We start from the raw sequence: 72,089 nt of genomic DNA on the forward strand, positions 1-72,089 counted from the left end.
CAGCTCATTGGACTTAACTTCATTGTCTGCGTCAGCAAACCTTACAACCTTAGAATATTACCATATATAGTGATAGGGGAAAAAAACAATGCTTAGGTGTGTACAGGATATAATCACAATCTTGCAATACTTCTTAAGCCCCTAATTAAGCCTATACGATGGAAAACAAGCACAAACAGTTCTTTTGATAATTCCAACAATAAGTTTAGGTAAAAATTTGGTTTACTATTTATAAATGGCTGAACTTAAGCTAAATCACATTAGTACTATTTACTACATCATTTGGTTTGTTTTTTTGTAAGACATATAACAATCAAAAGGACTCCAGAGAGTAATTTAAATGTTCATCTCTACACTGAAATATCCTTGCCAAAAACTGTAGAAACATGTTTTGTTCTTTTACAACTTATCAGAAGACTGCAGAATTCTGAGAAGGCTTTTGTTAAACTGTTTTCTTTACAAAAATATAAAGTACTAAATATAGAGTGAGACCTTACTCTAAAGACATAATTACAACAGAACAAAACTGTTGCACTCAGATCTATGCCAACATCCATCCTTTTTTAAGTTTTCTATACTGTGAAATTTTTAGTTAAAACAACATGAAAACTAAACATTTTCAGTGAAAAAATTGTTGACTTTCAAATCTGCCCACTACGTTTTAGCAATTAACTTCTTATAGGAAAAATTATAAAGGCATATAGATTGTTTATTGGGCAGTAGTGAACCTATTCCCTTAAAGTGATTGTAAAACTTCTTTGTTTATATATAGAAGTTGAGCTGACTGAAAAAATATAAACATTTCAAATTTACCTTACTGTACAGTACCTTTTAATTTGTATCTAAACCTCTAAACAAAAATGTATTTGCAGATTATAAATCCTTAGAGGAGGTGGCTGCAGGTAGCTGCATTTGTCTTCTTTATTCAGGCTTTATTGCCTTTATTTTAACCTTGTAATCCTAAGAAATAACTTCCTGTCCCTTCATGTCTACATCGTTTTCTTCATTGTGGATGATTTATGAAAGACAATAGGCTGTTCAGTCATGGCTGTTACCCATCCTGAACCGTCTCACATCCACTTGTGTTCTAATATGCATATCATATATTTTTTTAACCAATGATCACAAATGTGTTTACACTTCATTAATCCTTCCCTATGCTTTTCAGAAATGTGAGTTTGGTAATGTGCATAAGATCTATGCCCCTTATGACAAGGCTCCATATAGTTGTTCAATATTTTTCCTTTTACTGATATCCCATAGGCCAAGAGCTTTCCATACAAAATTGCCTTTACGGTTTCCCCCAAAAAATTGGGATCCTCTTTATGTTGCGCATTACATTCAACATAATTAGATTACCAACCATGCAATTTAACCACTTGAGCACCAAAAAAAATGTATACGTGAATATTCGATATAATCAAGGCCCAAGAAATGTTAGAACCCCCATAGGTTTTTGAGACCACCTACAATGGAAATGTTTGAAAATGATCATTCTTACATTTTTGAAAGTGAGGTGCAAAGATTTGACTGAAAATATATTGTCCAGTGGGTTTTTAGCATCTACAACACCACTGTGCACCTGCAACACCAAATTTAGGAGGGTGTCATAGAATGGACCATTGACTGATCTGGGACCATTAAAGTAATTCCTATTGATCCTCAGTTTCAGAGCAGACTATCTGTCTTTTTAAGTTTCTTATGCATAGCTAATAACAGAGGTGTTTTTATGGCCCCATGCTGGTGTTCAAACCCCCAGCCATGACTACTAAAAAAACAGAGGTCTCTTTATAAGAGGTGAACTTTCTGTAGAAGTGCTATATCAGTTTGAAAATGGGGGAGAATTTGTGTGCATTTTTGGACTGACAGCAGTCCCAGTATTATGGCACAAAACTTATGAAAATTGGCAATGTTGTAGGATTCCAGCAGTGTTATAATCTGCAGATTATTCCTACTTTACCTATCTTCTAGGTCATCCACCTTTTCTACTAATGTCGCGTACACACAATCAGACTATCCGGCAGACTTGCAGCGGAAGTCCGCCGGACTTTCCGAACGAGCGGACCTGCCCACACATGACCGGAATCTTCTGTCCATAGCAGACCTTTATTCGAGCACGCAGCCTGGCCGGTCAGGAAAAAGGGTGGGGACGAGAGAGCGCCCCCGTCCTGAGCCATACCAGGCCACCATGGGGGGGGTGCTTTGGGGAAGGGGGGCCCTGCGGCCTCCCCACCTAAAAGCACCTTGTCCCCATGTTGATATGGACAAGGGCCTCTTCCCGACAACCCTGGCCATTGGTTGTCAGGATCTGCAGGCGGAGGGCTTATCGGAATCCAGGATTCCCCTTTAATAAGGGGGGCCCCAGATATCGGCCCCCACCCTATGTGAAAGAGTATGGGGTACAATGTACCCCTACCCATTCACCTGGTGAAAAAAATGTAAATAAAACACAACACAAGGTTTTAAAATAATTTATTGAACAGCTCCGGGGGTCTTCTTCCATCTTGGGGGTCTTCTCTCCGGACTCCTCCGCTACCTTCTGCTAGCTCTTTTACTAGTGGAGGAGCCCAACTTTCTTCTTTGTCATCGCCGCCACCGCCCGGGGGTCTTCTTCCGACTTTGGGGGTCTGATCCCCCTCTTCGATTCTTCTTGCCGGGCCTCCGCTTTCTTCCTATAGCTCTTTTACTAGCGGTGGCCTGGTCTTCTGTTGCCGCCTTCTTCATCTCTTCTTCTCTTCTTACTTGCGATGTTGACACGACACTCTCTCTGGCCGCAATGGCAGGGATGCATTATACATACGTACTTATATAGAGACAAGGGTCGTGGTCACCGGATGAAGTCACATGGTGACCCGCCCCTTATGATGTCACAGTCCCAGAGGATGGCGGGACTGTGACATTATAAGGGGCAGGGTCACCATGTGATCACCCGGTGACCCCGCAGCTTGTCCCTTATATACTATAAGTCACCGCACAACGTGTCCCTGCCATTGCGGCCAGAGAGAGCGTTGTGTCAACATCGCAAGGAAGAAGAGAGGAAGATAAGAAGAGAAGTTTTTACTCAATATTGTCCGCGGACTCTGCAGTCCGGCGGACAATCTGCCCGTCTGTGTGCTAGTCAGTTAGACTTTAGTCAGTTAGACTTTTGAAATGAATGGTCTTGCCCACACACGGAGTAAAGTCCGTTCATTTTGAATGTGACTCCAGGTGGACGGGACTAGCAAAGGAAGTCAATGTGGCCTCCTCCATTTGGAAAGAAAAAGTCTGCTGGAGCCCAATTAGCGCATATTGATTGGTTTGTGCAAAAGTTATAATGTCTACAAACTATGGCATATTTTTATTTATTTATTTATTTATTACTAGTAATGGTAATGATCAGTTACTTATAGCGAGACTGCAATATTGTGGTGGACAAATTGGACACTTACTGACACTTTTTGGGGACCAGTGACATTAATACATTGATCATTCCCCCCAAAAATGTGCACTGTCACTGTACAAATGAGACTGGCTGGGAAAGGGTTAACATCATGGGCAATCAAAGGGTTAAATGTGTTCCTAACCTGTGCTTGTGTACTGGGAGGGATTTGCTTTTACTAATGGAAGGCATATATCCGTGTCCCTGCTTAGCAGGAACACAGCATCAATGCCTGCCCTACTGACAGAACGGTAATCTGCCTTGTACATAGGCAGATCACCATTCTTTCTGTGTACTGAACAACTGGTGCATGCTGGAGGACATTGAGTAATCACACCAGAAGTATCAGATCACTTACTAGTAACGTGATCTGGCATGGAGCGGCCGCCCTGCTGCAGTATATCTACGGTGGGTGGTCCGCAAGTGGTTAAAAAACACATTATATAGTATTAAGGATGAGCCCAATGTTCGAGTCGAACGTGAGTTTGACTTGAACATCGGGTGTTCGCCTGTTTGCCGAACAGCGAACATTATGCGGTGTTTGTGGCAAATTCGAAAGCCACAAAAAAACAAAAGTGTTAATTCTAAAGGCTTATGCGAAATTTATTTCCATAAAAAGTGTTTGGAGATATCACATACCTGGTGAAGACTGGAATGTGATGGAGGCCTCCCTTGCTCCTCCTGCCTACACTCCTGAAGGTGGGAACAGAAAGTGTAAAGCCAAGGAGTGGCACGAGTGCCGGATAGCTGGCTGGTGATGTCCCCTCTGAAGATAGGTAGAGCTGGCAGTCACGGCCCTTGGAGCAGGAAGTAGAAGCAGCTGGGCACCAGAGAGTGGACGGGGCAAAACCAGGAGAAGAGCAGTAGTCAGCAACAACCGGGCAGCAGGGTACCGAATCAGCAGGCAAAAGCAAGTCCAGAGGGCAGGCCAAGGTCGGGTAACAGCCGGGCAATGTGGTACCAAGTCAGCAGACAGATCAAATCTAATAAACTGGCTGAAGTCAGGATACCAGGTAACAGAGCAAAGGAGTAAGTAGAGGGGAAGTCCAAAGATGAACCGGGTCATACAAGAACAAACAGGTGCAATGGGTCAGGACTTGGTAGGTCAGCAAGCAGCTGAAGATCATCCAGTATTTGTTTGCAATGACAAAGCAGTTTAAATTGGCCACTGGGCATCAAGTGCTAATCGGGGTGTGTGCGCTTACATGCACACTTGTTTACGCACCAATGTGCGCACACACACATACACGTGCACAATTAACTGGCATTGCAGGCATTATGTTGGTCCTTTGCTTATGCATATTAGCATGTGAGCAATGTGTACGAGCATGAGCAGGTATCTGCACTGGCCTTTTAGTGATGGAGGTCCGGTTTACCTTACAGGGGACCTGTGTCCTGCCCCAGCGGACATGTATTAATGAAAAAAAAAGTTTTAAAAAAACTGACATTTTTCCAGGAGCAGTGATTTTTTTTATTATTGCTTAAAGTGAAACAATAAAAATGAAATATTCCTTTACATATCTTGCCTGGGGGGGTGTCTATAGTATGCATGTAAAGTGGCACAGTTTTCCCATGTTTAGAACAGTACCACAGCAAAATAACATTTCCATTTCTAAAGGAAAAAAAATTATTGAAAACTGATTGTGGCTATAATGAATTGTCGAGTCTCAGCAATATAGATAAAACACATTGAAAAAAATGGCATGGATCCCCCCTCAGTCGATTACCAGGCCCTTTGGGTCCGGTATGAATAATAAGGGGAACCAAAAATTTTAAAAAAAAAATTGCATGGGGGTCCCCTGAAAATCCATACTAAGCCCTTCAGTTCTGGTATGGATATGGAACCCCTGCACCAAATAAAAAAAATGGCGTTGGGGTCAATTATCATGAGCAAATAAGAAGGAATTTAATAAGGGGGCCCCCGGATACCGGCCCCCCACCCTATGTGAATGAGTATGAGGTACAATGTACCCCTACCCATTCACCTGTAAAATAAAGTACAAAAAAAAACACAACACACAAGATAAAATAGTTTATTGCACAGCTCCGGGGATCTTCCGTCTTCGGGGGTCAGCGACGTCTCCTTCGCGGGCCCCTCCTACCTGGAGACGCGCTCAAAATAAGCAGACTTTCCTCCGCATGTGTGGGCGAGTCCGTTCATTTCAAAAGTAGGGCGGATAGTACGGCGGACTTAGTACGCCGTATTAGTCCGCTGAAAAAGTGCCGTGTGTGGGCAAGTAGCTCGTTCGGAAAGTCCGACGGACAGTCTGGCGGGAGGTCCGCCAGACTAAGTCCGTCGGATAGTCGGCTACGTGTGTACGCGGCATTACAATCCATGTTGTCACTTTAGCAACTTTCCATTTCTTCATACACATTATCAGGGCTTGAGTCCTGCCGGAACGCATGGGAACAACGTTTCTGCAATTTTTTTACAACAGGAACATTGTTCTCATTAGCAGCCATGTCCTGCAGTACTGCGAGCTATGGTAGGCAGTGTAGGTGTGCGGGAAGGGAGGGCATCCATGCCAATGGGGTTCAGTATGCCCCCTGGGTACCACACATTGGGGAGGGAGGTGTATTCCCAGTGCGCCCATCCTTCCCTCCCTCGGTCCCCCTATGACAAGATCCCGCCTCCTAGAGAACAGTGATAGGCGGAACAATGCCAGCGTGTATTATAGGAGGTGGGGCCATATTATAGGGGCCACTGGAGGTGGGGGAGAAGGACAGAGGGAGGGAAGGATGTGTGCACTGGGATGGCACCCCCTCCTCAATGTGTGGCACCCGGGGCAGACTGACCCTTGTTGGTACTTGTGAAGCTGCATTGCTGGGAGCACTGATCAGGCTGCATTGCTGTGGACACTACTTAGGCCGCATTGCTGGGCACTGATCAGGGTGGGATTGCTGGGCACTGGTGATGTTGCATTCCAGGACCCTGGTGAGGCTGCATTGATGAGCACTGGTGAGGCTGCATTGCTGGACATTGGCAAGGCTGCATTGCTTGGGGCACTGATCAGGCTATCTTGCTAAGAACACTGATCAGGCTGCATTGCTGGGGCCACTGATTAGGCTACATTGCTGTGGACACGGATTAGGCCACATTGCTGGGCACTGATCAGGGTGAATTGCTGGGCACTGGTGATGTTGCATTGCAGGACCCTGGTGAGGCTGCATTGATGGGCACTGATGAGGTTGCATTGCTGGACATTGGTAAGGCTGCATTGCTGGGCACTGGTGAGGTTGCATTGTAGGACCCTGGTGAGGCTGCGTTGATGGGCACTGGTGAGGCTGCCATGCTGGACATTGGTAAGGCTGCATTGCTGGGCGCTGGTAAGGCTGCATTTGATTGGCATTGATAAGGCTGCATTTGATGGGCATGAAGAGTGAGCAGCCTGGGGCCTGGACCCCACTTTGCACAATCAATACAGGCAGCCTGAGGACATTGTGTGTGTGCGAGTGTATGTGTGTACACACATATATATATATATATATATATATATATATATATATATATATATATATATATACAGTACATACACACACTTTTTTTATTTTTGAGGTGGAAGGCAGGAATCATGGGTAAGTTCCCACACTTTTTTTCCTAAGACTTGACCCCTGGATATATTTGATATAGGTGATTAAAATGAAATATAGAAAGAAAATTGTATTGACTAACGTGGTGCACATAAAAGTACATGGAAAGATATTTTGTATCAGGCCGCGTACACACGGGCGGACTGTTCGCTCAACTTTGTCCGCTGAACAGTGTTTCAGCGGACAGTCCGCCCGTGTGTGGGCTTTCAGCGGACAGTTTCAGCGGACAGTTTGACGGACAAAGTCTTTCGGAAATTCCGAAAAACTGTCCGCTGAAACTTTGTTTGAGCGAACAGTCCGCCCGTGTGTAGGCTACTTTCGAAATGAGCAAACTGTTCCCGCTCGGAGGAAAGTCTGCTCATTTCGAGCGCGTGTGAAGGTAGGCGGGGCCCTCGACGGAGACGTCGCGGGCTCCGCCGCCTGGAATGGACTTAAAGGGGAACCCCAACGCCGAAAAAAATCGGCGTGGGGGTCCCCCCAAAGTCCACAACAGACCCTTGTCCGAGCACGCTACCCGGCCGGCCAGGAAAGGGGGGCGAGCGAGCGCGCCCCCCCTCCCGAGCCGTACCAGGCCGCGTGCCCTCAACATGGGGGGTGCCTTGGGGAAGGGGGGGCCGCGCAGCCCCCCCACCCCAAAGCACCTTGTCCCCATGTTGATGAGGACAAGGGCCTCTTCCCGACAACCCTGGCCGTTGGTTGTCGGGGTCTGCGGGCGGGGGGCTTATCGGAATCCGGGAGCCCCCTTTAAGAAGGGGGCCCCCGGATACCGGCCCCCCACCCTATGTGAATGAGTATGGGGTACAATGTACCCCTACCCATTCACCTGTGAAAAAAGTACAAAAAAAAACACAACACAGGGTTAAAATATTTTATTGCACAGCTCCGGGGGTCTTCCGTCTTCGGGGGTCTTCTCCGGACTCCTCCGCTATCTTCTTGTAGCTCTTTTGCTAGCGGAGGAGTCCGGCTTTCTTCCTCCCCGCCGCCGGCCTCTTCTCCCGACTTCGGGGGTCTTGTCCCCCTCTTCGGTTCTTCTGCCGGGCCACCGCGCCTTCTTGTAGCTCTTTTGCAGGCGGTGGCCCGGTCTTCTGTCGCCGCTGTCGCCGTCGCCGCCTTCCGTTCTTCTTCTTCTTCTTGTTCTTCTTCTTCTTCTCCAGGAGATGTTGACACGACGCTCTCTCCGGCCGGAATGCCAGAGCCGCCCTGCGCTGCCACTTATATAGTGACAATGGGGCGGTGTCACATGGTATATGCCACATGGGTTGGTCACATGGGTTGATGTCACATGGTGACCCCGCCCCCTTACGATGTCATAGTCCCCATGTGACATCAACCCATGTGACCAACCCATGTGACATATACCATGTGACACCGCCCCATTGGCACTATATAAGTGGCAGCACAGCGCGGCTCTGGCATTCCGGCCGGAGAGAGCGACGTGTCAACATCTCCTGGAGAAGAAGAAGAAGAAGAACAAGAAGAAGAAGAAGAACGGAAGGCGGCGACAGAAGACCGGGCCACCGCCTGTAAAAGAGCTATAAGAAGGCGCAGTGGCCCGGCAGAAGAACCGAAGAGGGGGACAAGACCCTCGAAGTCGGAAGAAGAGGCCGGCGGCGGGGAGGAAGAAAGCCGGACTCCTCCGCTAGCAAAAGAGCTACAAGAAGATAGCGGAGGAGTCCGGAGAAGACCCCCGAAGACGGAAGACCCCCGGAGCTGTGCAATAAAATATTTTAACCCTGTGTTGTGTTTTTTTTTGTACTTTTTTTCACAGGTGAATGGGTAGGGGTACATTGTACCCCATACTCATTCACATAGGGTGGGGGGCCGGTATCCGGGGGCCCCCTTCTTAAAGGGGGCTCCCAGATTACGATAAGCCCCCCGCCCGCAGACCCCGACAACCAACGGCCAGGGTTGTCGGGAAGAGGCCCTTGTCCTCATCAACATGGGGACAAGGTGCTTTGGGGTGGGGGGGCCGCGCGGCCCCCCCTTCCCCAAGGCACCCCCCATGTTGAGGGCACGCGGCCTGGTACGGCTCAGGGGGGGGGGCGCGCTCGCTCGCCCCCCCTTTCCTGGCCGGCCGGGTAGCGTGCTCGTACAAGGGTCTGTTGTGGACTTTGGGGGAACCCCCACGCCGATTTTTTTCGGCGTTGGGTGTCCCTTTAAGTCCATTTCAGGCGGCGGTGCCCGCGACGTCTCCTTCGCGGGCCCCGCCTACCTGTACACGCGCTCGAAATGGGCGGACTTGCCTCCGCCTTACGTGGGCGAGTCCGTTCATTTCAAAAGTTGAGCGAACTGTTTGGCAAACAGTTCGCTGAAACAGTCCGCTCAAAAAGTGCCGTGTGTGGGCAAGTCCGCTCATGCAAATTTTGAGCGGACTGTTGCGGCAACTGTTTGACGAACAAAGTTTCAGCGAACAGTCCCCGCGTGTGTACGCGGCCTCAGATCTGTTTTCACTGGCTAGAGAAAGAATCAGAAGTTAGAAGTTAAAGTGTTGTTATCTCACTTATAAAAGTTTCTTAGTGGTGTTGCGACCCACAGTGTGGAATATATATATATATATATATATATATATATATATATATATATATATATATATATATATATATATATATATATATATTGTACATTTAAGATTATATATAGCAACTGGTGGGCAGAAAATAAATTGAATAGACAAGATGTTCTCAAGCCAACAGCTAATTCTGTCTTCTGCTGCTTTAGGTAAATGACCTTTTCAATGTTTTCTGAATATATTATATACAAAGTGCTGACAACAAGAGCAATTCAGAATTAGTATGCATGAGACTGTGAATGATGCCTAATTTCCTTATCACAATTAATGTTCTAATTAGAGCCAGGTGTTTTGCTTCTAAGTAAAAGTAAACAAAATTATAGGTAATGCTATAAGTAAAATTGTAAATGGGTCTCTGTAAGGTTTTTATGAGACCTCTTATGTCATTATTGTCAGAAAAAAAGCTAAGAACACCACAAATACAGCTGCAAAAACATAAACTACAAATATTGAAAACACATTTGGGATCTGATTGCTATGTATTACAATTCAATGAAAGGGGTTAATTTAGAAATGCAATTCATTTACGGGGGTTGATTTACTAAAGGCAAATAGGTTGTTAAATTTGCAAAGGAATTTGCTCCAGAGCTTAATGAATGGAGCGAAGCTCTGTTGACTGTTCCAATTACTTTCATCATCCAGTCATGTGCTAGCAAAAATGCTGTTTTTTTTTTTTTTTAATTTCCTTTCACATGATTGGGTATTCTTTGCAAAAGGAAACGTTACCACATTTTCTAAGCTCTGTGGAAAATTTCTTATGCAAAGTGAAACTTCCATTGCAAAATAAACAGCCTATTTGCCTTTAGTAAATCAACCCCACATTGTCTGCAATTTTAATGAAATAAATTTGACAAAACCCTTTAATATTATGATATTCAATTTCCTAGGGCTACGTAGTAAATAAATCGTATCCTACAAAAAATAAACAGCCTAATTTTCATTATTACAGAAGACTTATATAACTCAAAATGTACACATTTGTAATCAAAGTATATAAATATAGCACACACTTTTCTTTTTCTAAGTTTTGAGTAGGATCTTCTCCTCCTCTCTTTGTGATGCAACAGATAGTAAGAGGGCAGGTGTCACTAGAACATTTGTCTCCATTGGAAAATGTCTCCCTTTCTCTTACTCTCATGATAACCCTAACATTAAGGATTGTCAGTTACTTTCTATCCCAGTGGCAATGGTCAAAATAGAGACTTGAATATCCCAGTGGGAAAAAAAAATCATATCAAAGGGTCTAACCCTTCTCTACTCTATTCAAAAACAAAAAAATGTTTTTGCCTTTACATACACTAGTCATACACAGTTAACACTTTAAAGGTTCTAGTTAACACATATTTGCCCCAGGGACTGAATAACAATTTCTAAAACCAATGGCCTTATGAACATACATGGTAGCACAATATGATCAGGTCTCATTCTCCATTTATCTCATTCTCCATTTAAGCCTACTTTTCACATAAAAACGGTCATGTATTAAAAACGAATATACTGGACGTCATCAAAATGACAGCAATGTCCACCAACACAATGTGGTATCTGGGAGCTCAATAACCTTTTTTCACTTCTTTGTAACCATTTTCCTGTTTTTTTTTTTTTTTTTTTGTATACACAATTTGTTGTAAACCTTCTTGAAATGGAAAATGTAATGTACAGGCATACCCCTGTATCCTTGTAAAGCCAAGGTAAAAAGTAACAGTTGTCCTTTTTCCTTTTTCTAGTAAGTATCGAGAACCAGGAATTGCTTAGTTGTTTGTCTTTTCTAGAGATAAAGCATTTTCTTCAGGTCAAATAGGTAAGGGAAATTTGTGTGTGTATATATATATATATATATATATATATATATATATATATATATATATATATGTTTGAGTGTAACTTGGTTTGAGATTGTTTTGCAAGACAAGCAACATTTTTACATACATTTTGCCTTGATATACAAACAACTTCTTGATATACAAGTAGCGTCAAGTCACAACTGAGTATAAAAGAGAAGAGAGGTGTCTCTAAGTGTAGCGATATGGTAACATTTTATGAAGGTACAACATTTAGCAACTCACATGGTTGATGATGATTAGGCACATTTAAGTATGCAGGCATCCAGAGAAAAGCTGTTCACATAGACTATCCTCGACACCGCCATCGATGTCATCTCTTCCATGCTGCACTCCATAAGTGCTTCAAGCCTCGCTTTCAGATCACTCTACTGTAGGTTAGTCTTCCCAGTTACGGTTTCAGACTTACAGCGGTGAGAGCCGGCGGTGCGGAGGATGGTCTATGTGGACAGCTTTATCCCGGATGCCTGCTCACTTAGATGTGTCTCTTTTAATCATCAACCATGTGAGTTGCTAAATGTTGTACCTTCATTAAATGTAACCATATTACTACACATAGAGGAGCCTCTCTTGTCTTTTATACTTGCTATAATCTTTTTATAGGGACTATAAACTGAAAGACCTATAAATAAACGAATCATCACCATTATCGTTTCCATTATTTCTTATGGGGAAATTTGCTTTGATATGCAAGTGCTTTGGATTATAGTACTTTGAATTTATATATATATATATATATATATATATATATATATATATATATATATATATATATATATATATAAAGTTCTTGAACATTGTCCACAGCTCCAAAGATTTCACTACCAAAGTAAAAAGAACTTGTTCAGCATTTAAGAAGGTCATACTGTACAAAGTTTTTTAAAATTCCTTCTCTGTACTCCTGAAGGTACTTTAAGCCATTATATAGAAGCTTACAGTATAATAGCTCATAACTAAAGAAAAAAAGATGATTTAGGCAGCTACATATCCCAGAAATGTATTGTATGGGTAATAGCACTGACTTTTCTGTTTATATCACGGAAATCACCTTTATTGTATTATTTCATGAAGAAACAAACAGGCACAATAAAGATGGAGCTAGACAGAGGGCTATCTCCAGAGCTTTATCATAGCCATAATGTTGCAACACCTCTTTTCATCATTACATATGAATACTTGATTTTAACCACTTGCCTTCGGAATATTTACCCCCCCCTTCATGACCAGGCCTGGCACTGGGTTACTTTAACTGACAACAATGGGTTAACTTTAACTGACAATTGCATGGTCATGCAATGCTGTACAAATTAAAATGATACCCCCCCCCCCCCCCCCCAATTAGAACTTTCTTTTGATGGTATTTGATCACCTTTGGAGTTGTTTGCACTATAAATGAAAAAAAGACCAAAGATTTTGAAAAAAACAACATTATTTTTAACTTTCTACTATAAAACATATCCAATAAAAACATTTGAAAAATCAAATCTCTTCATAGGTTTAGGCCAATATGTATTCTGCTTCATATTTTTGGTTAAAAAATCCCAATAAGTGTATATTGATTGGTTTGTGCAAAAGTTATAGTGTCTACAAAGTAAAGTAAGATATATATATATATATATATATATATATATATATATATATATATATATATACACTGGAGTTTTTTTTTTTTTACTAATAATGGTGGCAATCAACGGTAAAGCTACAGCGCGTGGTCGGGAAATGGTTATTAATTATTCATTCTGCAGTTATTTTTTGTATACAAATGAAGTTACTACATTAACCTGTTCCTGACTGGCTAACGCAGATACAGTATACAGATATAAAAAAAAGAATTGTCGATCAAAAAAAGAAATTGTGAAAAAAAACAGCGTGGGGTCCCCCCCCAGGTCCACCCCCCACGGCAATTTTAAAAAAAAATCCATACCAGACCCTTATGGGAGCATGCAGCCCGACAGGTCATGAAAGAGAGGGGGCGAACGAGTGGCCCCCATCCTGAACCATACCAGAGCGCATGACCTCAACATGGGGGGTGGGTGCTTTGCGCCCCCCACCACAACGCACCTTGCCGCATGTTGATGGGGACAAGGGCCTCTTCCCGACAACCCTTGCTCGGTGGTTGTCGGGGTCTGCGGGTGGGGGCTTCGCAAAACGCAAATTGGGGCAAAATCACCGTAAAAACACGGTACTTATATGGCAGCACAAAAATGCATTGATGTGAACATGTTCCATAGGAACCCATGTTAAAAAATTTCCCTGCATTTCTGCAAATTGTAAAATGCTTCAAAAATGCATTAGTGTGAATGGATCCTAACTCTCAGGTTCATTATTTTTCACACAGATATTTTGTTTTATAAATTATTTTAAGAAATGAGCCAATGCACTGTTACAGATTCTACTTTTCCACAGGGAGGGAGAGATGATCCTATAATTTTGTGCAAGTCAAAAAAGAAAATCCCACAGGTATGGTCGGATTGTCCATCTGTCCCAAAAAGGACAGGTGTTTGGTATGTCTAATCAATCTCCTTTCTTACAGTCTTAAATGAACAACAAAAAAAAGTGACAGCTAACTTGAAAGAGTGGAAATGGGCAAACGATGGTCCTGTGGTCTTCTGACTCTATCCCTGATTAGGCCAAAGCGCAGTGGGACCTACATTCGCTTATGGATACTTTCACATTGAGGCGCTTTACAGGCGATATAACACTAAAAATAGCGCCTGCAAAGTACCTTGAAAGGGCCTCTCCTCTCACTCCAATGTGAAAGCCTGGGGGCTTTCACACTGGATTGGTGCACTGGCAGGATGGTAAAAAATGTCCTGCAAGCCACATCTTTGCAGTGCTGTAGGAGTGGTGTATACACCGCCCCTGCTTACTGAAATCAATGGGCAGTGGTGCCAAACCGCTGGCAAAGCGCCGCTTTGTTGGCAGTTCTAACCCTTTTTCGGCCCCTAGCGGGGTTAAAAGCAAAAATGACGGTTAAGCACTGCTAAAAATAGCGGCGCTTTGCCGCCGACGCCGCCAATGCCCCAGTGTGAAAGTAGCCTATAGGTCAAAAAAGAGGGCACAGTAGCCTATAGGTGAAAAGGTGAGGGCAGACCTATCTACACAAGAAGTGACTTATCACAGTGTGAGGATATTTGGAAGTTTGCAGCAATGGGATTCTAGTTCCACTCTCCACACATATTGAAGAATTTTATGGAATTGGTGAGATGATCACTGCAGTTGAAACTGTCATTATGCACATTTTTTATTTTTACATGCAATATGTTAGAATATGAAATATATTTGCTGTTTATGTTTGATCAACTTAGAATGTAGTAGGTTGCACCTAAATAAAGCAGAGGCATAACATATTTATTTTAGACAACATCCTTTACTAGTTTAATTTCAGCAGCACAACACATTTATTTTACTCAGGCTGGATTCACACATGTTCAGTGTGAATTGTATGTCCATTTTCACTGCAAATTAAAGAAGCATTTGTTCAGCGGTGCAGGTGTGTTTTTGATGCAGTTCTGGTGTGAATTTGCAAGGCTCAGAACCGGATTTTTGTCACAGATGACACTTTTAGTGCTGGCCAATACATAGTACTGTAGATAAAGGGCGTCAACTCCTGTTGTGGGAGAGCAATCTGTGCTGAAAACCTGAACTGTATCATGAACTAAATCCTGAACACAATTGAACATATATGCGATTCGGAAGCCTTCCCATATAGCTCAATGAGCCTGGAATTCACACCTGAACCACACAGCAGTGCTTAGAAAATCCACAAGGCTCTTTTTAAATATGCACTGCAGATGCATCTCCTATATGTGAACAACTTCAATGGAAATCAATGTTATTTCACATGACATACGAATTGGATGCAGGTTCAAAACGCATTCAATTTGCATATGCTGTATGTGAACCGAGCCTTATAGTGCTTTGGTGGGGGTATAAATGCACTTTGGTTGATTACAGTAGCTGAGTTCTGTTAGTGTATTTCTATTTTGTTTATTTGGCAGCACATAAGTATTTATTGGTTGGTTGTTTTGTTTAAAAATGGTTTATATAACTGTTCTGTAATTAGTTTTTCCTTTTGTTGAGTCAGAATACAATACCACACACTGCATCAAACTTTGGACTAGACCAGTTTCACAGAAAAGAGACCTTGTAAATCTTCTAAGTGGATGCCCACAGGTTACTATTCTCTCTGACAAAAGTATGTGAGTCACATCTTTCAATTAATGCCAGAGGCTTAAATCATCCAGCTAATTTTTTTACCACCGTGGAATGAAGCCCAACATTTTAAATGTGATGTATTGTGTGTACAGGAAACACATTTCCACCAACCATTTTCTCAGAAATGCACCAATAGAGGCTTTCCAAATATATTTATGGCTAAGAGGCCACCTAAAATATGAGGAGCTATGGTAGAAATTAGGAACCACTTTCTCTTTTATCCTCCACTCCAGAACTTTAGAACCTGCAAGCACCTATATTATTTTGTTTTGTAATCTAAATTATACCTACAAATACCTACCAATTACAATTTCTCCAGAGTGAGATTTTTTTTCTAAGATTGTTTACTTTGTTGAAACTTTGTGCATGTCATAACTCATACCCTAGAACAGATCTCTTTTTGGTGGATAAATGGCTATTCAAAAAATGTAAGTTCCACAATTAATAATATCACATGGTTGGATCACACATTTCTAACTCTCACTGTCCTAGACTCTCCTTCACCAAAATCCACATATATATATATATATATATATATATATATATATATATATATATATATATATATATATATATATATATATATATGCATATATGTATATATATATATATATATATATATATATATATATATATATGCATATGTGTATATATATATATATATATATATATATATATATATATATATATATATATATATATATATATATATATATATATATATATATATATATATATATATATATATATATATATATATATATATATATATATATATATATATATATATGTATATATATATATATATATATATATATATGTATATATATATATATATATATATATATATATATGTATATATATATATATATATATATGTATATATATATATATATATATATATATATATATGTATATATATATATATATGTATATATATATATATATATATATATATATATATATATATATATATATATATATATATATATATATATAATATATATATATATATATATATATATATATATATATATATATATATATATATATATATATATATATATATATATATATATATATATATATATATATATATATATAATATATATATATATATATATAAAATATAGAAACACAAACACATCTGATTTAATTTTTCAGACTTAATTCTACCAGAGATATATTTATCCCATTGAATGCTCCAAAACCATTTACTTGATGTATTTTCTAAAATTGGGCGCAAGGGGCTAAACAAAAGAGGTTGCAGTGATATGACCAAAATATTTCTGTAGACCGAACCCTCAGATCTTGGAATAAAACACAAGCCTGTCCCAAGTCAAATTTCTCATTAGCACAACTTAGATATTAACTTAGACTTCTCCTTTTAGACAACTTTGAAAAAGAAGGTTGAAAATGTATTTCTGTGATACAGGCAATATAATAATACAAAAATGTCCTGTCTTCATCATCCAATCAGTAAATCTAAACTATATAACCCTCAGAAAATAGCAGACACTTTCAGCAGCTATTAAGCTCTTTAGATTCTTTAGTCTCAACTCTCAACTGAAATCACTGACAAGTTTTTACCGTCCATTGACTACCCACGTTTATCTTACTCCCAACTTAAGGATCATAATTCTCAAACAATACCTAAAATCTTAAAAGCTATTGATACCTTGTCAAATAAAACATCTCCTTGCCAAATAACAAAACTGGCCATTAAAACAAATAAGAGGAACCTTTCTGAAAATATATTGGATGTTTTTGCATGAACACTTTATTTCAAGCATGGACACTTTATATTGCTTTGTTAAGCACTGCCAATTTTAAGCTGTTTTGCTTTATTCATCTGGTGATTTACTTGTGAGATATTTTGAAGCAAAGATCAGCACTTTATAAGTGGCAAATTATATTGACATAACACTTAAAATTTGGTGTTTGAGCTGGTGAACAGTGGTAATAGTATATATCCATATTATATATCATGAAGGAAAAAAAACACACATTCTCTGCTTCTGGCATTCGATGAAGATAAAGCGTTCAACAGAGTACACTAGAGTTCTCATTCAAGTACTCAGCTATAATGGCCTTATATTTTTGCTCAATGATACAGGTATACACTTCAGGGGGTGCTTTCTAAACCATTTCTGATAACAAATGGAATCATCCAGGGATGCCCTTTTTGCCCCATAATTTTTATTTGGTAATGGAACTTTGTCAGGATTTATTAGTTACCACTCAGATATTTCTGGCTTTATGATTGTTTCCAGAGAACACAAAATCACTAAATCAGAAGTTATGATTCTTATACTGACAATTGTGTTGCTATGTTGCAAAGAAATTGTTTTGCTTTGCATCTTTTAAGGTTGTTTGCGATAAAAACAAGAAAGCATAAAAACCTATGTAGTGTATATTAATTTGCTTTTCTAAACAAAATGGTTGTACTCACTTGCAGAAAAAACAATTCAAGGCATACCAAGTATCACAAAATATGCATACAATATACAGATGAACAACTACACTACATTGTCAAAAGTATTGGGGCACATGCCTTTACATGAACTTTAATGGCATTCCAGTCCTAGTCCATAGTAACAGCTTCAACTCTTCTGGGAAGGCTGTCCACAAGGTTTAGGAGTGTGTCTATGGGAATGTTTGACTATTCTTCCAGAAGCGTATTTGTGAGGTCAGACACTGATGTTGGACAAGAAGGTCTGGCTCATCCATCTCTTTATGGACCTTGCTTTGTGCACTGGGGTCCAAATCATTTTGTGGGGTGGGGGGATTATGGTGTGGGGTTGTTTTTCAGGGATTGAGCTTGGCCCCTTAGTTCCAGTGAAGGGAACTCTTAAGGTGTCAACGTTTTTGGACAAATGTATGCTCCCAACTTTTTGAGAACAGTTTGGAGATGGCCCCTTCCTGTTCCAACATGACTGCACACCAGTGCATAAACAAGGTCCATAAAGACATGGAAGAGTGAGCTTGGGGTGGAGGGACTTAACTGGCCTGCACAGAGTCCTGACCTCAACCTGATAGTGCACCTTTAGGATGATTTAGATTGGAGACTGTGAGCCAGGCCTTCTAGTCCAACATTAGTGCCTGACCTCACAAATGCGCTTCTGGAAGAATGGTCAAACATTCCCATGAACACACTACTAAACCTTGTGGACAGCCTTCCCAGAAGAGTTGAAGCCATTATAGCTGCAAAGGGTGGGCCAACTGAATATTGAACCCTACGGACTGAGACTGGGATGCCATTAAAGTTCCCTGAAATCCCAGTCTTTTTTGAGAATATAGTGTGTCTATCCTTTCCAGAAATTTAGCATGGATAATGTATGCAAGAGCAATACACTAAAAGTTACTTAACTTGGGTTGTAGATTTATTTCAGGATACAGGAGTCCTCAAGACTGCTTCTTGCCCCTTGGAGTCCTGCCAAGCTTCTAGTTCCTCTATGTCTTTTTAAGTCCTCTTTTGCCTCCCCTTTCTTCCTGTAGCATCAATGCCTGTCCTTAGCTCATGAAGCAGTCCAACACATTCATTAACATATAAATAGGGGAAGCCTTGCTTCTAAAAATAATACATGGCCTTAAATATGTTATTCCATATTTATGCTATAAAAATCACTAAAATAGCCATAGTAATACATTCCACTTTTTGATTTTTGTAGCATAATATAGGTAAAATTTAAACTTTAGCATTTCTCAGCAGCTCTATAAACCCTTTTCCGGAAAATAGCAAAATAACCCCCCCCCCCCCATATTGTAAATGGAAGGAAAACTCCCTTGTGACCCTCATATGTTCTGGCCGATTAGACTTTGTTCCTGGATAAGTTGCAATGATCTTTTAGGCAGGATTAGCAATGTCTTTGGCAGTCTATCCTCTAGACCAATGGTCATCAACCCTGTCCTCAGGGCCCACTAACAGGCCAGGTTTGCAAGATAACTGAAATACATCACAGGTGATATCATTTGCTGCTCAGTGATTGCAGTACTCTAGTCTGCATCTCCCCAAGGTAATTCATAAAACCTGGCCTGTTAGTGGGCCCTGAGGACAGAGTTGATGACCACAGCTCTAGACCTTAAGGGAAATGCTGAGATAAAAGTCCACTCAAATTCAGCCATCATTAAGAAATAATCTGCATCTTACTCCTGTTCTCATCTCTTCTTCTGGTCTGCCTCATCTTATCTGGCTTGGCCATCTGCTCCACCTGTCAAAGTTAATTACCTCAAAAGAGTAAAAGACAAAGCAAATTATGTGTCCCTTCCAATTGTGCCAAAACACTTAGCTCACTTCTCACATTTGTCTATCTGTCCATTTCTGACAGCAAACCCATTGTAGGGTGCCCACTGTTGCCTTGTAACATTCTTAAAGAAAGACATAGATTTATAGAGAAAAAAACATACTGCTTCTCTCTCCTTGCTGTCCTGGGAACACTGGCCTACTGTCATAAAGTTTTCACAGCAAAGCACACTCTACCAATGTTGCCCAGTCTATGACAACAAAAACACCTAATGTGACTGAATTTAGCATTCCCAGCCACTTGCTTCCAGCACTTAAAGGGGTTGTAAAGGTAAATTTTTTATTTTCTACATAGCTTCCTTTAAGCTAGTGCATTGTTGGTTCACTTATCTTTTCCTTCGATTTCCCTTCTAAATGTTTTTTTTTCTTTGTTTTCTTTGTCTGAATTTCTCACTTCCTGTTCCTCCTCAGTAAGCTGTTCAGTAAGCTGTTCTGGCTGACTAACCACCAGCTCGAATGATGGTGAGAAGTTTACTGAGGAGAAACAGGAAGTGAGATATTCAGACAAAGCAAAAAAACATTTAGAAGGGAAAAGGTAAGTGAACCAACAATGCACTAGCTCAAAGGAACCTATGTAGAAAATAAAAAAATTACCTTTACAACCCCTTTAAGTAAAGCTGGTGTAGGAATCCCATCTATTTCCTGTCTAGGAACTCCCACCTGAAATAGGCCAGTCCACATTTGTTTTCTAGAGAACATAGGCCTGTTTTCCTTTTATCTGATTCAACTCAGGAATCTATATTTGAGTTGATCAGGTTCACAGCTTCCAGCTTGTGGGAAGTATTTGTGGCACATATACTACTTCTACTTACAGTATTTGGGAATTTGCCCTTTGTTAGGACATTAGACTTTATCATGAGGGCTGCACAACGCTCAGTACTCTACTCTCTAAATCTCTTGCCTTGCTTACAGTGCACTCGGTAGCCACAGCAAGCTGCTTTTTCAATAGGTCTCATTCTACCTCTGGCTATTTCCTCATTTCAGATTATGTATGTAGAGAATGAAGGAAGCACTAACCAAACACAGCAACTGCCCGCATCTCACCCTTACCGAATCCAAAACTTATACGACTAATTTCTGAGGAAAAATCTTAAACTCTTTTGCCCAAGCTCTGTTCAAAGGAAAAGCATACCTAGCAAGGTCCATTGCAACAGACATCCATTAGCTGTTCCTGGTACAGGTTGCACACCTCCTCGTGGACACCAGAAGCCCCTGCAGTCTTTCTTTTCCTAAACAGTGTATACAACATTTTTCTTAGCACAAACAACAGAAAACACAAGACAAAACAAGTCTGCTTCAATTGAACTTCAGCACAAATTCCAGGCGAGCCCCCAATTGTTTTTCTTTGCATCTTTTAGGGTTACTTTGCTGTTAAAGCAAGGAAAAATAAAAATGTTTGCAGTGTATATCCATTTGCACTACTAGACAAAAAATTATGAACTTGTAGGAAATACAATTCATGGCAAACAATGTATCACAAACTATGCATACAATATACACATGTATAAGCTGTCTATCCTTCGCAGCAAATTAGCATGGATAATGTATACAAATACAATAGGAATACACTAAAAGTTACTTAACTTGAATTGTAAACGTAGTGTCATCCCCAGGGAGTGTTGCTATGTTAAGTCTTTCTTGATGATGGAATCATCTTTCAGGATCCAAGAATCTTTCAGACATTTGTTTTTTGTGTCCTCTTTTCCTTCTACCTACTTCCTGTAGCATCACTTCCTGTCCTAAACTCATGAACCAGCCAGACACGTTCATTAGCCATGAATAGGGAAAGCATAGCTTTTAGAAACAGTGCATGGTTTTAAAAAAAATCATTGCATATGTATGCTAATAAAACCAATTAAATAGCTGTAGCAACACACAAATACAAAGTATTTTCTCATCAGTCCACATCAATGCAGCCTCACAAGTGCCATTAATGCAGCAACCTCACCATTACCATCAATGCAGCAGCTTTCCCATTGCCATCAATGCAGAAGTCTGACCCCCTAGGTCCCGGGAGTTGAGAACAGGTCTGCCAAAATCATTTAAACATCTGCCTGAATGGCAAACAGACATCTGCCTCCATGTGAGAAATTATCTCCAGCGAAGAGGCAGAGGGATCCTCTCTGGCCCAACCAGCACCCATTTTAGCTTAACTTATAAACCCCCACTCCATTAAATGTAAGCGTAAATTGATATATTGGGTCCTCCCATTAAATGTGCGCAAATTTATATATTAGGTCCCTCCCTCCCTGCCACCCCCTAATGAGGACCTACCCCCAGAGACCCAGGGGGGAAAGGTGACCCTAGCCAGGATGCTCCCCCTCCCATCCCCCAGTCCCCTTAACAAGGATCTAATAGGCTGGAACTAATGTAATAGACTCAGCAAATTATGAGGTCTCTGAAGACCCAATATTCAATTACTCCAAGCAAAATTCCAATTCTAGGTCCCTCTAGGCCGATGACATGATCCCAGGTTTACCAGCAGTCGATAGAGGCCGGGGGGGGGGGGGGCGCTCGAGAGAGCTGAGGCTGCTTGTGGCAATTAGGCTGAATGGCCAGATCAGGCCAGATCGGGACGAGCTCCGAGTCTATGCGGCCATACTTGAGAGTTCCGCGTATGTGACTCCTAAGCTTTTTTATCTTAATGCAGAAAATGCATTAAGAGAAAAAACCATCTGCCTTTGCAACCACTTTAAAGCGGGGCTTTACTTGAGCTTCATACAATGAGCACCAAGTGTTAGCACTAAACAAAATACATTTGATATATATTTAGAAATTCCTCTTATGAACATTGAGGTGTTCTGTAAGCAACTTAATGTGCCTTCTTTTTATAGTAAAGGCCACTTTAAAAATATATACGATGTAGGTAAGGACACCATCCATATGTTCAAAGTCAGATGTGGAATTGAAACTACTGTATATGACTTACTGTGGGCGAGTTACTTGATTGTAGTCCTAGACCATTTACATAGTGTATTTCCAAAGCGTTGGCTAAGGTTTTGTTTGTTATTTTTATACTTATGGGAATAAAATGTTTACTTCGACAAAAAAACAAACAAACATCTTCTAGTATTTCATATGCACTATAATTTATATCCAGTGTAACTTTGCAATTTCTCTTGTCTGCAGCTTTTAAATTTTTTTTTCTTGAGTTTTTTTTTACATTTTCAAGCCCTGTAGCATTTTTTTTCCCTTAAATGTGTTATATATTCCAATTTACTTCTTGATTTTTTGTTATTTAAGTCTCTAGATTTAACCAAATGTAGACAAGTAAAGCAGTCATTTTTCTTCCTTTACAACATACTTGGCAAAATATCCTACGGCAGTAAAAGAAACTAATAAGCTGGTGTCATTTTTCTATAAGACAGGGTCATCTTATGGCACCAGACACTTTTTCAAACAGTAACATTTTTCCGCTTTTTATTTATTTTTTTAAAGAGACACAGGTGAACAATTAAAACATATTTGCCTTCTTTCTTTAGCATGTCATATTAAAATATTATTGGAAAATACAAGATACAAAGTTCTTATAATGAAGATAAAGTTGGCTTAAGAAAAAAGTGTGCTTGCTTGGATCCATAGTGTATTGATCAAGTCAGCGGCTGTAACCTGGCAAATAGGCTGTATTACAAGACTCAACATCTAAATTTAAACCTTTTTTTCAAAAGGAATATTTCCATTTACATATCTTTGTGAGTACGTTTTATTTGTGGGAATGTCTCAGAATGAACCTTTAGAGAAATAATGAGGTTACATTTTTTTGTATAAGCCTTATCTAGAGGGACAAGTTGATATTTCTTAATTTTCTGGTTAAATCTAATATCTTTTTGTGAGGCCAGGTTTTTGGTTGTGTTTAAAGTTATATTAGTATGAAACTGTGCAGCAGAAAATGTGCAAAATATAGGACTACAATGTTATAATGTACATTCCTGGAAAACAGGAATTTGTTTTATTCCCAATCTGGATTTAGCCCTTGTACACGCGGTCGGAAATTCCGATGGACAATGTCCGATCGGACCGTGTTGTCAGATAATCCGACAGTGTGTGGGCTCCATCGGACGGTTTCCGTCGGAGTATCCGATGGACCAAGTTTTCCAGCTGGGCTATAACATTTTCCGACAACATGATCCGATCGGACTTTGTCCGATCATGTGTAGAGAATTCCGATCAGACAAAGTGCCACGCATGCTCAGATCAAATTCCTAGACCAAAGCTATTGGCTACTAGCCTGAACGTAGTCCCGTCCTAACGAAATGACGTCATCACGTTAAGTACAATCGAATTTTCTGACAACTTTGTCCGACTGTGTGTATGCAACAGTTTCGGACTAAATCTGTCGGACAAAATCCGACGGATTTGGTTGTTGGAATGTCCGACCATGTGTACAAGGGATTAATCTTTTCACGTTGATAAAATAGTGCAAACAATAAATATATGCACACCACCAAGAAACCAACAGGAAAATTCAGCTTACCTAGGCTTACAAAACCTGCTATCCAGAAAACACTGCAACTATGCTAAAATCAAATATGTCACTCAATTTCACTCAATTTACCTTATTCTTACTTCTCTTTAATCAGCTGCAGCTAGCCCCAGGGCTGGCTCCAGAAAAGACAGATTAAACAGCCACCTAATGCCGCGTACACACAACCAGACTTTCCGGCAGACTTGTTCAGGTGGACAGGAATCCGTTGGACAATTCGATCATGTGTGGGCTCCAGCTGACTTTTTTTTCCCAAAAGTCCAACGGACCTAGAAATAAAACTTGTTTCAAATCTGATGGACTCAAGTCTGACGGACTAAAAATCGAGAAAACCGTCTGTGTGCTAGTCCGACGGACCAAATACAACGCAGGGGCAGCTATTGGCTACTGGCTAGTGAACTTCCTTGTTTAGTCCCATTTACTTAATCGAATCGACTTAGTCCGGTCGTGTGTGGCCAAGTCCGTTTCATTCAGAAAGTCCGTCAGACCTCTGCCGAAAGTCCGTCAGGAAGACCGTCGGACCTAGTCCGTCTAAAAGTCTGGTCGTGTGTATGCGGCATTAGGGCAACCAGATAGAGGGGGCTGTAAAATTTGAATCCCAAGCCACTTGCTGGGGATTCACATTTTTAAAGGGAGACCCTCTAGCAATCCCAAGATCCTGGTGCTGCAAGGCCTGTGTCTGCTGCCACCTGCACATGCATAGGATCAGCTGGGATCTGCTGAGTCATGTGATTGGAACCCAGGTGATGGGTCGGAGCTGAGCCTGGCTGTGTGTGGAGGTGGTGGGACCCCAGTATGCATTCACCTTGTCGGCAGCTGGAATGGAGATTTGGGGGATGGTCACAGGCAGATCGCTCCTTTTCATCACTGGCTGATTGCTGGTCTGGGCTGTTAAGAATGGTGAGTGCTGAGCATAGGTATGTGCAGCCTATTGCGTTAGGGTGTTCACCCCAAAAATCGGATGCTTTTCTCTGCAGCCTCATTTGCACTGGACAGTGAATGAATGCGAAGTACTCTGTGCTGAGTGGCTTCCTGTTCATTCAGAAATTGAAGCCTAGTAAACACAGTTTACTAGGCTTCATTTTCTGAATGAACACAGTGAGTGAGAGTGTTCGCTGTGTTCATTTACAAAAGGAAAGAGCGGGTAAAAGACATATTTACTAGTCTCTTCCCTCACTCACCATCCTGAAACACCCCCCTCACAGAAGCTGAAGAGAGGTGATACACTGTGGGGGGAAGCCTGTCCAGGAGGGGGAATCATCACTGCACATATTGATTAGTGTGTGACCAGGCACACTTGGCACCACCCCTGTGCATGCTTATGGTTCTGAGCTTTGTATGGTATGGGGTGATCCCGGGTCCCAAGATTATGCTGTTATGACCTTCTCAACAGGATCTGTATCTTCAGGCTGCAGCAGGCTGCAGCTCAGGAGAGTGTGATCAGTTAAGATTACCAATAATGGGAGGCTATGTTTCACTGCTGCCACTGACAAACAATGGGGTTGGGCTGTTATAAAACACTGATTACCACTAAGGAAGGAGCATGTGGGAATGTTAAATAGCACTTCTATTGACCACTGGGGATGGGCAAATGGTTCAGAGTATAAGTTTGGGCCAAACATTTGCCTGTTTGGCCAGTCGCTGAACACCTGAATTTGCAGGGTGTTCATCCCACCTAACACTCTGCAATGCACGGTGCTGACAATGTAAGCTGGTTATTAAGGAGCGGGGTTGGGAAGTTGCTGACAAAGGAATGTAAAGATTTACTCTACTATAAGCTGTGCAAACAAGCTAATAAATGACATGATTATGAAATGATCAATGCACAACCTATGCAGGTGAAAAAAAAACAAGGTGTCAGTAGGAAGTTTTAAAATGCATTTAACCACTTGCTTACTGGGCACTTAAACCCCCCTCAGTCCCAGACCATTTTTCAGCTTTCAGCGCTGATGCACTTTGAATGACAATTGCGCGGGCATACAACACTGTACCCAAATGAAATTTTTATCATTTTTTTCCCACAAATAGAGCTTTCTTTTGGTGGTATTTAGTTACAGCTCGGAGTTTTATTTTTTGCTAAACAAACAAAAAAAGATGCAAAAAAAAAAAAAAAAAAAAATCATGTTTTAATAGTTTGTTATACAATTTTGCAAACGGGTCATTTTTCTCCTTCATTGAAGTGCGCTGATTAGGCGGCACTGATAGGCTGCATTGGTGGGCACTGATGGGCTGCATTGGTGGGCACTGATAGGCTGCATTGGTGGGCACTGATAGGCTGCACTGGTGGGCACTGATAGGCATAGTTAAGGCGGCACTAATAGGCACAGATAAGGCGGCACCGATCGGCACAGATAAGGCGGCACTGATGGGCAAAGATGGGCACAGATAAGATGGCATGGATGGGTGGCACGGATAAGTGGCACGGATGGGTGGCACGGATGGGCACTGATAGGTACCACTGATAGATGGGACTGATGGGCACTGATAGGTGGCTCTGATAGGCGGCACTGCTGGGCACTGATGGGCGGCACTGCTGGGCACTGATGGGCGGCACTGGGGTGCAGCACCTTTAAGGAAGATTGTGGGCACTGTGGGTGGCACTGTTGGTTGCACTGCTGGATGGCACTGTGGGTGGCACTGTGGGTGGCACTGTGGGTGGCGCTGTGGGCACTATGGGCACTGCTGGGTGGCACTGATGGGGGGCACTTACTTTCATTCAGGATGGCACTGCGGTGGGCAGGTGGGCACTGCCAGGAGGCAGGTGGTCAGCTGTATTGCTGGGCGTGATCGGGACTGATGTCCCGATCACGGCCGCCGGTGATCGGCTTTTTTTTTCTCTGACAGCGCGAGGAGGAATAATAGCCGATTACCGGCTCCGTTCTGTCACATGATCAGCTGTCATTGGCTGACAGCTGATCACGTGATAAGGGGTCGGGATCGACCCCTTGCACGGATCGGTGATCAGGCGAGTCTCGTGGACTCGCCGATCACAGAGCGCGCCGCGCGCGCCCCTCAGGGGGCGCGCAGGCCGCTCGTAACCGGGACGACGTCAATAGACGTCGTCCCGGAAAAGTAGATCCGCGCTAATGCCGTCATTTGGCAATAGCGCGGATCTCAAGTGGTTAAAGTATAACCGCTTAACCACTTCAACCACGGAAGAATTTACCCCCTTAATGACTAGAGCACTTTTTACAATTTGGCACTGCGCTGCTTTAACTGGTATTTATACGGACATACAATGCTGTACCCAAACAAAATATGTGTCCTTTTTTTTACTACAAATAGAGCTTTCTTTTGGTGGTACTTGATCATCTTTGGGATTTTAATTTTTTCTGATATAAATGAAAAAAGACCATAAATTGAAAAAAAAATTATATTTTCTACTTTTGTTATAAAAAAAATCCAATAAACCCAATTTTAGTCATACATTTAGGGCAAAATTCAGCCACACGTCTTGGGTAAAAAAAAATTCAATAAGCGCATATTTATTAGTTTGCACAAAACTTATAGCGTCTACAAACTATGGTACATATACTGGAATTTACGCAGCTTTAGTTTATGACTGCCAATTTAATTTCTTGAGGTGCTAAAATAGGAGGGCAGTACTAAACCCCTACAAATTACTCAATTTTGGAAAGTAGACGCCCCAATGAATTTGCTGAGAGGCATATTAAACCCATTGAATATTATATTTTCTGTCACAAGTGATTAAAAAAAAAAAAAATACAGTACACAAAGTTGTCACTAGATGATATATTGCTCACACATGCCATGGGTATATGTTAAATTACACCCCAAAATACATTCTGCTGCTTCTAATGAGTATGGGGATGCTACATTTGTAAGACTTTTTGGGAGTCTAGCTGCATAGAGGACCCTCCAAAAACCAATAACCACCTTTAGGATTTCAAAGGACATACATTTTTGATTTCACTCCTCATTACCTATCACAGTTTCAGAGGCCATGAAATGTCAAGATAGAACAACCCCCCCCACCCCAAATGACCCCATTATGGAAAGTAGACACCCCAAGATATTTGCTGAGAGGCATTGAATATTTTATATTTTGCCACAAGTTTCGGGAAAATTACAAAATCCTTTTTTTTTCTTTTACAAAACGTTGTAACTAAATTATATATTGCTTACACATGCCATGGGTACATGTGGAATTACACCCAAAAATACCTTCTGCTACTTCTCCTGAGTACAGGGATACCACATGAGTGAGACTTTTTGGGAGCCTAGCCGCGTACAGGACCCCAAAATCCAATCACCGCTTTCAGGATTTCTAAAGCCGCGTACACACCAGCGCAATGTCCGACAGAAAAAGTCAGATGGAAGCTTTTCATCGTATATTCCGATCCTGTGTATGCCTCATCTGACTTTTATTTTTTTACGAAAATTCTGACGGACCTAGAAATAGAACATGTTTTAAATATTTCCGACGGAACCAATTCCTATTAGGAAAACTGTTTGTCTGTATGCTGTTCCTCCGATGGACCAAAGACTACGCATTCTCTGAAGCAAGTCTGAGACACTCGGTGTGGTAAAACTAGCATTTGTATTGGAGCTAGCACATTCCTTGTGCTGCTAATTCTGTGATCTCTTAATGCAGAGCATTCTTTCTTCTTTAGAATGCTGGAAGAATTTTGCTACTCATATTCACACAGAGTTCTCACAAACTTCTTTCTTCATTATTTATCCTTATCTCATGACTAATATTCTATTTTTTAAAAGCCCAATCTCCATAATAATATTTACAATTATTCTTTCTACTCATCTTTTATAATTTTTTATTACATCAAGATTTATTTTACGATTACTTAAAAAAAAATTCTAGTGAACTCCATATAATTATTTTTTTCTTTTTGGAGTGTCAAGTTACCACAATAACTTTATTATCTTATATTTTTTATTAACCTCAAGGAGGTTGGTGTCCCTTGTTAATTTGACATTGTCTTTTTTAAATGTACCTGCCTACTCACAAACTGTCCTTTTTGAAGAAAAACACATAGGAAAGTATTTTGTAAAAATAATAATAATAAATAAAGTCCATATAATAGGGAGCACAATCTGGTCCAGGAATGCCAGAGATCAGGACCAGCAGTAGATGACATATCTGTCCCCAGTTTGTGGTACTACAACAGCCTGCATCTTCTGTCAGACCAGACTGAACCCAGGACATCACTTTCTTCTCTTCCGTGCAGCCTTCCTTGGAGGCTGTGGCTCTGGTGATGGACTTGTGGCAGGAGAAGGAGGAGGACGGACAAGCTCACATATGTGGCTGTTCTCAGTCAGCTGGACCATCAATATTCATTTTACGATATTTATTACAATAAATATGTAAAAAAATAATATACCTGGCTCCAGCTGGGCGCATCCACTTCTTCCAGGATGGAAGGCCCAGGTTGTTCCTCATCAGCCTCTGCTGGGGTTGAGGGAACGGTGAAGGGAAGGCTGCAGGGAAGAGTTGAAAGAGATTCCCTGGCTTCAGTCTGGTCATCCAGAAACCGCAGTTTGTTGAATTACCACAGCCTGGGGACATAAACATTCTCTGCTGATGCTCCTGATCAGAGTGATTTCTGGATCTTATTATGCTCCTTCTTATACATGTTCCTCAAGATTCCAGTTTTATTTTCCAAAAACATCACGTTTGCTTCAGGGACCCGAGTCTTCACAAGTTCCAGAAGTTTCTCCAGCGATGACCTCCTAGCTTGTTTATTATAATTAAAGCTGTGTTTCACCTCCCACAAATTCCTAATCTCCCTGTATCTGTCTATGAAACTACCCATGAATTCTGGGTCCTTAAATGGATTCATCTTTGCTGTAAGACAATACACAAGACAAAAATACTAATGTCAGCCTAAACTCTCATTATCTTATCCCAATATAGGCCTCGATCTTGAAGCAGTATAGGCCACTGTGATGGGCCAAGTTAAAATTTTACCTTCATTTAGCACGCTCGCCACTTCCGTTCATTCGTCCTCCACACACAGATCGTACGTACCATGAATATTTCCCGCCCCTTCTTTCTTCGACAACATGGCGGAGACACAGATGGTTGGCAATTTCTCATCTAGTTAAGAGGAAATTCCGGAGCCCCAAACATCCGGATCCAGGATGAGGAGGTTTAAGGCCACCAACATGGCCTTTGATGAAATGGTGGAGATTGTGAAAATCTTGCGGAGGGAGGATTATGATGGGAAACATGGTTCGTACACCCATCCCAATTTGCAAAAGGACCAAATAATAACAACAGTTGTGAACACTCTTGAGAATAACTTTGGGGTACGATGGTCCAAAGACTAATTAAGGAAGCGATGGTCCGACATAAAACTGATCAGTATCGCAAAATAAAGAAGGTACTTCATAAATGTAAGTACTTGTCGTTAGTGATGGACGAACTTCTGATGGGACGTTTCGTGAACGCGAACCGTGCACGCGGCCAAAAGTTTGCGAACCGCAAAGTTTGCGGCTGAAACCACTTTGGCCTTGGCATCCATTTGTGCCATTAAATTTAAATTGGGCACAATAGGTTTGTTATTTGTAATGCATTTATTCAGTGATCTTACATCAACTGATATAGAATACGAATCATCAGCATTCTTGATAGGCCAAATACAATTATTTACCACTGATTGTGTCTTCTTTAATATTCCTTGCTGTAAAAATGATTGTACAATGTCAAAAACAGGACCTATTGATTCTTGTGGCAACTTATTTTGAATTTGGGGCTTCGGATCTCTTCCCTCAATTTCTATCTCAATATCTTTAAACAAACCTGTATCCATTTTAGTCTGACTCCAAAGACTTTTATGTGCGCTAACCGATTGTTCCAATTCGAGATTGGTTCCTGTGTGTGGACAATTAAAATATGAAGACATGTCAGCGACTGCTGTACAAATACTTCCAACGTTACTGTACTTTGAGGAATCTATTAACATAGATTTGGGCCTTGATGAATCTTTCCATATAGTAGAATTACTTAAATCAATAATCCAATCTAATTTACTAATCACATCCATGCCTAAAATATTCTCTGTATTTTGGCAACACCATATGTCTATATTTGTTTTTAAAATTCCGGGAATTTCGAGAGTCACATCAGAAACTTTAACTGCAACTGTATTTTCTTTTCCATTGAAATCAATTAAATTTAGGGCTGTTACTGATTAAAATTTTTGTGTTCGATTAATCTATTTTTTTTTTAATCGATTAATCGATTAATTTCGATTAATTATAAACGCACATACAGTTTTTTCAATTTTTTTTTTATTAAACTTAAAGAACAATGTAGAAAGTTAGTTTAACTTATAAAACGTATCTAGTATATCTAGGCATCACTTTAGCCAGTCACGAAGACATACCAGGGTGTTTACATTTTCTGGAAGCAGACAGGATCGCATTTTATTTACGATATACCCTGAAGAACTGAACAGTCTTTCACACGGAACAGATGTTGCCGGTACACAAAGAATTGTCTGCACAAAACTGCTTAGGACAGGAAAACGATGGTTATTAAGTTTCCACCACATGAGCGGATCCTCCGTTTCTGGAATGGGAGCTTCTACTTGGTACCGCGTCAGCTCGGCCTGTACACTGTGTACTGCATCTGATTCGTCAGCTGAGGATTGTGATTCAGAGTCGCTCAGCAACAGAGTAAGTTTTTGTTTCTTCGGCACAGGTACTTTTGTCTCATCATTGCTTTTTCCTTCTAAGTCTGTTGGACGTCCTGCTGGCTGTGTTCTATCGTGGAAGGCCCTGCATGCATTCGACAATGCTGTCCACACTGCTTCGCGTTTCTCTCTTCTTAAACAGGTGAGTTTCTTGTAACGTGGATCTAAAGCCACAGCCATTTGCAATATTGTCAAAGCATCAATGCCTTCAATTCTGTTTGTGAAGTCGTTCAATGTTGCAGTTTTGAATCGTCCAATATAACCTGGATCGTCATCATTAACTATTAACAGTCTACGCAAAAAGGCCTGTAATGGAAGAACGGCAGAACATGTCGCATATTGTTCCCCCCCAACATATTCCGTAGCATCTGCAAGTGAACCTAAGACTGATGTATATTTGGCCATTTTGTCCCAATCTGACTCTGTCAGTTTTGGTCCACTGTAGTTTTTTGGATGATCAATGTGATACTGCATTATGGCATCTTTGACTTCCAGCAATCTGGCTAACATCATGTAGGTACTGTTCCAACGAGTTGCCACATCCTGTTGCAATTTGTGGAACATGACATCTTTCGGCGAAGAGACACTGGAATGGCTGCTCTTCAGTTCAGATGTGTTGGCCGAGCTGTGCTTGAAATGTCCAACTAAGTGTCGACATTTTGCCACAAGAGGTGATGAGTCAGCTGCCTTCAAACCTGCTAATATGCTAAGTTGAAGACAATGTGCGATACATGGTATGTGACTGTAATCCGTTTGTCCGATAGCAGCAACCATGTTTCGTGCATTGTCCGTTATGATACAGCATATTTTATCGGTGATGTTCCATGTTGCAGCAAACTCTTTATAGAAACTGGCAACGTTTTCAGCAGTGTGTCGTTCATCCACAAGTAAGCAACCTAAAGCTACTGATCTCAGTTTCCAGTCGGAATCAATCCAGTGTCCTGTTATACCACAGTATGATTCATTGTTGTTTGAGGTCCAAAAGTCAGTAGCGAGAGCAATACTGTGAATACTTTCTATAGCTTTCTTATGCTGTGTTAGTTTCTCGTTGTACATCTGACCAATTACAGCGTCGATGGTACGGCGAGTGGGTAACTTATAAGTCTGGTTTTGAAGAGCTATACGTAGTACTGTTTGTAGTCCATCATCTTCCACAATTGCTGTTGGACGTCCTGAACTGGCAATCCACTGAGCAATAGCAATTTTCAAGTCCGCAGAAACTTTGTCACTTATAGGCTTGTTTGACTGAGACGACAAGAAATTAGATATTGATTGTACTGAAGAACTCTTCTGCCGGTCACTGTTGACAACGTGTTGATACTTAAGTGGATGTTTGTGCTGTAGGTGGTACGTCAGCGATGTATTTGAACCACGAAAAGCAAACTGTTTATTGCAGTGAATGCAGTAAACTTTGTTGCCATCGTCTACTTTGCCATCAGCAGTTAGTCTAAAAATGAAATGCTTGCTCAACTTTCCGCTTATATGCTTAACTGCAACGTTGCTTTCATTGCTCGCCATTGTTGTTTACTGTCTAAACATCTATGTAAATTAAAATTTTATATAGAACGCCAAGGATCTCTTTCCGTCACATTGTTAACAGTGGAGGTTTTCAAGTTCTCACAGAACGTTTCCCTTTTTGCCCCCTTCCCTTGATGGAGCCTGATGCATCCTCCTGCTCCACAGATAGGTATCGCAATCCAGTGGGTGCAGTTTGCACGCATTCAGCAGGGTAAGTCTCACTGTCCAGGCTATAAAAGCAGAAAGAAATATGCAATCAGTGCAAAAATTAATAAACCCCCCCCCCCCGTATGCAAGCTGAACACTAAGGAATTTCAATTTCCACAAAAAATATACACTGTCCAGGCTGTCCGGTGATGTCACGGACATTAAGGGTGCAACAGATCAAAAAACTCACAGTTTGGATCATTCCTCAGATCAGAGTCACGGATTGGATAATTTTTCGGAACACCACCATATATAGTCCCCACTGTAATATCCACATCTCCCCCCATACTGCAATACCCACATCTCCCGCCATACTGTAATATCCACATCTCCCCCCATACTGCAATACCCACATCTCCCGCCATACTGTAATATCCACATCTCCCGCCATACTGTAATATCCACATCTCCCGCCATACTGTAATATCCACATCTCCCGCCATACTGTACTGTCCACATCTCCCCCCATACTGTAATATCCACATCTCCCGCCATACTGTAATATCCACATCTCCCGCCATACTGTAATATCCACATCTCCCGCCATACTGTACTGTCCACATCTCCCCCCATACTGTAATGTCCACATCTCCGCCATACTGTACTGCCCACATCTCTGCCATACTGTACTGCCCACATCTCTGCCATACTGTACTGCCCACATCTCCGCCATACTGTACTGCCCACATCTCTGCCATACTGTACTGCCCACATCTCTGCCATACTGTACTGCCCACATCTCTGCCATATTGTACTGCCCACATCTCCGCCATACTGTACTGCCCAAATCTCTGCCATACTGTACTGCCCACATTTCTGCCATATTGTAATGTCCACATCTACCCCATAATTTACTGCCCACATCTCCCCAATACCTTAATATTAACGATTGTCTGCTCTGTCCGGAATAGACAGCAGGCAGACCCATCCATCTTCAGAGTAGACGGAACAAACAGGCGGGCGATGATGACGTCAGCGCGCCACTACTAAGCCGCCGTCGGGTGGACCAAGATGGCCGCGGCTCCGGAGCTAGGCCGAAGCCGCGGCCTTTCCTATGGGCGTGACCGCGGAGCTCACTCCGCGGATCGTCCTCGATCAAAATAATTTTGATCGATCAAAGAAATTAACGATTAATCGAACAATTAATCGTTAATTTCCGCAGCCCTAATTAAATTACATTTTGGAGAATCAATATTCACAGATAATTTGTGTTTAGTTAAACTGAGTTCAGATCCTAAATCTATTAACCATTTAGTATTCTTACCATTTAATAAACCATGCAACCATGGCCTTCCACTTTCATCTATTAAAAGTGAAGTCACATATTTTAATGTTTGAGGTGACTCAGAACCTTTTTCCGTAAATCCTGATGGTGATGGAAGTAATCCATCCCTCTCATTTTCATCATTGTTTGTCATATTGATTGAACTGTCATTAACAGTCAATGTACTGATCTGTTTGACTTCTGAGGCATAAGGCAAATCAATCAAACTATTGTTTGAAGAAGAAAGAATAAATTGCTCAGAAATATGTTCTGTATTTTCTATTTTCAAAGTGTTCCTTTGTGTACTATGTATGGGAATAACATTTCCTGTCTGCTCTGAAACTTTAGCTCCGCCTGTGACGTGTATCTCATCATCTCTGGGTGTGGCATTACACCTGGCAACTCTTTGAATGGCATTTTCCCTTTGTTTGTCTAAAATATGTCTGCATGCTGCAGCTTTAGTTAATATTTTTCTTTTAAGCAAAACTTCATGTTCCTGGTCATATTTTCCTATGGACCGCTTAAAGTGGTTGTATACTCTTTTTTTTTACTTTAACCTAGAGGAAAGCCTATAATAAGGCTTACCCGTAGGTAAAAAAAATATCTCCTAAACCTGTACTGTACCCGGAAGAATGTCAGCTCCCTCGGCGTGGATCGGGCCAGATGTCGGGGCCTCGTTCTAAGGTAAGTATTTCATAATGAGCTAGTATGCGGTGCATACTAGCTCATTATGCCTTTTGCTTTGCAGGTGGTAAAAAAAAAAAAAAAAACATTAGCGGGTTTACTACCGCTTTAACTGGTAATGAAGATAATTTGGGTTTAAACAAACCTTTCTGTTCTTGGTCATCAACCTTGATAGACCGCATATCTTGTACAAAAGACTTCTGCATAGAATTTGCATTAACATTCATAGAGTCTGCATTAACATTAATCTCTAAACTCTTGCATGTTTTAAACTTTACATTACTCTGTAACTCAGATATCTGAATATCCTTTATTTGAATTGCACTCTGCAAATCATCTATCCGCTCAGAAAAACATACATATGAGTCTCTGTTTTCCTTTTTGTACACACTACATTTTTTTCAGGAACTCCTGATATCATTGTATCATAAACTTTAATCAACTTAATCAAATTTCTAACCTGTTTGCTGAATTTCTTAAAAGTACATTTTGACTTTTTTATTTTGATATTAGCTTGTAAGCATTCATTGAACATATAACACCATAATTCATCATCTTTAACAAACTTTGACAGATTTTTAAATTCTAATTCACTCTCATCAGACAATTCATGCTTACCAATGTATGATAAGCTTCATTCATGTAACACGCGTTCCCTCTCTTGGCGGGAAATTACTTCATCAAGAGCACATGCGCAAACGTCTCACCAATTTTGATAATTCTTTTTCTTCCAAGTTCAATTCAATGATGCCAAAAATTGCTTTTTCGATTTCTTTTGAAGCTTGACTCAATAGTCAATGTTTGTGCTTCTATTCCCTCTCGTCAAGCGAAAGTAGAAATTATTCAAAAAAAAACTGATATTCGGATAAATTGACACTGGCAAGGCTCACCAAAAATGTAGAAATTGAGTTATTACTGTATTAATAACTATATTTCAATAATTCATATTGATGAGGAAAGTTCCAAGAAAAACCGTTCAGTTCTCGTGTAAAAACACCAAAATTGATTTAATAATAAAAATAGCAAAATATTACAAAAAACAGTGTCAAAATGTAGAATATAAAATAGTATTGATAAGTTTCTTATTCTTAAAATGAAGATTGTATAAATGTATCTTTGTGTGTGTGTGTGTGTGTGTGTGTGTGTGTGTGTGTGTGTGTGTGTGTGTGTGTGTGTGTGTGTGTGTGTGTGTGTGTGTGTGTGTGTGTGTGTGTGTGTGTGTGTGTGTGTGTGTGTGTGTGTGTGTGTGTGTGTGTGTGTGTGTGTGTGTGTAGGTTTGTCAGCTTCCTCCAATCTCTCCTCGTGTCTGCCGGAGAGCAAGTCTTCCCTCTAGAAACAGCCTGTGTGTATTTTACTACTCTTACAACTAAACCCCCACCCTTTTCCCAATTAAGGATGTTTTAACTATTTCTCTGAGCTCTGTTGTACCTTGGAAAAAGCCTGCAAATTCTGAATGAGCAAATTCCCTCCCACCTCATCCAACAGGATGTTGAAATACAAAACCGTCTCTAATCAAAACATTCCATTGGGATGGCAAAACTGCCATGTATTAAACCATTTAACTTATACAATACAAGTGTCCTATCTTCTAAACCAAATACTACATATATCAGTAGATAGATTATATACGTTTAAAATGCAATGTACGTAATGATAATCCTAATCAGGAAATACTGTAATATAAAGAAATAACTTGTATCATACTGAAACTCTCTGTCTTTGGACAATAATGTAACCTTATCTCTTACAATGGGGGAGGTGAATGGCCAACTCACTCTAAATTACAGTCATATGTGAAATGTACATAGAACTGCTTTTCCATGAAATGCATATGACGCTTCAAAGAGACTTTTACATAAATATATGTAAATATATATATATATATATATATATATATATATATATATATATATTTTTTTTTTTTTTTTTTATTTCACTTTATCCATATCTAGAATATATAATGATATACATAAACAAGTCAATCATTCTCAAAAGACCCAAACCATTTATACATTTTAATATTCTAACAGAGAGACACGTGAAGCCCAAGTACATGGGTTCACCTTCACTGACCGGCTCGGTACCAGGAGGCATGGGAGGTGAGGGATGCACAGGTGGGACTGCAAAGCTCAGAGACAAACATACAGGAGGCTTCCACAAGTGCTCCTTAAAAGAGAGTCTTTGTCTGAGTCTGGAGTCAATGAAGATGGCAAACGTGATCAACTTTTCCAGCTCAGTGGGCATATCCCGGCCTGCTATCTCATCCTTGATGGTATCCGAGAGACCATGATAAAAAGCAGCATCGAGGGCCTCATTGTTCCACGCAACCTCTGCTGCCAAAGTACGGAATTCAATGGCGGAGTCGGTAACAGTTATCGTACTTACTCTGTTCGATGGAAATGAGGCACTTGGCAGCAGAAGTGGAGCATGCAGGGACATCAAATACCCTTTTAAACAAAGCCACAAACTCAGGATAGCTCAAGACAACAGGTTTTTGCATCACCCATAGAGGGTTTGCCCAGGCCAAGGCTCTCTCAGAAAGCAAAGGTATCACGGAACCTACTTTGATTCCGTCCATGGGAGTGGAATAAGTATACAGATACTTTTTTATACCTGCCAATTAAGTATGATGCCATCATCTGGTCGTTGAAGTACACCCCTCCCATCTTAAGGTTGTATTCGTGGACACAGAGGGGCTTCTCAACAACACCAGTCGCCCTTGTAATTTTGGCAGTTGTATCTGCATGAATAGAAAACAAAACGAAAACGTTCCATGTGTCCCTCCACTTCCCTGCAAGCAATTTATGACACCTCAAGAAGGCTCTCCCCTATCTAAGTTGGGCATCTACAAGCCGTTGGGGGAAGCCCCAGCGATTAGTTTGCATGGTGCCACATGTGGCAATTCCAAAATCAAAAAGGTGACTAAAAATAATTGTCCACATATAAGTGGTAACCCTTTCCGAAAAATAGTGACACCAAGTTCCAAACAATGTTACCGCTGCTCCCTATGTAGTCTGGGCAGTCACAGGGCTTAACGTTGCTATCTTTTCTCTCGTAAACCAGAAAACGACATGTATAACCACATCAATACTGGGCACTTTCGCCCCCTTCCTTCCCAGAATATTTTTCAGCTTTCTCGTACTTTCAATGAAAATTGCGCGGTCATGCTACACTGTACCCAAATGAAATTTTTATCATTTTGTTTGCACAAATAGAGCTTTATTTTGGTGGTATTTATTCATGACTCCATTTTTTATTTTTTTCGATATAAGTGAAAAAAGAGCGGAAATTTGAGAGAAAAACTATATTTTCTTCTTTCTATTTTAAAAGAAATCCAATAAAATCGAATATTGTCATAAATTTAAGCCAAAATGTATTCATGTTTTTGTTAAAAAAAATTCTGTATAATAATTGGTTTGTGTGATCACGGACATATGTATGCAAATGATCATGTACAGATGTGTGCAGGTGATCACGGACATATGTGTGCAGATAATCATTGGGATTTTTTAATCATGTGATTTTAGTGGAACATATGTGGGGGACATGTGTTTTTATTATTTGGTGACGTGTGTTTTGGGGACATGTGTCTTTTGGGGACATTGTGTGGGGACATGTGTGTTTACACTGTGTGTTTACACTAGGTGGTGATCAGTGAGTAAAAAGCTGTAAAAAACAGCTCATACTCACTGATCACTAGTCGGCTGCAGCGATCTGCTCTCCTATCCTCACTGACAACTTCCATGTGAGGAGAGAAGAGCCGATTGCCTAGCAACCGGCTCTGTGTTTACATAACATGGCGGCTGTGATTGGACATGGCCGTCATGTGATCAGGAGATCCAATCACAGAGCCCTCCTGCTGATCGGAGATGCTACATGTCCGGGCGAGGGCACGAGTGCGTGATCCCCCTCCTTCTGAAGGATGCTCCTGAACATCCATTCAGAAGGAGAGAGCGCCCACCTGGGCGTATATGTACATTGGCCAGGTGGGAAGTAGATAGCCTGTGGTCCTGTCACAGAGCCTTTACATCTTGACCCCATATCTGGCACGCTTACGTAACGGGTGACCCCGCCCCCCTCTGACGTCACAGGAAAAGCCATAGGGAAGTTCCCATCAAGTCCCATTGTCACGTACCTTAAGGCAGAGCCCGGAGTGCAGGGAGTGGCTTCTCGTAGACCTCTGACTCGAGAGACCCTGGTAGTGATGACAGGGGCTCGGGAGCACAGAGGGGCACAAGTGCCTGACTGGATGGTAGATGTAAGAAGCAACAGACCATTGATGGGGGAGGTGTATTGTAGTCCAGTAGCGGAAATGCAGGCAAAGGTAAGGTTCAGCAGACAGCAGAGGGGTTCCTGTAGTCCGGCAACGGGATGCAAGTGATCGCAGGGTACAGCGAACAACGGGAGGGGTTCTGTAGTCCGACAGCGGATGCAGGTGCAAACGGGATACTGTGGGAAGTGGGAAGAGTCCAGTAGTCTGCAGCAAGAGGTAGAAGGCAACAAGCGCAGAGAGAGTAACAGCCAGGTATGGTGGAAGACTGGGAGGTGTCCTGTAGTACAGCAGCGGTGAACAGGCAACTTACAGATGACGGATGGTGTAACAGTCCAGGTCAGGCAAAGGCGAGCAGATCAGGAACAGAAACGGAGTCCAGAAGAGTAGTCGGGTACAAAGCCAAAGTCGGGGGGCAGGCAGCAAACAGCAGAGTCGGGAACAGGCCGGGTTCAATACGGATCAGGATACGGATGCAGGTTCAGGTTCAGATACAGGTTACCAGGAAACACGGGAACGCTGTTGATCAGGCAGCAAGGTAGTGAAGCAAGGATCCAGTTTAAATAGCGCTATTGGCGCCAATTGCGTCAAACGGCCGCGCGCGCACGCCGCTGATCGCGGTAACGCTCTTGAAACTGCACAGAAGATCTCCTGCGACTTACGCCGCTCGGACGCCTGTGAGAAGGATCTTCCTGACATTGCCCCCCTCCAATGGGCAGCCTCCGGATGCCCAACTGGGACATCTTACCTGGGTGAGATCTTTTGAATGCCAGAACCAACCTCTTGGCGTGGATACCAGTCTCTGGTTCCCAGGAGTTTTCTTCTGGCCCATACCCCTTCCACTTCACCAGATATTGGACCTGGTTGCGTCTCTTTCTGCAATCTAAAATCGCTTCAACTTCAAATTCCTCCTCACCATTAATAAGCACAGGTTCAGGAGGACCCACGTTCCGATCAGTGAAGGGATCCTGGATTGAAGGTTTTAAAAGGGACACATGAAACACTGGGTGAATATGCAGCGATTCCGGTAATTTCAGTTCATAAGCCACATTATTAATTTTCCTGGTTACTGGGAAGGGACCCACAAATCTTAGGCCCAGTTTTCTAGATGGACATGTTAATTTCAAATTCAGGGTAGACAGCCAAACTAAATCCCCGGGTTTTAGATCGAGCTCCCCTCTCCTCTTTTTGTCAAAAACCGCCTTGTTGCGTTCTTGGGTTCTTGCCATCGTCTCTTGAAGCAACTTGTTATTGGTGCAGAAAAAGTTCAAAGTTTCTTGGGCCGCCGGAACCGTACATTCTGGGATGTTGGCTGATAAGAACTGAGGGTGAAAACCATAGTTCGCGAAAAAGGGAGACTGATTCGTTGCAGAATGGACAGAGTTATTGTAGGCGAACTCGGCAAGTGGTAAAAGGGATACCCAATCGTCTTGCGAAAAAGAAGAATAACAACGCAAATATTGCTCAAGGGTCTGGTTTGTTCGTTCGGTCTGGCCATTGGTCTGGGAATGGTAGGCAGAAGAGAACGAAAGGTCAATTTTCAGGGACTTACACAAAGCTCAGTCATGCGACGTGGCTCCCAAACAAAATTGACGTCCTTTTTTTCCTACAAATAGAGCTTTCTTTTGGTGGTATTTGATCACCCCTGCGGTTTTAATTTTTTGCTCTATAAACAAAAATCGAGCAACAATTTTGAAAAAAATGCATTCTTTTTTACATTTTGTTATAATAAATATCCCCCAAAAATATATAAAAAAAATGTTCCCCTCAGTTTAGGCCAATACGTATTCTTCTACATATTTTTGGTAAAAAAATTGCAATAAGCAATTATTGATTGGTTTGCGCAAAAGTTATAGCGTTTACAAAATAGGGGATAGTTTTATGGCATTTTCATTAATATTTTTTTTTTACTAGTAATGGCGGCGATCAGCGATTTTTATTGTGACTGCGACATTATGGCGGACACATCGGATATTTTTGCAGTGATTCCTGTGTACAGCGGCATTTCCTCGTTCAACCACCCCGTTCGTCGATCGCGGGTATGCCCGCGGCGATCGAGTCTGCGGGACCCGCGAGCGGACTCACGGGGTCCCGACCAGCACGCGAGTGCACTCGCGATGGCAGGGCATCATTAGAGATTGGACAAACCTGTACGTCAATATGCCTGCCCATGCCATTCCGCCGACGTACATCAGCGTGCGCTGGTCGGGAACCGGTTAAGCCCCGTACACACGAGCGGACTTTTCAACATCCAAAGTCCGTCAGACCGAGTCCGTCAGACTATCCGATCGTGTGTGGGCTGCAACGGACTTTAGCTTCGCAAAAGTCTGACGGACTTTAGAAATGAAGCATGCTTCAAATTTTCCCGACGGAACTCCGCCGGACCCGGTCCCCTTCGAAAAATCCGCTCGTGTGTATGCTACTCCGACGGACTAAAACCGACGCTAGGGCAGCTATTGGCTACTGGCTATGAACTTCCTTATTCGAGTCGGGTCGTACGTCATCACGTTCGAATCCGTCGGAGTTTAGTGTGATCGTGTGTGGCCAAGTCCGTTCGGCCGAAAAGTCTGTCAGAACTCCGGCGGAATTCCGGCGGAACTCCTTTGGAAGTCTGTCGGACATAAGTCCTCTCGTGTGTACGGGGCTTTAAATTACTTTTTTTCCTGCAGAAATTACACTTTGTGCAGGGATAGTTCTAAGCATGGGAAACACGTGCCTCTTTACAGGCATGCTATAGACAACCCCCAGGTACGAAATTTAAAGGAATATTACACTTTTATTGTTTCACTTTAACCACTACAATACAGGGCACTTTCGCCCCCTTCCTTCCCAGCCCAATTTTCAGCTTTCATCGCTCTTGCACTTTCAATGACAATTGCGCGGTCATGCTACACTGTATCCAAATGAAATTTTTATCATTTTGTTCGCACAAATAGAGCTTTATTTTGGTGGTATTTATTCACGACTCCGTTTTTTATTTTTTGAGATATAAGCGCAAAAAAGCGTAAATTTGGAAAAAAAACAATATTTTCTTTTTTCTATTTTAAAAGAAATCCAATAAAATCAAATTTTGTCAAAAATTTAAGCCAAAATGTATTCTGCTACATGTTTTTGGTAAAAAAAATTCCGTTAAGTGTATAATAATTGGTTTGTGTGATCATGGACATATGTACGCAAACGATCATGTACATATGTGTGCATATAATCATTGGAACATGTGATTTTAAGGGGACATATGTGGGGGACATGTGTTTTTTTATTTGGGGACATGTCTTTTTATTATTTGGGGACATGTGTGTTTTGGGGACATGTGTGGGGACATGTGTGTTTACACTGTAGGTTTATACTAGACTGGTGATCAGTTAGTAAAAAGCTGTAAAAACAGCTCATACTCACTGATCACCAGCCGGCTGCAGCAATCTGCTCTCCTCTCCTCAGCGATGACTTCCGTGTGAGGAGAGGAGAGCCGATTGCCTAGCAACCGGCTGTTTGTTTACATCACATGACGACCGTGATTGGACACGGCCGTCATGTGATCAGGAGGGCCAATCACAGAGCCCTCCTGCCGATCCGAGATGCGCCATGTCCGGGTGACACGAGCACATCTGGATCACGCCGCTGTGTGGGCACGCGCGCGCAATCCCCCTCCTTCTGAAGGACGTTCCTGAACGTCCAGTCAGAAGGAGGCGGCTCCCACCCAGCCGTATATATGTACATTGGCTGGGTGGGAAGTGGTTAAGCAATATTAAAAATAACTGCTCCCGAAAAAACTTCAGTTTTTAAAACTTTTTTTTTCATTGATACATGTCCCCTGGGACAGGACCCAGGTCCCCAAACACTTTTTAGGACAATAACTTGCATATTAGCCTTTAAAATTAGCACTTTAGATTTCTCCCATAGACTTGTTCAGGGTGTTCTGTGGCTTTTCGAATTTGCTGCGAACACCCCAAATTGTTCACTGGCAATGTTCGAGTCGAACATGAGTTCGACTTGAACTTGAAGCTCATCCCTAGTGGTGAAAGTGGGTCTAGTTTGTTGGGTAAAGGGTTCCGAGCAGGGTAGAGATCCATCAGCCAAGTTTATCTGGAGGCTTTGCTTCTGAAGAGGGATATGTATTCTTCAGGCCAGGGATGCATTCAGGAAGCAACTGCATGCCCCAGAATCAATGATGGCCAATGGCCGGATCTCCTCTTCCACCACCTGTAAGGAGACAAGGAGGACAAGATGAGACTGAGCTGAACCAGCAACCTGAAAGTTCATGGCATAACGCTGATGTAATTGGGTCTCACGGGACAGTTGCGCAAGAAGTGGCCTGCTCCTCCACAGTAAAGGCACAGGTTGGCTTGACGCTGGCATTGTCTTTCGTCAGGAATGAGTGGAGACCGGACCAGACCCAGTTGCATATGTTCACTTTCAGAGGAGCAAGAAGAAGAAGGTACCGGAGAAGGTGAGTGAACTAGAGGGATCCTGGGTAGCATCCAAGTAGGCCGTGAGGACTGGAAACGTTCAGAGTGCCATTCCCGCAAGTGTCTGTCCAATTTTATGGGCAGTTAAATCAAGTCTTCCAGGGAGGTAGGAATTTCAACTCATGCCAGCTCGTCTTTAAGTGTTTCTGAAAGGCCCTGACAGTACTGATATTTGAGAGCGACCTCATTCCTTCCTGTATCCGCAGACCATTTTTGGAACTCGACAGTGTAGTCTTCCACTGGTCTTTTTCCGTGAGACAGAATGTGCAGGATGGTTTCGGCTGGGGATCATCGTACAGTTGTGCCATAGATTCGAAGAAAGTTTTCACAGAGTTTAGTATGGGGGTTTTCTGTTCCAAGAGATTATGGGACCATGCTTGGGATTCTTCGGACAGTAAAGAGATAATGAACCCCACTTTTACTGTTTAAGTACAAGTCTTAGGCTGGAGGGTCAGATATAACAGACAGGCATTTTTAAATGCCTTCAACTTCTTCCGCTTTCCTGAGAATTGCTCTGGAGACCCTTGATTCGGGAAGTGTCATTACTACTGCAGGAGCTACATTGGCCCGATCCTGTGAAGAAGGCACCCTACTGGAAGATGCCAGAATTGCATCTGCAGGAGCAGGAGACACTGTCAGGTGCTAGAGACGCCCTTAGATTTGGAAATAGCCCTCTTGTAGCCTCTGGACTGCCTGCATGAGAGCTGTAACTTGCTGGCACAGAGCCTTGAGGGGGGAACCCGCTCTGTCAGCCTCTGACATGGCTGGTTTGTACAGTCAGCATATTCACCAAGGCTGAGATGCTGAGAGCAGCTCCCCTTGCAGCTGAGAGCACTCTACCCCTGAAAGTGGTACAGAGGGTAAAGGGCACAGAGAGGGTAAAGGGCACATAGAGGCACGGGTTACTAGAAGGTAGGTGGGACTTGAATGATGATCTCACCAAACTGGAACAAGAAGCCCGGCTGGGGCTCTAACCCAACAGATCCAGAAGTAGAGTCTGTGGGTGAGTCTTAGGAGGAGGCTGGGGGTCAAATTCAGAAAGTCCAGCAGAAGCAAGTCTTTAATACAAGTTGGGGTCATACACAGAATGCAGGTAAGTAGAGGCATCCTTTGAACAAGTTGGGGTCATACACAGGAAGGCAGGTAAGTAGAGGGATCCTTTAAACATGCCAGGGTCATACACAGGAAGCAGGTGTAGTAGAGAAGTCCTTAGGCAAGCCAGGGTCAAAGTACTGGAGAAGATCAGAGCAAGTCAAGGTTAATCTGGGTCACAACAGGTAAACACAGAGAGACAAACCAACAATTAGACAAGGGACTGAGCAGCCTTTTATAGGTGATCAAGGGGGTATCACATTATGTGCGCATCAGTGCGCACGCGTCTATTGCGCACCCGTATGCGCCATTCCACTGTATCACACACCCGCATGCGCCGGAGTGCAATTCTACCATGCACACGAGAACGTGCCGATACTGGCAAGTCCGGCTTCTGCTATTTCTCTAACACAGAGTGGTAAGATTGGAAACATAAATTGCTTATGTCCTATCCACAAGAAACCTTATCCTCTCTAAAAATGTATTGGCTTCAGGAAGAAAACACTTTAGGAATGTAAAGAACTTCGAAAGATTTTGGCATGTATTAGATGTTGTGCTTCCACTAAATATCTTGCTAAAATCTGTAAATTTCCTATCAAGTGCATGGAGTTCAGCCGTGATGACCATGTGCAAGCTCTTCATCCATCTGAATCCAAATCAATGCAACCTATGAATTCTTCTTCCCCATCAAAGAATGGCAGTAAGAATTCAACTCAAGTGGCTAAGATCCAAGTAATATCTTCTTCTTTTACTGAAGTCTACGGGGAAGACCTTTGTGGTAAGTCAAACTATGCTTAGTGAATGTGTACCACAAGGATCATTCATAAAGGACTGTTAAGGTGTACGCCATCTTATGCTGCGTACACACGTATCAGACTATCTGGCGGACTTAGTCTGTCGGACAAACCGCCGGACTGTCCGAACGAGCTACCTGCCCACACACGGTACTTTTGCGGCAGACTTTTGAAATGAACGGACTCGCCCACACACACGGAGGAAAATCCGTTTATTTTGAATGCGGCTCCAGGTAGCCGGGACTAGCAAAGGAAGCGTCGCTGGCCCCGTCGCCTGGTATGGAGTTAAAGGGGAAGCCCTACGCTGAAAAAATGGTGTGGGGGTCCATATCAAACCCTTATGCAAGCATGATACCCGGCCGGTCAGGAAAGGGGGGGGACAAGCAAGCGCCCCCCCCCCCTGAGCCGTACCAGGCCGTGTTCCCTCCCCACCCCAAAGCACCTCATCCCCATGTTGATGAGGACAAGGGCCTCTTCCTGACAATCCTGGCCGTTGGTTGTCAGGGTCTGCGGGCGGGGGGCTTATCGGCCTCCCACCCTATGTGAATGAGTATGGGGTACAATGTACCCCTACCCATTCACCTGTGAAAAAAATGTAAAAAAACACAACACACAAGGGTTAAATTAGTTTATTGCACAGCTCCGGGGGTCTTCTTCCGTCTTCGGGGGTCTTCTCGCTTGACTGCTCCGCTATCTTCTGCTCTTTTGCTAGCTCTTTTACTAGGGGGGGAGCCTGGCTTTCTTCTTCGTCGTCGCCGTCCGGGGGTCTTCTTACGACTTCGGGGTTCTTGTCCCCCTCTTCGGTTCTGATGCCCCGTACACACAATCGAACTATCCAGCAGACTTGGTCTGGCGGACCAGAGTGAGCCGGACAATCTGCCCGTGTTTGGGCTTCCAGCTGACTTTTTTTTCCCAAAAGTCCGGCGTACTTAGAAAGAAGTTTTGACTCAAAATTGTCCACCGGACTCAGCAGTCTGACAGACAATCTGGCCGCCTGTGTGCTAGTCCACTGGACTTTTGAAATGAACGGACTTGCCTACACACGGAGAAAAGTCTGTTCATTTTGAACGTAGCTCCAGGTAGACGGAACTAGCGAAGAAGGTCAATGTTGCCGCCTTCATCGGCGAGATTGACACCTCGCTAGCCCCGTCACCTGGCATGGACTTAAAGGGGAAGCCCTACCCTGAAAAAACGGCGTAGGGTCCCCCCCAAAGTCCATATCAGACCCTAATCCGAGCATAGCCTGGCCTGTCAGGAAAGGGGGTGGGGACGAGCGAGCGCCCCCCCTCCTGAGCCGTAAAAGGCCATGTGCCCTCAACATGGGAGGGTGCTTTGGGGAAGGGGGGCCCTGTGGGCCCCCACCCCAAAGCACCTTGTCCCCATGTTGATGAGGACAAGGGCCTCTTCCCGACAACCCTGGCCGTTGGTTGTCGGGGTCTGCGGGCAGGGGGCTTATCAGAATCCACGAGCCCCCTTTAATAAGGGGGCCCCCAGATACCGGCCCCCCACCCTATGTGAATGAGTATTGGGGTACCATGTACCCCTACCCATTCACCTGGTGAAAAAAGTGTAAATAAAAAAAACTCAACACGAGGGGGGCGTGGCTTGGCCGCTGACTGGAATGGCAGCATAATCCCGGAGCTCCGTCCATCCACCGAGCTACGCGCAGCATCCAGCCTCCTCAACCGCACCGATCGGTTCCGCGAACGGACACAGCTTCCCCCACATCACCGGGGACATGACCCACAGCAGATGCGCCGCACACGGAGCACGAAAACTGACGGAATTCTATATGAAGCCCGCCTGCATCCAGGCCCAAGATGGCGCCGAACGAGACGGACTCCCAGCACCTCAGGCGAATCCCGCGGCCTTGGCGGCCCTCACACACACGGAGGATCACCTCTCAGATATGGAGGAATCTGGGGCTCAGCAGCATCCACCAAGTCTGTCACCGGCTGATAGAGGTAAGAGATCTGCAATGTCTCCAGCACATTCTCCCTCTAAGCCGCCCCCTGTGAAGAGACAACATGGCGCTGACACTTCTAGTCCCACAGCAACATCAGGAGACTCCTGCTCCTCTCTAGCAGCTTACAATACATCTGACAGCCCTGCTTCTGAGCACACCCTGAAGGCCATGCTACTTTCTTTGCAAGCAGATATGCAAAAAGAACTTAGAGCATCCCTTAATCACTTATTAGATAGAGTTGATGACATGGAAGAACGCATTGACCACATTGAGCACCACCTGTCTGCAGCTACCAGTTCCCACAACACTATGGTGGACGTTCAAGATGAACACTCTGCTGCCATTCAACAGCTGCGTCTCAAAGTCGCAGACCTTGAAGACCGCTCAAGGCGGAACAATATTAAAATCCGCGGAGTGCCAGAAAATGTGTCACCTCCTGACATAACCCCATATCTGCATCAACTATTTCGTAAGCTTGTACCCACCTTAACATCGCAGGATCTCCTCATCGATAGAGCACATAGAATCCACAAACCGCAGCACCTACCCGACTCCATTCCCAGAGATATCCTAGCTAGGATACACTTCTTCAATTCTAAGGAAATGATTATGAGAGCCGCAAGAACCATGCGTATCCTTCCTGATCCTTACACTAAAATTCAGCTCTATAATGACATCTCGGCCGCCACATCACAGGCGCGCAAAGCATTTTCACAGATTACAGCGACGCTCATTGAGCACAAAATCGCATACAAATGGGGATTCCCCACTAAGCTCCTGGTAAGCTACCAGCAACAACAGGTCGCCTTCCTGACTCCCAAAGACGGGTTCAAACAGTTACATAACTGGGGCATCTCGCCTAACATTCCACAGGCGCCACCACTAAATGCTAGATCCACCAGGATCCCTACTAAATGGGCTACTAAAGCTAAAGCATAATTTTCCGCGGACACCGGTATACTCATGAGTTCACCTTCTTTATTGGCTGTTTTTTTTTGTACACGAGTAAAGCGTGGATGACTGTCTCACCTTCATAGAATACTCCACGCCAACTTGCCATTGTGTGCTAGGCACACAGCATCATACTTTGTTCCTTTCTGGTGTTTTTTTTTTTTTTTTTTCTTCTTTTTCCCTTATGTCTTTTTCACTGTTGGTACTATCTACAGGTACCGTTCATTAAGTTGCTACCACCTCTGTGTCAACCGGTCAGTGATACGGAGGCGTACATACAGTTTGTTGTTGTTTTACTTTCCTGTCATTTTTAGTAATTACTACTAGCATTTGTTAAGGTTTTCGATTGCTTTCATGTTGACAGCCTAATTAACAACCACTTACCTTCTAATTAGGTTCGTTCATACTCAGTACCATATTGACAACTGCATCTGGTCTAACATGTCCCTTACTATCACCTCCCTTAATGTGAAGGGATTGAATAGTCCTTTTAAGCGTTCCCTCTTATGGAGGGAAGCAGTTGCTTCCCGTTTAGACATCTTATGTATCCAGGAGACCCACCTGTCTTCCCAGAATCCCCCCCAATGTACCAATAAACGGTACCCACATATCTTCCATTCCTGCACGAACAAAAAAGTTAGAGGTGTGCTGATAGCAGTGCGATCTAATGTTGCACTTACAGTATCCAACGTAGAACAAGACCCTGATGGTAGGTTTCTGATCCTAGCTGCTAGCTTCAACAATAAGCCCTTGGTAATTGTCAACATTTACGCTCCCAACTCACATCAGAAACCCTTTTTTAAATCCATTCTGGCCAAAATTCAACATTATCCGAAAGACCAAATTATTATATGTGGGGACTTCAACACAGTGATTGATCACACACTTGACTCCTCCACCCCTCGAAGGAGGCGATCTACTGCCCTCTCATCCTTGCTTCGTTTAGAAGACCTTTATGACCCCTGGAGGTGTCACCATGGTACTGAGAGGGATTACACATTTTATTCTAATGCCCAGAGAACATACTCCAGAATTGACCTGTTCCTGACATCTAAAGTGTTGCTTCAAGCGGTGTCTTCCACCAATATTGGAGTTATTTCGTGGTCTGACCACGCCCCTATCTCAATGGTTATCACCTTGTCTTCGTCCGCTTCCCCACTCACATTATGGCGCTTGAACGCTAACCTAATCAGCACTAAGGACATTAAGGAACAGGTCCAGTCTGCTATAGATGAATATTTTGCCTTGAATCAACATTCTATCTCCAATGACACTATCTATTGGAATGCCCATAAGGCGGTTATCCGCGGGGTTCTATTGAAACTGGGGGCCCAGGAGAAGAGAAAACGCACTGCGACCCTGAATGCCCTCCTTGACAAAATAAAATCCCTAGAACGCAGAAACATGCTTGCCCCCTCTGATGCCGTACACAATGAATTGGGCAAACTTAGGTCAGAATTGAGTGCCCACTTACAGAACAAACATGAGTTTTACCTCTGCAAACTCAAACTTACATGGTACTCACAGGGAAACAAGTCTGGGAAAACTCTAGCCCAGCAATATAAGCGTAAGACAGCCCAGAACACAATTGCATACTTGGAAGACCCTAGAGGGACCAGGCTCACCAATCCCAAAGATATTGCCAACTGTTTTGGTTCATTCTATCACCAATTATACAATTTAAAAGACTCCCCGACTGAAACGCAGCCCACTCCTACCAATATCCAGACTTTTCTCTCTAACGTATCTCTCCCCTACCTAACCCCTTCACAATCGACTGACTTAGCTTTACCTTTTTCGCCCCAGGAAATTAGGAATGCCATTAAGGACCTACCTCTACATAAAGCCCCGGGCCCAGACGGCTTTAGTAATGAATATTACAAAACATTTGCAGACACATTAATTCCACATTTATGCAACTCATTTAACCGAATGCTTACCACAGGGGAGATCCCCACGGACTCCCTAGAGGCCACTATTACCACTATACACAAGCCGGGTAAAGCACCGCACGACCCAGCAAACTATCGTCCGATCTCACTTCTCAACTCCGACCTAAAAATATTTGCCAAACTTCTGGCTACACGTCTGTCACAACATATGACTCACCTAATACACCCGGACCAAGTAGGTTTCATCCCCCGACGTCAAGCCTCAGATGGCACCCGTAGGTTTGTTGATCTCATCCATTGGGTTGAACGGAATCGAACGCCTTCTCTGCTGATATCTTTGGATGCAGAGAAGGCGTTCGATAGGGTTCACTGGGGATATCTTAAGCAGCATATAAGCAGTGTTGAGAAAATTTGGGTTGGAGGGTAATTTCTTGAAGGCTGTTATGGGCTTGTACTCAACACCCACGGCAAGGATTCGTACTTCGGGCATCCTTTCCAACCCATTTAAAATTACTAATGATACTAGGCAGGGATGCCCGCTTTCACCATTGATTTTTGCTCTAGTGATGGAACCGCTGGCCCAGACGATTCGCTTACACCCTAAGATTACAGGTATAAATGTGAAAGATACATGTCATAAGATAGGATTATATGCAGATGACGTAATCATAGCTCTCACTGACCCGGATAAGTCGTTACCCATCCTGACTGATGTCTTGCATGATTTTAGTGAAGTTTCCATGTACAAATTAAATCACACAAAATCTGCTATGCTCGGCTTTAATATCCCATCATCGCTGAAATTGGAAATATCCAAAATCTCTCCTTTCTCCTGGGCCCCCAGTGCTTCCATGATGTATTTAGGCATTCAACTGACTTCCCCCTCCTCTGTAATGCTTAGGAACAATTTAGCCTCTTTATTGGGGAAGCTGAACAGTCTGACCTCGACTTTGGCTCCCATAAAAGCTTCATGGGTTGGTAGGATTGCCCTTACTAAAATGTTTCTTCTCCCGCATATCCTTTATTTTTTTCGTACTCTTCCACTTCCCATTCTGACTGCAGATCTATCTAGAATCCAGCGTATCCTGGACTCATTAATTTGGGCCGGGCGTAAGCCCCGCGTAAAGTCATCTGTCTTATGTACACCCACTGTTCATGGTGGGATGGGAGCATCAGAGGTTAAAAAATATTATAAAGCAGTAATATTGGATCAAGGAAAGCAACTATGGTCGTCCAGCTCGGAATCGAGGTGGAAACAAATAGAATCGATAGCATTTACTGATAGCCCTCAACTGTCTTTAGCAGCACTCTGGATGTCCCTGCCCATCACACGACCTGTCTTCCCCACAGTACATGCTTTGTTAAAGCAATGGGTTGCAATCTGTCTTGCCTCACCGGGTATACATGGAGAATCATTAAGAAATCTTCCCTTTATGGCGCTACAATTATTGCCCCCAGACCTCCCTATCCAACATTGGCATACAGCTGGAATCAAAACGATTGGAGATCTCTATCTTTCTTCAGACCTAAAATGTTTTCAACGACTAGCCACGGAATTCGGGCTCTCACATAAGGACTTCTACATGTATCTCAGAATCAGACCTATTCTCTCCAAATTATTGACTTCGACAGAAAACACCTCCAAGGAGCTTCTTAAATACTACAACCGTCCCCTCTGTGCTACTAAAGGAATATCCCTCATCTACTCTCTTCTCACCAAACCTACCACCTCTGCTAAACCCCCAAACATGATCTACTGGGAATCGCAGTTAGGATACTCCTTTCCGATAGAAGATTGGCATCGAGTTCTACGCACCCCGCTAGTTTACTCCAGGAACATTTCCCATTGGGAAACACTCATGAAAATCTTTCATAAGTGGTATTACACACCCGATAAATTAGCAGCTATCTTCCCCACTCACTCTCCACAATGTTGGAGGAACTGCAACTCAACAGGGGATATGTTCCACATCTGGTGGAGCTGTCCTGTTATAGCTATCTTCTGGAACCAAGTATCCTCCCTTGTACAGTCTCTGACCAACTCTTCCCAACAGTTGTCTCCACGTATGGCTCTATTTGGTCTGGACTCCCACCACTGGCCCATCGTCAGTTTACCTCTGATACACCATATACTAATCTCAGCACGCCTGCTCATTGCACGTGCATGGAAAAAAACCCTTCCTCCATCCCTTTTTGAGCTCATAGCCATCCTCAATGAACATTGTCGCATGGAATTTCTTTTTTCAAAAATTCACATGAAAAATTCCAGATTTGACAAACACTGGTCCTCCTGGCTGGCCCACCCTGGCTGCATAACCCTCACATGACCTCTTTAGCATTATACCCAGACCAGATAGAGCCGGCAGTGAGAATCACCTGATTGTTGTTCTCTTGTTACTTATATATTTGTTATAAGTTAGCTAGATTCCACGTGTAGCTCTTAGATATCTTCAGCAGTTACCCTTTAGATATAGAGGGACTACCTTTTACACATTATCATACTTGTCTTGTCATTGATAGGTGGTGTTGCATCCCCCCTAGGCACAGCCCATAGGGGTGTCTGGGGGGGATGGATCACCTCCGGACTTACCGGACCTTTTCACCCATTGCTCACGGATCTTGGCTACAGGGCCCTAAGCCTATGATCCTAGGTACTAGTGACATACATTCCTTGCTGAAAACATATTATGTGACTGTATCTTGGGTCCTACCATTGTATGATTTTCAACATTTGGTATACAATATGTTCTTTTCGCATGCTTGTTATTGTGATATCTCAATAAAATCTTTTTGAAAATAAAAAAACTCAACACATGTTTTGAAAATAATTTATTGGACAGCTCCGGTGGTCTTCCGTCTTGGGGGGTCTTCTCGCAGGACTCCTCCGCTATCTTCTGCTTGCTCTTTTACTGGCGGAGGAGCCCGGCTTTCTTCTTCACCGTCGTCACCGCCGTCCGGGGGTCTTCTTCCAACTTCGGGGGTCTTGTTCCCCTCTTTGGTTCTTCTTGCCAGGCCTCCGCTATCTTCTTATAGCTCTTTTACTAGCGGTGGCCTGGCCTTCTGTTGATGCCTTCTCTTCTTCCGACTTCAGGGGTCTTGTCCTCCTCTTCGGGGGTCTTGTCCCCCTCTTCGGTTCTTCTTGCCGGGCCTCCACTTTCTTCTTCCAGCTCTTTTACTAGCGGTGGCCTGGTCTTCTGTCGCCTCCGCCGCCTTCTCTTCTTCTCTTCTTTTTCCTTGAGATGTTGACTCAACGCTCTCTCTGGCCGCAATGGCAGAGACGCGTTGTGCGGTGACTTATATAGGGACAAGGGGTGGGGTCCCTGGGTGATGTCACATGGTGACCCCCACCCCCTTATGATGTCACAGTCCCATCAACCTCCGGGACTGTGACATCGGAACTAGCGAAGGAATTAAATCAATGAAGGCGGCGACATTGAATTCCTTTGCTTGTTCCGTCTACCTGGAGCCACGTTCAAAATTAACAGACTTTTCTCCGTGTGTGGGCAAGTCCGTACATTTCAAAAGTCCAGTCCTGTGTGGGCAGGTCCGCTCGTTCGGAAAGCCTGGCGGACTTCCGCTGTAAAGTCCGGCGGTTTGTCCGCCGGACTAAGTCCGCTGCATAATCCGATCATGTGTATGCGGCATAAGGCTTTTCAAGATAGGTATCTGAAATTATCGCTCGTTTGGTGCATGTTGCCAATTGTTTCAAAGGGAACTCATCCTTAAAGTGTCACGGTTGGCATATCTGTTCAGAATTCCCTACAGCTAGAATAGTTCACTCCTCACTCTAAACCCCGAGATTGACACCAACAAACTTCTCAGAGTTGGAGGTCATATAGAGAGATCTGATAAAGTAAATAACAGAATCCTATTATCATACCAGGTCAACATCACATCACCACCCACACATTAGATACATTTTTATATTTTGGGAATGTATCAATGATAAAATTAAACCACCTGATCATTTTACCATCTCATCACGTTCCAAATCTGATTTTTACACTATACAAACCAGAGGTAAACAACTTCATAATTTTCAAAAATCGGTGGAACATGACCTGGTAAATCTTGCTAAATCAACCAACAATGCATCCCAACATCAACAGAATCTTATGAAGAAAGAAAAAGAACTCTTGTAGAAACTACAAGATGACTTGAGCATGGTCATAAAAAAAATTCAGACAAGGGGGGGGGGGGTGGGGGGGGCGGTTGTTATAACGAATTCTCAGGACTACCTCAACAAAGCAATCAGACAACTCACTAATATAAATACCTATGACGTTTATCCTTCAACCCCACCCAGTCATATAAACAATGTCTAGAATACATAGTGAATGAGGCAGTGTCCATTGGAATCTTGAGACCCACATAAGCTGCAAAACAAATTCCTTCTCATCCAGGAGTACCCATATTACCTCACTTAACCAAGATGCACAAAAATGATATTTCCATCCAGGGTAGACCCATTGTTGCCAGTATTGGCTCTCTGGGAGAGTCATTGAGAAATGTGGTAGATACTTTATTATAGCCCCTGGTTACCAGAATACCATCTCATCTATGTCAGTGGTTCAGAACCCTGTCCTTAAGTACCCCCAACAGGCCACATTTGCAGATTTTCCTTTATCTTGCACAGATGATTTAAAGCAGAGTCAATGGCTTGGTATTTTGGACAGCTATTTTATTTAAGAGAAATTCCCAAAACATGGCCTGTTGGGGGTACTTGAAGATAGGGTTGAGAACCACTGATCTACGTGATACCAAACAAACTATACAGGCACTGAAGCAACAACCATAGAAGAAAACAATAAATGGATCGCATGTGGCGTCAAATCTTTCTATTTATGCATACCTCACACTTTAGGTCACTCAAAAACCACATGGAGCTATGTACTGAATACTCATGGGAACTGAAGTGGTTCATCTTGGAAGCAGTATCATATCTCCTGTACCATAACTATTCTCTTTTTTAACACTGAATGGCATATACAGAAACAGGGGGCCTCTATGGGGGCTTAATTTTCACCCACCTATGCAAATCTTTACATGGACTGGTAGGGGGAACAATATATATGTATATTACAAACAACCCCCATAGAGATCTCATTGTCTCATATTTCTGTTATATAGATGACCTGATTTTTATTACTACACATGATTACCCCAAAATACATGATGACACCAAAATAAGACAAAGTTCTTGGATCTCACTTTGATTGTATCCACTCAAGATAGCGTGGTAACACGACTATCGTATAGGAAATCCACATCCAAAAACATCTTACATACATCAAGCTGCCATGTTCCTCGCACCATTAAAGTGATACTCTGCCGACAATTTATCTACAAAAAACAGAATTTCTCTAACTTAATAGATTATGACAAAGAAGCTTGTCTTTTGGAACAAGACTCTGGCACGGGATTACCACAAATCCTTAGTCAAAAAAAAAAAACATCTCCAATTTGGGGAACAGAGTCAATCTTTTGACCAGTCATCATTCCAAGAAGTCTGAACCAAATGGTCATTTAGAATTCTCCACGAATTATAGTTCTCAATTCCAAAACATTAAAAATATAATTTCTAAACATCTCCCGTCTCTACATAGTGATAACAGCTACAACACCACTCTGAAAGGAGGAATCAGATATGTAGCAAGAAGAGCATGCACCATAGAAAATGTAATCTCCCCTAGTGTATACACCTCCAATTCCATCACACGAACCTGGCTAAACACCACCGGACTCTTCTAACGTGGTGCTGTGAGATGTTCCACCTGCAATGTTCTAGGAGATCCTCACATCATTACTTCGTGCTCCAATGGCCTATCTACGACTATTAAACAACTTGTAAACTGTCACACTAAGTATGTACTCTAAGCAATTACTTGCACAGAATGTAATATTCAATACATCGGAAAGGATGACAAGACGACTCAGTGACAGAACAGCAGACCACCTTACAGACATTAGAACCAATTAAAACACAAATGTACTTAACCACTTCAGCCCCGGAAGAATTTACCCCCTTCCTGACCAGAGCATTTTTGCAATTCGGCACTGCATCACTTTAACTGACAATTGCGTGGACGTGCGAAGTTGCTCCCAAACAAAATTGACTTCTTTTTTTTCCCAAAAATAGAACTTTCTTTTGGGGGTATTTGATCACCTCTGCGTTTTCTTATAAACAAAAAAAATGGGAAAAAAACGCATTATTTTTTAGTTTTTGCTACAGTATAATAAATATCCCCAAAAAATATTTTTTTTTATATTTTCCTCAGTTTAGGGGCAATACATATTCTTCTACATATTTTTAGTAAAACAAAAATCACAATAAGTGTTTATTGATTGGTTTGCACAAAAGTTATAGTGTCTACAAAATAGGGGATAGTTTTATGGCATTTTTTTTTTTTTTTTACAAGTAATGGCAGCGATCACATTTTACATAGTCTTACATAGTTAGTCAGGTTGAAAAAAGACACAAGTCCATCCAGTTCAACCTTAAAAAAAAAAAAAATATTGTAAAATCCAATATACCAAATTCTATACCCACAGTTGATCCAGAGGAAGGCAAAAAACCCCAGCAGAGCATGCTCCAATTTGCTACAGCAGGGGAAAAAAATCCTTCCTGATCCCCCAAGAGACAATCAGACAATCACTTTTTGCGATTCGGCACTGCATCACTCTAACTGACAATTGCGCGGTCGTGCGACATGGCTCCCAAACAAAATTGACGTCCTTTTTTTTACATAAATAGGGCTTTCTTTTGGTGGTATTTGCTCACCCTGCGTTTTTTATTTTTTGTGCTATAAACAAAAATAGAGCGCCGATTTAGAAAAAAACGCATTATTTTTTACTTTTTGTTATAATAAATATCCCCCAAAAATATATAAAACATTTTATTTTTTTACCTCAGTTTAGGCCGATACGTATTCTTCTACATTTTTTTTTTTTTTGGTAAAAAAAATCGCAATAAGTGATTATTGATTGGTTTGCGCAAAAGTTATAGCGTTTACAAAAGAGGGGATAGTTTTATGGCATTTTTATTAATAATTTTTTTTTTTACTAATAATGGCGGCGATCAGTGATTTTTATTGTGACTGCGACATTATGGCGGACACATCGGACATTTTTGACATATTTTTGGGACCATTGTCATTTATACAGCAATCACTGCTATACAAATGCAGTGATTCCTGTGTAAATGGCACTAGCAGTGAAGGGGTTAACCAGTGGGTAGCAGTGTAGGGGTTAAATGTTCCTAGGGGCGTGTTACTAACTGTGGGGGGCTTGGCTTTGTTTTAGTGAACACTGATCTCTGCTCCAATCACATGGAGCAGAGATCAGCGTCACTTGTTGCTAGGCAGAACGGGGATATGCTGTTTACAACGGCATCTCCTCGTTCAGCCGCCCCGTGAGACGATTGCGGGTATGCCCGCGGCAATCGAGTCTGCGGGTCCCGCGACCGGACTCACGGGGGTCCGGAATGGGGAAGGCAGGGCGGCATTTAAAATTGGATGTACCTGTACGCCAATATGCCTGTCAGTGCCATTCTGCCGACGTACATCGGCATGCACTGGTCAGGAAATGGTTAAAGCAATCTACTGAGCTGGCCAGAACCACCTCTGGCGGGAGTCTATTCCACATTTTCACAGCTCTTCGGTATTTTCCTCTAGACGTAAAGAGTGCCCCCGTGTCCTCTGTGTTAACCATAAATAGAATAACTTAACACCAAGTTCACTATATGGACCCCTTACATATTTGAACATGTTAATCATATCCCCCCTTAGTCTCCTCTTTTCAAGAGTGAATAAATTCAGTTCCTCTAATCTTTCCGTATAGCTGAGCTCCTCCATGCCTCTTATCAATTTGGTTGCCCTTCTCTGCACTTTCTCCAGTTCCCTGATATCCTTTTTGAGAACTGGTGCCCAAAACTGAACTGCATATTTCAGATGAGGTCTTACTAATGATTTGAACAGGGGCAAAATTGTATCTCTCTTAATAAAAGAAAGGACTTTGCTCGCTTTGGAAACTGCAGCTTGTCATTGCATGCTATTATTGAGGTTATGAACTACAAAAACCCCCAGATCCTTCTCCACTATGGATTCCCCCAGTTGTACTCCCCCTAGCATGTATGATGCATGCATATTCTTAGCCCCCAAGTGCATAACTTTACATTTCTCAACATTAAACCCCATCTGCCACATAGTTGCCCAATTAGACAGTGCATTCAGGTTGGTTTGTAAATTGAAGACATCCGGTAAGGACATTATTCCACTGCATAGCTTGGTGTCATCTGCAAAGACAGAAATTTTACTTTTGATCCCAGACCCAATATAATTTATAAAGATATTAAAAAGTAAGGGTCCAAGCACTGAACCTTGGGGTACACCACTGATAACCTTAGACCATTCAGAGTAAGAATCATTAACCACTACTCTCTGAATTCTGTCTTTTAGCCAGTTTTCTATCCATTTACAAACTGATATTTCCAAGCCTGTAGACTTTACCTTACACATGAGCCGTGCGGGCGGAACTGTATTGAATGCTTTTGCAAAATCCAAGTATACCACGTCCACAGCCATCCCTCTGTCCAAGGTTTTACTTACCTCTTCATAAAAAGAAATCAGGTTTGTCTTCTGTCTTTTATGAATCCATGCTGTCTGTTGTTTAAAATTTTGTTGTTTTTTTCCAGCAAGAACTTGTCTATGTGGTCTTTTATTAAATGCTCCAGTATCTTCCCAACTATAGAAGTTAAACTTATGCCTCATACACATGATCAAACAATCCGGTGGAAAAGCCCGGCGGACTCAAGTCCGCCAGACAATCCCCCGTGTGTGGGCTCCGGCGGACTTTTTTTACCCAAAAGTCCAGCGTACTAAGAGTACTAAGTATTTTTGCACTCCAATCTGTCCGCCGGACTCGCATTTCGGCAGACAATCCGGCCGTGTGTGTGCCAGTCCACCATACTTTTGAAATGAATGGACTTTTCCCACCCGGGGAAAAGTCCGCTCATTTTGAACGCGTCTCCAGGTAGCCGGGGCCAGCGAAGGAGGCGTCGCTGGCCCCATAACCTGGTATGGACTTAAAGGGGAACCCCTACACCGACAAATCAGCGTGGGGGTCCCCCCCAGGTCCATATCAGACCCTTATCCGAGCACGCTACCCGGCCGGGCAGGAAAGGGGGTGGGGATGAGCGAGCGCCCCCCCTCCTGAGCCGTACCAGGCCGCGTGACCTCAACATGGGGGGTGCCTTGGGAAAGGGGGGACTGCGCCCCCCCCCACCCCAAAGCACCTTGTCCCCATGTTGATGAGGACAAGGGTCTCTTCCCGACAACCCTGGCCGTTGGTTGTCGGGGTCTGCGGGTGGGGGCTTATCGGAATCCGGGAGCCCCCTTTAATAAGGGGGCCCCCGGATACCGCCCCCCCACCCTATGTGAATGAGTATGGGGTACAATGTACCCCTACCCATTCACCTGTGAAACAAAGTAAAAAAAAACACAACACACAAGGGTTAAAATAGTTTATTGCACAGCTCCAGGGGTCTCCTTCCATCTTTGGGGGTCTTCTCGCCGAATTTCTTCTTCGCCACCGCCCTCTTCTTCCGACTTCGGGAGTCTTGTCCCCCTCGTCGGGGTCTTGTCCCCCCTCTTCGGTTCTTCTTGCTGGGCCACCGCGCCTTCTTCTAGCTCTTTTACAAGCCCGGTCTTCTGCCGCTGCTGTCGCTGTTGCTGTCTTCTGTTCTTCTTTTCTTCTGTTCTTTTCTTCTGGAGATGTTGCCTCGTCGCTGCCTCTGGTCACAATGGCAGGGACGCGGCGCGCGGCGACTTATATAGGGACATTACCGGATGATGTCCCCGCCAATTATGATGTCATAGTCCCAGAGGATGCTGGGACTTTTCCCCAAGGCACCCCCCCATGTTGAGGGCACGCGGCCTGGTACAGCTCAGGAAGGGGGTGCTCGCTCGTCCCCTCCCCCTTTCCTGGCTGGCCGGGTAGTGTGCTCGGATAAGGGTCTGATATGGACCTGGGGGGGACCCCCACGCCGATTTTTCAGCGTAGGGGTTCCCCTTTAAGTCCATACCAGGTGACGGGGCCAGCGTCGCCTCCTTCGCTGGCCCCGGCTACCTGGAGACACGCTCAAAATGAGAGGACTTTCCTCCGTGTGTGTGGGCGAGTCCGTTCATTTCAAAAGTACGGCGGATAGTCCGGCGGACTTAGTATGTCATATTAGTCCGCTGAAAAAGTGCCGTGTGTGGGCAAGTAGCTCGTTCGGAAAGTCCGGCGGACAATCCGGCGGAAAGTCCACCAGACTAAGTCCGCCGGAAAGTCTGCTACGTGTGTACGCGGCATAACAGGTCTATAGTTACTTGGTAAAGACTTTGATCCCTTTTTAACCACTTGCTTACTGGGCACTTAACCACTTCCCGACCAGCGCACGACGATGTACGTCGACAGAATGGCACGGGCAGGCATATTGGCGTACAGGTACGTCCAATATTCAATGCCGCCCTGCCATCGGGAGCGCGCCGGCGGCGGCGCACTCCCGCGCTGGTCGGGACCCCCGTGAGTCCGGTCGCGGGACCCGCAGACTCGATCGCCGCGGGCATCCCCGCGATCGTCTCACGAAGCGGCCGAATGGAGGAAATGCTGTGTAAACAACATTTCTCCATTCTGCCTAGCAACTAGTGACGCTGATCTCTGCTCCATGTGATTGGAGCAGAGATCAGTGTTCACTAAATGAAAGCCCAACCCCCCCACAGTTAGTAACACACCCCTAGGAATACTTAACCCCTACACTGCCACCCACTAGTTAACCCTTTCACTGCCAGTGTCATTTACACAGGAATCACTGCATTTATATAGCAGTGATTACTGTATAAATGACAATGGTTCCAAAAATGTGTCAAAAATGTCCGATGGGTCCCCCACAATGTCGCAGTCACAATAAAAATCGCTGATCGCCGCCATTACTAGTAAAAAAAAAAATAATAAAATTATTAATAAAAATGCTATAAAACTATCCCTATTTTGTAAACGCTATAACTTTTGCGCAAACCAATCAATAATCGCTTATTGCGTTTTTTTTTTTACCAAAAATATGTAGAAGAATACGTATCGGCCTAAGCTGAGGGAAAAAATTTTTTTTTATATATTTTTGGGGGATATTTATTATAACAAAAAGTAAAAAATGATGCGTTTTTTTCAAAATTGTCGCTCTATTTTTGGTTATAGCGCAAAAAATAAAAACCGCAGGGTTGATCAAATACCACCAAAAGAAAGCTCTATTTGTGGGAAAAAAAGGACGTCAATTTTGTTTGGGAGCCACGTCGCACGACCGCGCAATTGTCAGTTAAAGCGACGCAGTGCCGAATCGCAAAAAGGGGTCTGGTCTTTGACCAGCAAATTGGTCCGGTCTGCAAGTGGTTAAACACCCTTCCTGCCCAGACCAATTTTAAGCTTTCGTTGCTCTCACACTTTGAATGACAATTACTCAGTCATGCAACACTGTACCCAAATGAATTTTTTGTCCTTTTTTTCCCACAAATAGAGCTTTCTTTTGGTGGTATTTGATCACCTCTGGGGTTTTTGCGCTATAAATGAAAAAAGACCGAAAATTTTGAAAAAAAACGCATATTTCTTTGTTTCTGTGACAGAATTATGCAAATTATAAATTTTTCTTCATAAATTTTGGCCACAATTTATACTGCTACATATCTTTGGTAAAAATAACCCAAATTAGTGGATATTATTTGAGTCTACAAGCTGTGGTGTGAATCGCACAAAATTGATCACATCTGATGTACTGGTGGCCTATCTCGCTTCTTGTGACCCGAACAAGTCAGGAAAGTACAAATACCCCCCAAATGACCCCTTTTTGGAAAGTAGACATTCCAAGGTATTTTATTTAGTAAGAGGCATAGTGAGCTTTTTGATGTTGTCATTTTTTCCCCACAATTCTTTGTAAAATTAAGATTTTTCATTTTTTTTTCTCCACAAAATTGTCATTGTAATAGGTTATTTCTCTCACATGGCATGTGTATACCACAAATGACACCCAACAAAAAATTCTGCTACTCCTCCTGAGTATTACAATACCACATGTGTGGGACTTTTTCACAGCCTGGCCACATAGAGAGGCCCAACATGCAGGTAGCGCCATCATGTGTTCTAGGAACATAAATTACACATCTAACTTGTTGACTATTTATTACACTTTTGAAGCACCAGGACAATGACACGTGACACTGATGACAGATGGCACTGATACGTGGCAATGATGACACTTATACTTGGCACTGATGACACGTGGCACTGATGACAGATGGCACTAATATGTGGCACTGATGACAGATGGCACTAATATGTGGCACTGATGACACGTGGCACTTATACGTGGCACTGATGACACGTGGCACTAATACGTGGCACTGAAGACACGTGGCACTAATACGTGGCACTGATGACAGATGGCACTAATATGTGGCACTAATACGTGCCACCGATGACATATGGCACTAATACATGGCACCAATGATGCGTGACACTGATGACAGATGGCACTGATAAGTGGCATTGATGACACGTGACACTGACAACAGATGGCACGTGACACTGACAGGTGGTACTGATGACAAATGGCACTGATACGTGGCACTGATGACAGATGGCACTAATACGTGGCACTGATGACAGATGGCACTATGTGGCACTGATGACACGTGGCACTGATGAAAGATGTCACTTATACGTGGCACTGATGACAGATGGCACTGGGGGCAAATGGCGCTGACAACAGGTGGCACTGGGGGCAGGTGGCACTGGGGGCAGGTAGCACGGGGGTGGATGGCACTGGGGCAGGTAGCACTGGGGTGGATGGCACTGGGGGCAGGTAGCACTGGGGTGGATGGCACTGGGGTGAATGGCACTGGGGTGGATGGCACTGGGGCGGATGGCACTGGGGTGGATGGCACTGGGGCGGATGGCACTGGGGCAGATGGCACTGCTGGGGGAGGATGGCACTGCTGGGGGAGGATGGCACTTTTTTTTTTACTTTTTTTTTTACTTTCTTTTTTTTTATCAACTCAAGGCAGAATGGCTGCCGCTGCAGCCGTTCATCTCTCCCCTCTCACACTCTGTCTGTGTGAGGAGGGAGAGTGGCGCTGAGAGATGATCTCATATGTTTACATATGAGATCATCTCCCATTGGACACGCCGATTGCGCTGTAAACGGCCGCTGTGATTGGCCGTTTACAGCGATCTGTGTTTGCCTGTCCCCGGGCGACACGACAAACACAGAACTTCCGCGATGCGCGCCCGCGGCGGCGTGCATTGCGGACGCAAACATTAGGACGTCCAGGGATGGCCACCCGGACGAAAGCGCCTGCTCTACGGCCATCATTCGGCTATAGGGCGGGCGCGAGGTGGTTAAATATAGGCACCGTGTTCATCCTGCGCCAATCCAGTGGTACTATTCCTGTCATTAATAATGAGTCCCTAAAAATTAGATACAATGGCTTTGAAATTACAGAGCTCAATTCTTTTAGGATCTTTGGGTGGATACCATCAGGTCCAGGTGCTTTATCCACCTTTATTCTGTCTAAATATTGCTGGACCATATCACTTTTGAGCCATTGTGGATCATTCGGGGCTGTGTCAATACCACCCCCATTATGGACATGAGCTCCCCCATGCTCTTTTGTATACACATTGCTGGAGAAAGTATTTAATAAATTTGCCTTCTCTTTGTCCTCTGTCACCCACCCTAGATCAGCGATTTATCTTTTTTCAATCAATGTTTATTAAAAATTTTCAGATATACATAAAATCACAGTTATCAGGTATACATTGAAACAGAAGCTGTTAATACAAACAATATGTGATACAATAAACATGTATAGCAGAAATGTAATAACAAGTTCAAAACACGGCCAACTGAGCCTCTTACTAGGTCACTTCTGAAATGGTGGTGCGTGCAGGTGAAGCTCCGACCCAGTAAAGTATGCCTATGGTAAAGCGGAAATACCTTAATTAACAAGTGTATTAACTGAGGATCATTAAGCATCTCTGTGTGAGGTAGAAGGGGTGGGTGTGGGGGTAGGGGTCCAATCGGGGTAATGTTATGTACCGATCAAAGCCACCCTTGAACCCATTCACCCCTAAAGGGTTCTAACTGCGATTGGGTGGGGGCCATGTGTAGTAGTGAATGTGGTTTAAACCTATTCGGTGCTCATATGATTGAGAGGAAGCTCTATAATAGTAATATGTTATCTAGGAGTGAGGGGGGAGTAAGGAGACCAGAAACCATTAAGGCGTGTGCTCCTGCCGGAACAGTGAAGGAGGTATGTTGGCATCATGTTGAGGGGTTGTGGAGATCGCCCAAGTAGGATCGGTGAGGATCAATTGGGTAGGAGGAAGGGTATGGACAGAGGGAGGGCATGATAAGCCAGACATAGATCAGCGTTTTTTATTGTGACTTCGACATTATGGCGTGCGGAGTGAATGGGTTAACCACTAGGTGGTGTTGTAGGGGTTAAGTGTGTCCTAGGGAGTGATTCTACAGGTATGCTGTCCCCCCTCCCCCCGAAAGGTGCCAAATGTGGCACCAGAGGGGGGGGAGGAGTACAATGAGTGGAAGTTCCACTTTTGGGTGGAACTCCGCTTTAAAGTGTTTGTTAACCCAAAAATTTGACCCCTTGTATAGACCTAACAAACTTGGCTAATCCTGCCTGGCTATACCCCCCCCCCCTGCAAACAGACCACAATAATCATGGCTGCTGAGCCAGTAACATCTTGGTGTATTTGTGTCAGCTCTCCTGTTTGCAGCTGTCCTTGTGTCTGTGTCCTCTGTCTTCTTCCCTCCTCCCTCCCCTCCCTACTCTTAGCTGTGCCCGCCCCCCCCCCCCGCTCTTGTATCTGATCATAAATCATTGTATCCCCTCTGTAGAATTAGAACATCTGTCCATGTGCCTGTGTAATGTAAAAACTTAGCCGATCTGTACCTGTATAAAGGCTCCCGCTGCTCAGTTGATTGTTGGCTCTCTCTCTCTCCTCTCTCCCCCTCCTCCACCGGCTGACGTCAGCAGGACGGTTCGACCCCACCCACTTCAGCTATTTTAGTACAGTGGGTTAACAACTATGAATGGGACATAACCCACTATTACGAATTAATTTCTATGTTATATCTTTTTTTCCTTTAAGAACACAAACAACATCTCCCTTTCCTTTTCTGATAGTAGTGCATGAACAAATATATTATGATCTACTTTACGCTACCTTCTTTTATATTCATACCTATATAAATATGTGTTATAATACACTTTTGAATCCATTAACATTGCTATGGAGTCCAATGAGAATTCACTTATTAAATAGCATATATCCTGACTATGCCTGTGGGTAGACATGCCATATTTAGGAGAGAAGGAATGCGTCCCTTTTTTTTTTCTCTTCTATGTAATATTTATTTTAAATAATTTTTCATACATTTTTGTCACTATATAGAACTGGATCATTCTATCTCACCTCTTACATACACATTGTTTTGCCATTTGTTTCCATCCTTACTCCCCATTTTCTTCTCTTTTTTTTCCCCCTCACTACATATATATTTTCACTCCTTTTTTCTTTTCACACATCTTTATTTTTAGTTCCAATATATCTCATCTCTTGTTTAGCACTCACATTTCTCATTACCTCTTCTTCATGCTACATTCTGCGGTGTTTGTGGCAAATTCAAAAGCCATGGAACACTGTTAAAGTCTATAGGATATTAACATGAAAAACTAAAAGTGCTCATTCTAAAGACGTATGCCCCGTACACACAAGCAGATTTTCTGTCTGAAAAAACGTGGATGATTTTTCCAATGGAATTCCGCTCAAGCTTGGCTTGCATACACATGGTCACTCAAAAGTTCTCTGAACTTTCGACCGTCAAGAACGCAGTGACGTACAACACTATGACCAGCCGAGAAAATTAAGTTCAATGCTTCTGACCATGCGCTGAATTGTTTCTAAGCATGAGTAGGAATTTTGCGCATCGGAATTTGTACAGATGATCAGAATTTCCTATCAGAACTTTTTCCGACCAAAAAATAGAGAACCTGATCTCAGTCTTTTGCTGGCTGGAATTCTGCCAGCAAAAGTCCAATGTAACATACATACACACGGTCGGTGTAGCACGGTCAGTACTACTGTACTGCATCTGACAACATTGCCCCTATAGGTTCCAGGCATTAACTAGCCATTTACAAAGCAGCTCCATCAAACAATAACCCAACCTTATCCAATAATGCCTCAGATAGAAATAAATCCTTGTTTGCAGGAAATAAACTTGTAATATAGAAAGTACAACCTGCTACATCCCACAATCAAACATTTTTTTTAGATATAAACTACTTATAATAACTAAACCCTTGGTAATGAATATATTTAAATGTTTCACAGTTTACATGTTATGTGCATCTTTTAATATATTCACAAATACTACTATAGTAATACTTCATGAACTGCTATTTGTGAGCTGAGTAATAAAATGTGTATTAAATGCATTTATTAGCTTCCTATTATACTCTCATAACTATACAAATAGTCTGGCTGTATTCCAAATACATAATCTGCCATGAAGAAAGGTGATTCAAGAATGATTTACTATACAGTTAACTTTTGGTGAACTTTAAATCTAATTCAACGTGAAAGTGTGGAAAAACAAATAATAAGAAAACCATTTATACGATAAATAAACATGTTTTACAGTTCTGAAAGCAGAAATTCAAAGGGTACAAAGGGCTCCACAGTTTTAACTGACATATTTTGAATGATTTCAGTGAGCAAAAGTTCATCCATTGGGATATATATTTCAGAAATCTCTTTTTCCCACTGACTGGTTCATTAAGGGTTCCAAGAGATATATATATATTTAGAAAAATATCAGCTCCAAAAACAGTAATTTTCAGGGACAGAAAGAGCCTGTTTTTCTACACTGAATCATGGGGTGCTGATATTACCAAAGCTGCATTAAAAAAGCCAGTCCATTTAAAGCTTACCTCTACTTACCTGACAAACGCATAGGGCACTGTACAAAGGGGACAATCTGCCTCCAAAGCAGCAAGAAGGAACAAACAGATTTTTTGTAAAAAGCAGCACATATTACACACATTAACACTTTTTAGGCACACACTTAACCCCTTGATTACCCCGAGATGTTGACCTCCTCCCAGCCAGTGTCATATGTACAATGACAGTATATAGTATTATCACTAATCACTGTAATAGTGTCACTGGTGATGTCAGTGTCCATTAGTCAGTTTATCTACCTTCCTCACAGTGTCAAATAGTGCCAGATTGACCGTCGCACAATCACAATCCCACAATGAGTTGCTGATCACTGCCATTGCTAGTATTAAAAAAAAAAAATCTGTATATATACTATAGTTTGTAGACACTATAACTTGCACACAAACCAATCAATATGCATTATTGGGATTTTATTTTACCAAAGATATGTAGAAGAATACATTTTGGCCCAAATGTATGAAGAAATTGTATTTATGTATTTATTTTAAACATTTTAAAAAGTAAAAAAAAAAAAAAAAGTTTATGTTTTGGGTCAAAATTATCCTCAACGTGTAGTAGTATTCTATATTAGGGACTCATAGTTCTCCCGATTCCTTAAAGTAGAACTATAGGCAAAACTTTTTTTTCATAGTGGATAGAGCAAGGAAGGGTTATAACCTGTTTAAGGCTTATATTTTTCATATGTGTCCCATTGGAGAGATTTCCCTTTACTTCATGTCCTGTATCCAAACAAGAAGTGAGAGGAAATCCCAGCAAAGGAATCTTTTGGGGACCCCAGGTGTCCTCAATGGAATATTTTCCCTCTGGGGACAACCCAAAATATGGGATTTTCTTCTACTTTTACTTTCAATGATAATAGTAAACAGGACAAATAGAGAGGGTGAATCTCCCTACCGGGAACACAGACAGCAATAAAAATTGTCAGGTGTTCTAATACATCTCCCCTCTATCCAAAACTAAAAAAAAAAGTTTTGTCTTTAGTTATACTTTAAGGTACTTTAAGATATTGGAAAGTTTCTAGGTTCAGTTCTGCGGCAGGTTGGCTCAGCTGCGCTAATCAACGTCATTGTACGTCAGGCACGTACACGGTGATCTGTGAACATGCACACGCTGACACTTGTGGGGGAGCCAATCAGTGTGTTTGGTAGATTCGATGTCCGCTGGCCACCTGCGATTGCTCCACAGAGAGGCAGAACGGGGATCTGCCAGTGTAAACAAACAGATCCCCATTCTGTCAGGGGAGTAGAGTGAGAGTGTCTGTTCCTAGTGATTAGGAACAGTGGTCTCTCTCAATTCCCTGTCAGTCCACTCCCCCCACAGTTAGAAAACACCTCCCTAGGGAACATTTAACCTTTTGATCTCCCCTGGTGTTAACCCCTTCCCTGCCAGTGTCATTTATACAGTAAACAGTGCATTTTATAGCACTGATCGCTGTATATATGTCACTGGTCCCAAAAAAGTGTCAAAAGTGTCCAATCTGTCCGCTGCAATGTCATAGTCCTGCTAAAAATCGCTGATCACCGCCATTACTATTAAAAATAATAATAATAATAATAATAATAATAATAAAAATGCCATAAATCAAGCCCCTATTTTGTAAACGCAATAACTTTTGCACAAACCAATTCATATATGCTAATTGGGATTTTTTTTACCAAAAATATGTAGAAGAATACATATTGGCCTAAACTGAGAAAGAAATTTTTTTTTTTTACATTTTTGGGGGGATTATTATTATAGCAAAAATTTAAAAATATTGTTATTTTTTTCAAAATGTTTGCTCTTTTTTCTGTTTATAGCGCAAAAAAAAAAAAAAAACGCAGAGGTGATCAAATACCACCAAAAGAAAGCTCTATTTGTGGAAAAAAAGGACATCAATGTCCTTTGGGTACAGTGTTGCACGCCCATGCAAGGGACGTCTATTAAAGCGACGCAGTGCCATATTGCAAAAAATGGCCTATTAAGGAAGTGGGTAAATCCTCCCAGGACTGAAGTGGTTAACTTTCATGACAATGTTTTTTTCAAAGTCAAGTCTTTATACAGAGTGTCATTTTGTTTTCAATATTTTTTGTGCTATGCAAATCAAGACATTTTGTAATACAAAAAGAAATTGTGGGGACATATTAATTTGAAAAGGTTTAATCTGCCTGTTACAGTGAGTGGCAGTTTACACCAACTATTATTTTTTTTACATTTTTGCAGTCATGGTAATATGTTCAGCACTGTATATTTTGAGATGTCCAATGTGATGTGGGTGTCCAAATATTTTCATCTGAGATAAACAATAGAGAGAATAGCTGGCACAGGATCTACTTGGAATGGTGTTCATTTATCAAAATTGATTGTAGATCCTAAGTGTGAACCAAATGGTTGTATCAAGTTCATAATTGCTTGAAGATAGAAATTGGTGTCCCCCAGAAACAAATTGTTGGCTCTGATTTAGAAATCACAACTAGTGAATGATCAGTATTTTCCTCTGCCTCCTCTTTTTGGGTCATTAACAATCTTTTATGTTCTGCTACATCTAGGTAGCAGTATAGTATAATTGTTGGGCATCAAGACACAACTGTTTATTCTCAAAAGTTTGATTTGTAAAATAAGTTATTTCCACAGCCTCAAAGCTTTGCATGATAAATATCTCCAATTTCCTGGTTAACTAAAACATCAAAATGAACTTGTGAAAACCTTCAACCAAAATGAGCTTAGTTTTCCCAGGCGTTTAGATGAATGTTACAGCAGTATTGAGAAATGGTCCAATAGTGTGCTGGTATTGTCTTTATATATCATTACGACGAGCTAAGGAAAAATATTTAGCATCTCACTAAATATATTTAAGGTCCCTGTTGATCTACTACTGTTAAGCCATGTGTTGATGGTGCAATGCCCCTATACCATACACTGTATTATATAGCCCTGGAGTAATTATCTAACATACTGATCACAAAAGGAAGTAATCATTGGTCAGCACAACCGGTGCCTTCAAGTGCTTCTCACTGGTCATTGCAGTCACATGGTCACGCTGACCAAGAAATTAGCATTTACTATTGTGAGAATGATGATGAATACTCACTTCAGGGCTGTATATTGTGGTATACAGTGTTGGGACCACTGCATCGGCACCACTGGGCATCATGGCCACTATGTACAGACGGTCTGGAGGGGTGGCCAGGATATTGAATGTTAGCCTAACTTTTGATTTATCATGAAAAATAAAAAACTTATTCTTTAAGAAATAATTGTCAGAAACAGCACAGATTAGGGTGTGCTTTCTGGAATCATGTATTAGAGCAAAAATAGGAATATCCTAAGGCCTGAAACCACCAGGTCCAACCAGTCCATAAGAAACAAAACAGAACTGTCTGTCATCTTATACACAAGAATCAATACAGGGTAAATACTAAGGCTTTAGCCATAGAAACTATGGCTCCTTGCAAGGTCAGCATCACAAAAACTTGAACAGTTTTCAATCAGAAACAGTTTACCAGCTCAGGTACCTCCAGAAATACATACACGCACACCTGCCTGCCAAGTTTAAATCTAAGTTTATTATGGTCTAGCCAAGCAGATGCTGAAGTTGGTATCTCTGAAAAGTGTGTCTTATCATTAGCAATGATTCTTATTTTTGCCAGATATACTGTAGCATAGCATTTAGGATATTAAGTTATGCAGGCAGGGCTTGATATACAAATATGTAGCATGCTGAGGCTGCATTTCAGCTGAAAAAATGCAGAAATACAGGAACTCTAGATTTCTCTATTTTAAGCAATAGTTTGTTTCTACCCAGCATAAGAATAATGTCCTTATCCTTGT

The 72,089-nt window shown here is 42.5% G+C and overlaps 1 protein-coding gene across 1 annotated transcript; it reads right to left on the bottom strand.

Moving 5' to 3' along the window:
* Window positions 1–31,766: 31,766 nt before the first annotated feature.
* On the bottom strand, window positions 31,767–33,620 carry LOC143975883 (E3 SUMO-protein ligase ZBED1-like). Its single transcript, XM_077478435.1, has one exon. It carries the CDS (start codon window positions 33,618–33,620, stop codon window positions 31,767–31,769), a length of 1,854 nt encoding a protein of 617 aa, XP_077334561.1.
* Window positions 33,621–72,089: the final 38,469 nt, after the last annotated feature.

Source organism: Lithobates pipiens, unplaced genomic scaffold (assembly GCF_037356315.1).
Source record: "Lithobates pipiens isolate NorthernLeopardFrog02 unplaced genomic scaffold, aLitPip1_a1.2 Scaffold_13, whole genome shotgun sequence".
In the NCBI taxonomy this organism is placed as follows: Eukaryota; Metazoa; Chordata; class Amphibia; order Anura; family Ranidae; genus Lithobates; species Lithobates pipiens.

Coding starts and splice junctions, on each gene's coding strand:
- LOC143975883 (XM_077478435.1), bottom strand. CDS start 33,620: ATGGCGAGCAATGAAAGCAACGTTGCAGTTAAGCATATAAGCGGAAAG.